We start from the raw sequence: 72,089 nt of genomic DNA on the forward strand, positions 1-72,089 counted from the left end.
CAGATAATAACATAAAATCGACTACCATACTCAACAGATAACAACAACAAGTACCATAACCATTGTCCCCAACCCAAGCATATTTATGAGGACTCACGCCTCCACACCATACTCATTTAGGAAATAGGTTCTTTAAATTTGAGTATATTAACATAAATCAAGATTCATTCATTTTATTATCCTGGTGTCGGAACGTGACACTCCGATCCTCTACTATCCTGGTGTCGGAACGTGACACCCGATCCACTACTACTATCCTGGTGTCGGAACGTGACACCCGATCCACTACTACTATCCTGGTGTCAGAACGTGACACCCGATCCACTACTACTATCCTGGTGTCGGAACGTGACACCCGATCCACTACTACTATCATGGTGTCGGAACGTGACACCCGATCCACTACTACTATCGTGGTGCCGGAACGTGACACCCGATCCACTACTACTATCCTGGTGTCGGAACGTGACACTCAATCCACTACTACTATCCTGGTGTCGGAACGTGACACCCGATCCGCTACTACTATCCTAGTGTCGAAACGTGACACCCGATCCACTAACCTCATTCTTTTAGTTCATCAAGCCTTCTTTTATACCAAGGCATCATCATTAACAGAGAGTGTTTTAGGTTTAAGCTTCACAACCTCATCTTTCCAACCCATTACAATTACATAATCACATCATGCAAGCATACAATTAAGCAGATAGAAGACTTTACAATACTACCCAATACATATCATTCGCTATTAAGAGTTTACTATGAAATAGCATAAACCATAACCTACCTCCACCGAAGGATTGTGATCAAGCAAGCTATCCACCAAAACCTCTGCTTTCCTCTTTGCTTCTCTCTGTTTCTCGCTCGTTATTCCTCTCTTTCTGTCTCTTTTTGACTTTTTCCTTATTCAAACTCTTTTTCTTTTACCCTAATTAACATATAATTAAGTATAAAAGATGGTAGAAGTAACCCACTATTTATTTCAAGGTTATCACCTTTAACCCCCAAGTAATTGAATTATTAACATTAACCCACTAACTTTATAATTATAAGCAGGAATAGTCCAAAACGCCCCTTAAAACTTTTAAAAGAAATCCGACCCAGTCAGGGTTACGCAGACTGTGACGGTCCGTCATGGCTGTGACGGTCCGTACTGCAGGTCAGTCACAAAGTTCAGAGAGTTAATTCTGTGGAAAGGCTCGTGACGGTCCGTCGTGCCAACGACGGTCCGTCTTGCCATTCCGTCGTGAAGTTCAGAGAGTCGACCTCAGTATCCAAATTTTCAGAATCTAAGTGTTTTGGAACGAGACACCCTCGACGGTCCGTCGTGCCCATGACGGTCCGTCGTGGGATCCGTCGACCCAGACAGTTATTACCAGAAACAAACTCTACTTCTCAAAATGACTAACAGGTCGTTACATTAACGATGAAAATGTACGTCGTGTGTGATAAGATATCAAAATTTAAGACTTTCATGATACTACTTATGCATATCAGAACATGTCCAAAATGAAATCCAAACTCAAGTATTTAAAGGACAAACTTAGAGTTAGAGTTCCTTGAGCGAGAATCGAAAGTATCTATTTGAATTTTGAATAAAAGTTGTTCGAATATCTGAAAATCTATTCTTCAGATTAGAGAAACAAAATCTCAAAAAAAATAATTGTCATCTTTTCATGTTTGGCAAGTTCAAAAGGAAATATAGAGAAACATAGCAACACATTTTTGCATAAAATAACAATGCATAGCCCTGCCAATACTGAGATAGGGGTGAACATATTCTCAAAGAAGACAGGGAGAGAGATGGAGTGTAGCGGCTGATAAGAAATAGGTTTTAGGATGTTTTGTTTTTAGACCTAATTCTAAAGGGCTTCTAGGTTTTGGGCCTAACTTTAAACAAATTTTGGGCTGCGTTTTTGAAAAAAGAAGATGGGCCAATTGACCGAATAGTTTAGAACTCTTTTGGCCGAATTTTGTCATTTTGTTCCTTTACATTAATTCGTTTGAGCTTCTAATTTAATACCTTTATATTATATAAAAAGTTTCATATGTATGAAATTTGAAATCAAGCAACAACAATCTTTAAAAAAAAATAATAAGTAATAATAGTAATGTTGAGAATGAAAAATATAATTTTAAAATTAATGAAAATAATGATAAAATGATGGTAATTATAAGAATTATAAAGTTAGAGTAGCAACTATAACAAGGAAAATGTTAGAATATGTGTAATGGAAGCCTTATTCAGATCACAAACATATATAATAGCATAATAACGTAAATTGCACTCCTCAATTTAATTTCATTTTTTACCACTACACATATCAAACTTTTGGAAATATATGATTGAATAGGATAAAGAGTTCCATTTTGTAAATATCGTGGAAGTTTCATAATGAATACAAGTTGTATTTTATGTCCTTGGGTTGGTCAATTACATTAAGAGTTGGTTGGATGTAGCAAAATCATTAAAATGTTTCCCCCCTAGAATGATACATCAAAACAATATGCATGGTTATAAACCTACTAAACTCAAAAGAAAAATGGTCGATGAAAATGAATTCGCTGTGTAGTGTGATAGATGATTCAAATTGAGGTACATACCTACAAAGGAGAGGTATGAAAAATAACAGCACATATATTAGAACATCCCTTCTTATATGAAGGCTCTAATGAGAGACATCTATATATGATTGGATGATACACATGGTGTTACTCAAAAAGAAAGAAAATTGTGGGCTTTTGATAAGTCTAATGTTCCACAATTAGATTTCAAGTTGAATGACATCATGTGTATCATCAGATGATATATTAGCGCACCACTCATGAGTTTCTTCACAATAGAAGGGATGTTCCAGCATGTGTATCCTTATCGTTTCATATATCCCCTTGATGGTACGTATACTCATTTGAAACATCTACCACACAACACAGTGAACTCCTCTTAATCTACTACTTGTTTTTGTAGGTTTGCAGGTTCAATATCATGCATATTATTTTGATCTAGCTTTCTACGGGTGAAAACTCCTTTCATCAAACTCTTATTCTAATCAATGAACACGAGGACAAAAAATATAATTAGTATTCATTAGGGAACTCCATCAACAATTAAAAAAGGCACAACATAAAGTCTGTTATCTTATTTAATCATATATCTCAATAAAATTTATATGTGTTTATAATAAAAGTAGAACCAATATATACATATATTATAAGAGCTTATAACCTAGCATTAGCTAACAGATGCCATAGCTCCTAAATTCTAGCAGATCCCATAGCTCCTAAATTCTCACAGACCCCGTAGCTTCTAAATTCAGATAGATTTCTATAAAAATTTAAGAATTAATTATAAATCTAACCTTTTTTCTTGGCAGTGAACTGGGCAGTACCAACAAAGCTTCGGATCTATCTCATCAAGAACATATTTTGAACCATAATAAATTTAAATGTCTTTGTTATGGACACAATCCAACAAAAACAAAATGAAGACTTATAAAGAAATAAAAGCGTAAAGTAGTAGTTTAATTATGAAGTGATAAGAAATCAAAATTTAAGACTTTTATGATACTGCTTGAGCATATCAGCACATGACCAAAATGAAATCCAAACTCAAGTATTTAAAGTACAAACTTAGGGTTAGAGTTCCTTGAGTGGGAATTGAAAGTATCTATTTGATTTTTGAATAAAAGTTGTTTGAATACCTGAAAATCGATTCTTCAAATTAGAGAAACAAAATCTCAAAAAAAATATTTGTTGTCATCTTGTCTTGATTGGCCAGTTCAAAACGATAGATACGGGATCATAGCAACACATTTTTGCATAAAAATAACAATGCATAGCCCTGCCAATACTGAGATAGGGGTGAACATATTCTCAATGAAAACAGGGAGAGATGGAGTGTAGCGACTGATGAGAAGTAGGGTTTAGGAGGTTTTGTTTTGAGAAATCTAATATAACCTAATTCTAAAGGGCTTTGGACAAATTTTGATCTGCGTTTTGTGAAAAAGAAGATGGGCCAATTGACTGAATAGTTTAGAACTCTCTTGGCAGAATTTTATCATTTTTTTCCTTTAAATTAATTCGTGTGAGGTTCTAATTTAATACATTTTATATTATGTAATAAGTTTCATATGTAAGAAATTTTAAATAAAGCAGCAACGATCTTTTTAAAGAAAACAACAATAAGTAAGAATAGTAATGTTGAGGATGAAAAATATATGATTTTAAAATTAATGAAAATAATGATAAAATGATGATAATTATGAAATTATAAAATTAGAGTAATAATTCTAACAGGGAAAATGTTAGAATATGCGTAATGGAAGCCTTATTCAATATCACAAACATATATAATTGCATAATAATGTAAACTAACTAACTTGTGAAACTCTAAGCTTTTGAAACTTTCACACAACTTGTTTAGGAACATGGACTCCACGATTGGAGCTTTATAATGATTCCTGACTAACTCTCTCAATCAAGTCTTGTGAGCAAAAATATTTTCAAAAAAATATGATTTTTGCTTGAGAATCACCATGTCTTTTTATACTATTCAGCATAGGAAATTTTTTGAAAGATGAAATGTTTCTAGTCTTAATTAATAGTCATTAACAATCATTAAATACTATGAAGTATATTTAGACACCATTAAGAATATCCAACATACATGATCAATAGTCATCAACAATCATTAAATGCTATTAAGTGTATTTAGACATTGTTAAGGGTATCCAACAGTCATGATCAATACTTTCTCTGTCCCTAATTATTTGTCCACTTTTGAGTTGATACACTTACTAAGAAAATAATTATTGACATAGTGAGTTTACCATTACCCCTATTAATTATGAAGTGGATGAATTAAAAACTTAAGATTTTCAAAAAGTTCTACATTTTTCAAAGTACTTAATTAAGGATATAATAGGTAAAAAAATTGTTCTTTCTTGATTTGTCAAAATGGACAAGTAATTAGGAAAAACTAAAAAAGTAAAAGTTAACAAGTAATTAGGGACAAAGAAAGTAACAATTAACAAACATTAAATATCATTAAGCGTATATGCACAGTCATTGTAACAAAATGTATTCAAAAGTCATGCATTAAACATCATCAATAACCATTAATAAGTATTAAACATTACATACATCAAATCCCCTCTAAACTTGGCTGCAAAACTTATTTTAATACTTTAACTACACTGGTGTTTAAATACCCCCTAAACAACTTTCAAATGAATTAAATATCATCTTAATGGCTAATGGGGAAATTAAAAAAAAGCGAAAAAAGTTAAAAATCAAAGAGAAAAAAAAATTATGCTATACTTTTTCTTTTCAGCCAATAAAAATTTGTTTCTTTATCTTCCTTACACCCCACCACCCTCATCCACCAACAACCCAAGCCATTTTTATTCCTCACACCCACCACCCCTTGCCACCTTCACCCACCACCTGCACCACCTCCTTATTTTCTTTTTCGAACTCTCAACTTTCTTTTTCTTTCTTCGAAACCCTTCACATTCACCCTATTCTCCTTCTTCGAACCCTCTTTCTGCACCCTTTTTTCTTTCTTTTTCGAACTCCACTGTCTTAGCCACCATCTACCTCGTCCCTTTCTTCTTCTTCTTCCTCTTCTTCTTCTTCTACCCCCTTCTTTCTTCTTCTTCGAAACATTCATAACCCCATTTATTTTCCATCACTAAATGAGAATAATTTAAAATTATTCTCACTTATTCTTAGATGTGTTGAACTACGAAAAAGAATCAACAATTTTGCTTCAAGAACACTATTTATGAAATAGTTTATTGATTTGAGGGATAATGCCCAAGTACCCCCTCAACCTATGCCCAAAATCTCAGAGACACACTTATACTATACTAAGGTCCTATTACCCCCTTGAACTTATTTTATTAATAATTTTTTACCCCTTTTTAGCTTACGTGGCACTATCTTGTGGGCCCAACGATGGTTGACTTTTTTTTTTTGAACTAGTGCCACGTAGGCTAAAAAGGGGTACAAAATTACATATAAAATAAGTGCAGGGGGGTAATAGGACCTTAGTATAGTATAAGTGTGTCTCTGGGATTTCGGGCATAGATTGAGGGGGTACTTGGGTATTTTCCCTTGATTTGACAAACTTAATGCTCATTTAGTGAAAAAATTATAATTTTTTTATCTCAAATTAAATTTTAATTATAACTATGTATTTACTTTGATAATGTGCCGTAAAGATTAAATGTTTTTAGTGAAATAGTCTTGAAAATTTTAGATTTGTGGAGTTTGATCTTTTTTGAGAATTTTTTAATGTTTATTTTTCTTTTTATAATCTTGGATTTTTTTTTCTTGTTTCCTTTCTAAAATTGTGAATTAAGAAAACAAAAAAAAAGAATAAGAAACTCAAAATTTAAATAATTATCAATGTGGCACTATGTGTCGATGACATGGAGCATGTCAAATACACCTGTCATTGTGACACTAATCTTATAAACTTAGGGTGGATTTAAATTCACTTGAAATAAAATTAAGGGGGTGTTAAACTAAATTTTGTTGCCAAGTTCAGATGAGATTTTATGTATTTTCTCTGAACATAATAAAGGATATTCAAGAGTCATTAAACACCATTAATAATCATTAACAACAATATTTGCTTCTTTCCTCTTTTAAGAAGCGAAGTAACTCAATATTTTCTTCTTTCTTCTTTTAAGGAAAGGAAAACCTCTTTAAACCAATAAATTGAAAGAGGTTTATTCCAAAACTGAAAAAATACTAACAACCTTTTTCTTTTCCGACTCAATTAATTAATCACACATAGTAGGAACCCCAAAGTTATTAGCAGAGGCTTTCAATTATAATATTTAATTCGTAAAAGCATGAATTAATCATATCATAATAAATCACAGATTGTACCACTAAAAATGTGTAATTGCACTCCATTATTAAGTTTCACTTTCTTACCACTACACTTATTTACTCTCCGTATTAGAATTACCGACACCAATCAATTAAATCAAACTTTTGAAAAATCTAATTCATTGATTAAGTTTATCATTTATCTCAATGCATAATAATTCACGTCAGCTTATAAGCAACCATGAAGGGGTGTCTTCTATCTCATATTCGAGATATGATTCTATCAACTAATTATTATTCCATGAATGTAATTTGTTATCATCCAATTCATTAATACATTAAAATAATAAAAACAAACTACACATATCATAATTATTGTATCAAGATTAAATGAACTAAAGATATTATTTATTAAAATTCAGAACCTAAACAAATATCTCAATTTGGTCGGTTCAATACATACAAAATATACATTCTGAGTCTCTTTATGAACACAGGAATCCTTCTTGTTGGTGGTAGGCTCAGTATATGCTTTTGATTCTCCTGATTAACCCTTTTTGCATGTCTATCAGGGCTCTTGGATCTGTTACTTTATCAGTAGCTTGTTTGCAGTATTCATACAATTAAAGACATTCATATAGGGATATCTTCAATGGGATATGATTGTAATAACTCTAATGAAATCTAAGTAGAAATGTTATAGATTGATAGATACAATCAAGATTTCAAATAGGAATATATTCAAGTGTTATTATGCTTTGCTATATATGGGTAGTAATAGTCATGTTATCAGTACAAGTAAAGTTACATGTTTTCTTTTCAACATTCAATATCTTCATAGAAAAATTTCTCGAAAGCATCGACATGAGCATGTTGAAGAACAATTGCAACAGTCAAAGATCCATCCCCTTCATTCTCTGGGAGTATAACACAATCACCATCATACTCATGAATCCCTGGACTCATATGTATCTCTTTACCCCATCCAAAATCCAACCCCAACACTGGCAAACTTATCCAACTTATCACACCAAGATTAGGATTCCCATAAAAAGGCCCCTCCTTGTTTCTAAATGCATGAATATCTTGATATATTGACAAATCCTCTTGTTTTTTCAAGAAATTAATCGTTGAGTTTGCGTAATCACTTGTCACCATGTTAATAGCTTCTCTAACTCTTTTAGCAGCACATTCCAATGGGCTCGAGGCAATGTCACCTGAGGCCCCGGTGGCAATGACATCAACGATAGCATTGCCAAAGTAGGTATTAGGCAAAGGCGGATTCATTTTTTGACGTATGTTAACACAAATGCATAAATTTGTAGGCTGCTCAAATTTATGACCTCTTGCTTTGCATGCACATCTCCATATATGAGCAGTTACAACTTCATAACGCGTGTAACTACGCTCTTTACTGTCCTCTAAACATCTTCCTTGATTTGCTTTTTCTCTCAACATTTCTACTTGATGTTTAGTAAGTTTTAACATAGCGCCTTTCGTTGTTTTTTTCTTCTCGTTTTCAGTACTGGACTTGCCAATTAAAAGTGGTGGTGTGTTAAACTGTAAATGCTCAAAAGTAGGAGATGCATTTGCAGGTTCCCCTGCTCGGAGAAGTTTTCGATCATGACAAGGAGAAAACATTAACGGCTCTCCACGAGCAATCCTAGCCCATTCAGAGAAGAAATAAAGAGCACTTTGTCCATCAACAACAGCATGTGAGATTGCGAAACTGAGAGCAATACCACCACATTGAAACTTAGTGAGCTGCACAAACAACAAAGGGAGCTCATTAATTTCGACAGTGTAATCTACACGAGGAAATAAGCTATTATAATCCGGTGATAACAAGAAATCGGTGAGATTATCTAGCTTAGCATCAGCTTCAGCTTCCGTTAGAACAACCCCCGAGGCATCACAGTCTAGCTCAAGCCGGGACCCATTGATCCAACGTAAACGCCCAGCTAATGGATAGAAGTATACTAGCGCTTTGCTCAGTGAGATCTTGAGGGTATCGACGATTTCATCAGTAACAAAATCATTGAAATATTTATAGTAATAGATGGTTGGTACATGAGTTAGAGCAAATGTTTGATCAAATTCTGATAAGGAGACAGTGCCATTCCATGTTGCCTCAGCTGGCTTAACTACCCATTGATTCTTTAAGATAACTTTCATTTCTGTGATTCTTTAAGATGTTATGTTGTGACAGAGTAGGTAAAACTATTTAAAGACCATATCAAAGAGCCTGAGTTACATGACCTAATTTTAAGGCATAAACACAAAGAAAATGTGTTATATTTGTGACTTGTTTCCTGCGTAAAGGACGTTTGTTAGTTAAAGGTAAATTTCTCATGAACTGAGTTAAGTCCTCACAAATCTATGATAACAACAAGATGTGTATGAACAATGTAATTTTACTTGTTCCAAAATTATTGCAGAACTTGATGTACAAACTTTATGTGTGATCTGCCCCACTCATCGTCATACAAATGCTGCGAAAATAAACATATGATGAGTTGTTTCATTGGAGGATCATGAAAAGAGCCTCCAGATATATTGAAAGTTTAAGCAATAGAATTTTAAGCCGTTTTAATTTTTTAATAAGCAATCACCATTAGGTTGTTATAATGACTAGAAGAGGACATGAATACCATGCCTCAAATCCACAAAGAAAAAGAAAAGATTGAAAAGACAATCTTGCTAGGAAAGAAAGTAGACAATACAAAACTCTTTTCAAATAACAAAGAAGAGTAGGTACCAAGTAGGAATTAAGTTGTAATGTTTTTTTAGGGATAAGAGTACCCACAATTTTTGACATCTGCATAATGAATAATTAATATGTGCATCCATTGCACTAATACATGGTATTTTCAATCATTAATTTCATGAAATCGGAAATGATCTTTATTTATGTTAAGCAATCTCACAATTATTAGGGTACTAAGTGAAATTGTTTTAAGATATTTGATATAACCCATCAGTGGCCCCTTAAAGTTGGCATGAAATTTCACTTAGGCACCTCAAGTGGGCGGTGTTCATTTTAGACACCTCATGGGACTCAAACCCAATATCTTATCATTATAGTGCATCAAAATTCAATTTGATGTCTTATCCTCTTTGTTTGATAGAGCTTGAATGTACGGTCTTACCCTCAAGCATTTTTTACTATGCTTCATCCGGATTTTAACCTGATGTGTTACCATTTTGATGCGATGAGACTCGAATTGATTGTCTTACCCTCAGCCAATGGTATAATAAACCGAAGTATAACATGACTTACCATTAGAGTCTATCAAAGTAATATTTAAATTCATGCTACTAAAACTTTACACCTTCTTCTACGGTGTCCAATTGAATATCCTTTGTCAAAAAAATATATAGTATATACAAGTACTATAAAATGATTCACAAAGTGAGTAAATGACATATTTGGACACCCTTAACACAATAGGTCATCATAGCTAAATGGTTTTAGACTGCTTAGATGGGTTCCAGACGTCTTAAATGAGCGAGTATTTGTGTGTAACACCCTTCGTAAAATTTTTAGCTTTGCCACTGTGTTATTTCATTTAAGAAATTTTGTAGAGCTGGTCATATTCAACCAGTAGTATATGCATTTGGTTCTTGGTCAATGTTAGTAACCTAACACTAATGTACTCTATATAAAAAAAAAAGATTATAGAAAATGCATACCTGATTTTATACTTATGATACCTTAATTACAGTACTTATCATTTTCCCTTCTCGATTCTCATAACGAGATAAACTAGAATGTGAGATAGAGAAAAGTTAAAATTCAATATCAATTGGCTAGGTCTCGTGCTAATAACACATTGTTACACATAATCAATATACTATAAGACAATTTATGCAAGAGATATCGAGAGTAGAATGTAGAGATCATCTTATGTTAAAAGTCTTCAAGTATCTCATGCGTCTCCCTGAATGAATAATCCTATTTATAGGTTGAGAAATACTCCAAAATCATCATATAAAATGTCATACTCCCTCCATTTCATTTTATGTGAAACTTTTTGAATTTCGAGATTCAGACAAATTTATTTTTGATCGTAATTTTTTCATAGATCTTTTAAACATTTTGAGGAAAATTATTATAAATTATATTATTTTTTACGTAATTTACAAATATATAAATTTCATTTGAAAAAACTTGAACATTTCTTGCACAAATTTTTTGTCAAACTTAAACTGACTGACTCACAAAAAAAAAATGTCACTAAATTGGGACAACAGAAATAATAAATAGATACATTTTTATTCAATAAAGGTTCATCAAACCTAGCAAATATATATAAGTAATTCATGTATTAACTGAATAAACAATCCACTCGTTCAATGAATTTATAATAAAACCAAATAAAAATCATCCTCTTTATTAAATCCAAAAGGGAGAAGGGTCAAATATGCCCCTAAACTATTTGAAAAGGTTTAGATATACCCTCCGTTTAAAGATTGGTCCATTTATACCCTCGCCGTCCAACTTTTGGTCTACATATGCCCTTTTGAGCGTTAGTTGGCCAACTCGGAATATCCAGCTCATTTTATTTTTATTCAAAAATGCCAAATGGATTTTCCACGTCATTTTTATTATTATCACTTGACATTTATATTCAAGTGAAAAGGGTCAAATATGCCCCTAAACTATTCAAAAAGTCTAGATATACCCCCGTTTAAAGTTTGGTTAATTTATACCCTCGCGTCCAAACTTTTGGTCTACATATGCCCTTATGGATGTTAGTTGGTCAATTCGAGATATCCAACTCATTTTACTTTTCTTTAAATGTCAAATGAATTTTCCACATCATTTTTATATATTATTACTTGACATTTATATTAAAAGAGAAAGGGGTCTTTTATGCCCCTAACTATCCGACCTAATTTTAAAACACATATATGACCCGTCTTTTAAGTAATCTATACAACCTGACCCTTTTTTTTTAAATACCCTATATGGGTCGGATTAGGGCATAATTGAACCATTTAAATGGCGAACACTATCGTGCTCTGATTGAAACTGCCGAGGAATCAATGGCACGACAACTAAAGGAAAAGGAAGTCGAGGTTTGAAAAGCGTTTAGGCGCAACGCAGAGCTGGAGGCGCAAATCTGGCAGGTAAGGGCTAGAGCAGAGGAATTCACCGCAACAACGTTACAGACACAACTGCAAGCTGCAGCAGGCGATGATGATGTAAATGACAAAATAATTCACACATATATGAGTCGGATTAGGGGCATAATTGAACTATTTAAAAGACGGTCGTATATGTGTTTTAAAATTTGGTCGGATAGTTAGGGCATAAGTGACCCCTTTCTCTTTTAATATAAATGTCAAGTAATAATATATATAAATGATGTGAAATCCCATTTGGCATTTAAAGAAAAGTAAATTGAGTTGGATATTTTGAGTTGACCAACTAACACTCATAAGGGCATATGTAGACCAAAAGTTGGACGTGAGGGTATAAATGGATCAAACTTTAAACGGGGTATATCTAGACCTTTCGAATAGTTTAGGGGCATATTTGACCCTTTTCCCTTGAATATAAATGTCAAGGGATGATACATAAAAAATGACGTGGAATATCCATTTGGCATTTAAATAAAAGTAAAATGAGTTGGATATTCCGAGTTGGTCAACTAACGTCCAAAAGGGCATATGTAGACCAAAAGTTGGACGGCGAGGTTATAAATGGACCAAACTTTAAACGGAGGGTATATGTAAACCTTTTCAAATAGTTTAGGGACATATTTGACCCTTTTCCCAATCTAAAAATATATTTGATATGGTTAAGATCCTTTAATTCCATTTTTTTTATAAAAAAAAAAATTATTGACACCCCTTTCCCTAATTTAATTAAAATTAGACCAAATCTCACTCACTTCAATTAAACCAGTTGAAAAATTACAAGAAGGAAGTTTTGGGCTAATCTCGCACTTCAAGATTTCCTCTCTGCACCAGAAACTACGAACATGTCTTCGAAGATCATGCTGAAACCTAAGGGGAAGAACACCAAGAAAGCTGAGGCGGCGGACGAGGACGACGGAGCAGTTGCGGCGGTGGGAAAGTTCGTGAAGGAGTGGGGGACATGGTCAGCAAAGAAAGCTAAAGTTATCACCCATTATGGTTTCATCCCTCTTGTCATCATCATTGGCATGAATTCTGAACCAAAACCCTCTCTTTCTCAGCTTCTTAGCCCCGTGTAAACCCCCTTTCTCAGATATCAATCGATTTGACTTCTATTGGTAATGGGTTGGTTTGGATTTTTGTTTTGCTGGATCACCCTGATACTCATCAATTTTATATTTGTCGAGCTAATTTTGGCTTTCGCTATGTATGGATCATTATTTGCAGCCCTATGTTAAAGTCCTTTTCTTGGTAATAATTGTTTGGGAATTTAGGGTTTAGGCTTAGATGTAATAAAACTATGTCTTGTTGGCTCTTTAATAGTCTTCTGATGCTAATGGCTTGTGAAACTTTAATAAAAGAGTTGCTTTTTTTTTTAGTGAATCAGCTTGATTTTGGTTATTTTGATGTGTGTGAAGTATGAAACATTTTTTTTTTTCATTTATGCTTGTATTATCATCTGTTTCTCTGTTTCATGTATTCTGGTGAATGTCTTTACTTACAATATTATGAAGTTGGTTAGCCTCTCTTCTATGGAAGGCATGGTTGAGCTATTATGAATCCCCTCTATTTTGCTTTCTTAGTAAATACAGATAATAGCTAACTCAACTAGAAGCTAGTCAATTAACTCGCGATTGAGACATGGTTGATGTTGATTGATTGATTGATGTGGCTGATGAAACTTCATGTTTCAGCCCTTCTCTTGCTTTCTATCTTCTTTCATTGATTGGGTTGAGCTGTTCTACTCCATATTGTAGTGTAGCTGTCAGGAATCTGGTACTTGGCAGAAAACAATTGAGATTTCACTTATAATAGGTTTATTGGTTATAGAAATAAGATGCTTTGTTAATGATATCCTGCTAGGAGCGGGAGATAGGCATCCTCTGTTTTTGCTTCTCCATGTTGTCGATACGTGAGTCGAGTTCTTGTAATGTTCTAGTTTTATATATCATATGAAGTCTTCTCTGAAAGGGTGATTTTTTTTATTTGTATACCTACTGATCAATTTAAGCAGTTTTGTTCTTTGCATATGAGACAAGCTTTAAGGCTTTGGTGGATTCCCAAATTACAAAATGCATGACCGCGTTAGGCTGTTAGCTTGAGTTTATCATTTGGGGATACTTTTTAATTGATTTCTTAGTAACTGAATTTAATAGTGGAGCGTAGTGGCTAGTGGATAAAACCATCTACTGTAGTTGTATGTGCAATAATTGAAGCTTATTCAACTGAACTCTCTGGTAGTTGTTTTGTTATTACTATCACCATGTCTTATAACTCGTTTCCTTTTATAATGGATGATTACCTTCATTCTCTGAAAAGATGGAAGAAATGTTTTTTCCTTCGTTTCAATACCTTTGTGATTCTTTCTCCTCTCTTATACCCTAGATGGGAGATGATTAAAGACTTACTTGTTACTGGAAAGCTTGTGGATATTTCACAGGAGCATGTTGGTGAAAACAAATGATCTAGTTGTTTGCATTTGGATTAATAGCTCCTCAGATAACTTTAGTGTTAATATTGACTTGACGGAGAGCTGATTCATTATTAGTGTTGGCTCATTTTGATTATTGAGATCGAGAAAGCACTTGTCTGTCATTCTCTGTCATGTTGGTTGCTGATTTTAGTTCTGGAGTAGTTGTGCTTTAGTTTCCTACTTGTTTGAAGGTGAATAACATCTCCTTCTTGTGAAAGAAGCTTCAAAGTGCATTTTAGTATTTGCTACAATAAGTCTTCTTTTCTCTGATCATGTAGTGAAACGGTTGAGTTTAATGTGCGAGTAGAGTGATATTTTGTTCCTGTACTACGTGTTTGTGGTGTTTTTTCTTTCACATATTGTTTCTTCTGCTTTGTTTATAGTATTATTTGTTGTTGATACTCTTCTTCTCTCCAATATTTTCTATATTGTTTCTTCACTATTGTATTTCTTTTTCTTACTTATTTGGATATGCTTTACTTGAGTTGAGGGTTTATCAGAATAACCTTTCTAGCTTCACAAGGTTCGGTGTAACGCTGTGTACATACCGTCCTCAAGTACACACTTGTGCGTGCGATTTCATTGAGTACTTGTGTCTATAACTAGCATCTACCATTTATCGCAATTATTAAAAATTGTGATTAGCTTTTATCAATTTTAGGCTATTAAAAATATGGTTGGTTGTTAAGTTTGATAAAATATCAGTACAATCATTTTTAATCCAAAACTACTCGTCACATATGAACTTATCAATACCACATAAACACCTTTGACTTAATTCTTTTAGTACTTTTCATTCCTTTTTTTTCTGTTAAATAAAATGATTAATTTAGAACTGCATGAGAATATTTATAGCAACACAGATTTCTTGTGATCAACCTAATAACATGCATGCATGAGAATATTTTAGTATTTTTTTCTCTTATTATTATATCTTAATTTAATCAATCAAGAATATATATGAGATATATTTAATTTAACCCCTTAACATCCTTAAAATTAACACAAAAAGTATTAATTATAATGCAAATTGAGGAAAGAGTGACAACTTGTCCATTAATGTCATAAATTGTTCCGTATAAATAATATATCAAAAGATATAAAATATTGAGAGGAGCTCATATTTAAATTTAAAATTTAGAACAATTAAGAGGAAATTTGAGTAAGTCAATATTGAAAAAAAAAATCAAACTAAAATTTATAAATATTGTATAAACAACGTATGTGAATGTATATACATCTTTAATATACTCTTCAACTTGTGATTTAGAGCTGATATAATCCTCGTAACAAAAGTAGCTCATTTTAAAAAGTATGTGAACAACTTTTGTAACGATATTGGTATAAGCCAACTACTTTAATTTTATAATGAGGAATATATAAGCTCTAAATTGGAAAGTTGAGAAATATTTTATATCATATATGCATAGATATATATTATTTATACGCTATTGATACATTACATAACTATTTATACCATATCAATCTATTACATATAGGGAAATGCCTCTATTTTGTTAAAAAGAAATTTTGTCACCTGGCCCGTTTAAGAAAATCTCCAAAATTCATTATCTAGATTTTTACTTCATTTTCCATCTTTTCAACGATTATCATCATTCTGTTCCAATTCTCTTAGGAGTCGTTTGGCGTATAGTATAAAATTTAATAATGCAATCTTAAACTTATTTATCCCGCCATTTATACTTTAGTGATGGTATAAGTTATCCCATATATACTGATTGAAGCTCGACCTTTAACTCCAGTTGTCATATATAAACGATGAAATAACTTATCCTAGGATAACTTATCCCGAAATAAATAATCATGGTACAACTTCTTCCCAACTAAACAACACCTTAATCTTAATGTCTATGCCATGTTTCTATCATCAGAATGAAAAAAGAAACAGAACAAGAATACAAAGTACATGCAATTTTTTATCTTCCCAGCTTGCAACAGAAGAAAATAATTCCATTGTAGAAGAAATAATATATGGGTTGCTACATATTCTCATTGTTCCACCACTTCTCCCAAACAATCTCTCAGCCACCCCAAATGATTACAAGGTTTCTTAACTCAACATAGAAGCCAAATAGCTAACAGTCCCCAAAAGAGGAATAGCATACACTAAAGAGCATGTTGGTTTTAGATGAACTAAAGAATGTCAATTGGAAATGCCATCTAATGAGTAATAGCTTGCCGGCGTTTCTCTTTCTTCACCTGCTTGTATTGCTTATGTCCAGTTTGATGAGGATCATCTTGTTGCCTCTTGCTTTGCTGATAGAGAATACGTCCACCTTCGTTTGACCAGAATTATACATACAATGAGGAAAAGAAGAATGTGGAACCCTCAGATATCAATGTTGTGACGAGCATTAATAGAGACAACATGAATGTCTTTGATTTTATCAAAAAACAAACCTAGAGTAGCCATGTCCACATAATAGTTTCATTAATGTGCCTTTGAGTTACCAGTTTCCTTTAATAGGCTCATGACAGTTCCCATTCAAAGCTCTGAAAGATATTGCTTTTGAACTTGAACTATACCCAAAACTGCCGCTGCCTGCAATATAGGAAAGGCTTAAGATCTCTAAAGCCAAATGCAGGGTGGTCTAACACCAAAGTCACTCGTATTTGTACATGAACTACTTACTTAAGGTGACGGAAGAATGCTTAGGTAACACATACAACAAAAGATGATAGGGAGAAATCAGCCGCTCCGGTAATAACAGCACCCTTGCTTCTGATCTCCAGGAGATAATTCAATGCTTCCGCTGTGATGATCTCACCAGGAATTAGAACTGGAATACCAGGTGGATAAGGACATACAAGCTCTCCACATATTTCACCGAGGCTATCTCTTATGCTGACTTTACGTTTTGTAGCAAAGAAGGCCTCTCTAGGACTCATTCTTATTCTAATATCATCAAGGCATACAAAATGATTTACATTTTTGCCTTCTTCTTTCACAGGTTGAGGAAAGTGAGAAGTTTGTGATAGATGGTTTAGACCAGCTACAAGCCGAAGGACATGATCTCTTTGAGTCCCTAAGTTAAATGCCAAAGTAAAAGATTTGGTCCCAACAAGTTCACAAACAACACCAAAATCATTGCACAAGATATCGTCTGCTTCAAAACCTGAAAGACCTAACTGCCATACACCAATGGTGAGTCGCAATGGGTCGATCTGGAAAAAACTTGAGAAACTTGGGAACTCAATGATTGAGATTCCAGGAATTTTACTAATCAAGCTTCTTGCTTCCAGAGCCAAGTCCATTGCTTTGTCAAAAACAGCCTCTCTATTTTCACTTAATTGGGCCCTGGCAGCATCCAGAGATGCTAAAAGCAGATAACTAGGGCTACTACTTTGAAGCATTTGAAGGCTTTTGCTGATTCTTTCTCTATTAACAAGATTTCCTTGCATGTGCAACATAGATGACTGCGTAAGCGAACACAAAACTTTGTGAGTAGACTGTACAGCAAGATCAGCTCCCTGGCTGAGGGATGAGCTAGGCAACTCTGGATGAAATCCTAAATGGGCCCCATGAGCCTCATCGACAATTACGGGGATATTATACGAATGACAAATATGACAAATCTCATCCAGGTTGCTGCATATACCATGATAGGTAGGGGAGACGACCAAAAGGGCTGCTGCTTTTCGGCCTTCCATTTCTAGCTCTTTGATTGCATCATTCACCTACATAACAAGAACTTCATTCTTTTACGGATACAAGTGTAATAGTCTTTCAAACACTTTTATAAATTTATCACTAGTTTGCATGATTTTACACTTAAAATATCGTTCCACTAATGCATTCAAGATCATTTAATTCTTGCATAAAGACGACGTTGATAAAGATGCATGTCAGGATGTTTTACTTGCCTGTGATGGAGTGATGCCACCAGCAACATCCCATTTGAAATCATATTCAGGGACGATATACTTAGGAAGTGCACCAGACAATACCATGGCAGATATGGCTGAGATATGAGAATTCCGTGGGAGAATAAGAGTATCTCCAGGTGAACAAGTCGCCATAATGGCCGCGTGAACTCCACATGTACTACCGCCAACAAGGAACCATGTTTCCAATGCTCCAAAAAGTCTTGCTGCTTCTTTTTGTGCTTCGAGAATGGGACCTTCTGGTGAAAACAGATTGTCAAGCTCCGGAAGCTCAGGCATATCATGAAGAAACGGTTTTGCACCAATGAGCTGAGTTAGTGATGATGGCGCTGCTTGTCCTCTATTATGGCCAGGAAAATGAAAACTTGCAGCATTTTCTTCAGCTGAAGCTTTTAAAGCACTAACAAGTGGAGGAAGTTCACTAGAACTCGCAACAGCACTTGGAACACAAGAAATTTCTGTTAACGGAATTCCCTTATATCCTACAGAGCTAGTATAGTTCTTGTTTTTCCCAAGCAATAAACTATTCCTTACCTGCAATACATGTTCAACTAATACCCACGTTAAACGTTGAAAAGGAAGACCTTATTGTGATGAATGATATATAATCAAATGAGTTGTTCACATAATCATCGCAACATTTCTTTTTACCAAATCTTAATACAAGAATTTCCAAGTATTTAGTGTTTCAGTAATCAGATACAAAGACACAAAATCTGAAGATACCTACAGTAAACCAATACGAATCTCTCCAAATGAAATGTATGCCTGAAGTATCAAAATTCTAATTGACCCATCAATTGAAATGCAAAATTGAAAATCTCAAACCTACATTTCACCCAAAAAGAAAATAAATGCTAACATCAAGAAACATCATAAGCCCTAAGCCATATTATGTTATTTCTTAGCCCTAATCTCAACCTACATTTTATCAAATTCTTCCATTTCTAAGCTATGATTATCATATTGGAGAAATTCGAAAAAATATATAAAGAAAAATTGAACTTGGAAAAACCCACTTGGGAAATGCAAGGTGTTAGTCTTGTACAAGGTCTGAAACTCCAGTTGTTGCAAAAATTCCCAAGAAAGCTCTGCAATCAAAGGTAATAAAAAAGAGTCAAATATGCAAATGAAACTGAAGCAAGTAACATAACAGAAGGAATCAAATTCGGATTCAGTACCACATCCAGACAAGTTGAAGCCATTGTTGGCTTCTTGAGAAATGGGCTACAGATAATTATTCTAATAAAACACTATTTATTTACCTCAATTACGATTTATATGAGTTAGTCTAACGTAATACAAATTTAGATAGTTTTGAAAGTCATTTTATTAGATGTTAAATAAATATTTTAAAGTTAAATTGTTACTACAAATTTAATCACATAAAAATTAATGATTTGTTTTGAGAAAATTTACAAGTACCTCTAGACTATGATCGAAATCTCAGAGACACACCTTAACTATTGTAAAGTCCTATTTATCTCATGAACTTATTTTTTAAAATAATTTTGTGCATATATTTGGCTAACGTGACATCCAAATATCTCCCATGCGCCTTAATTGCATTGAGTAACGAAGTGTGCCACATAAGATAAAAGGTGTATAAAATTACAAAAAAAAAATAAAATTCAGGGGTAATAGAACTTTAGGTTAGTTAAGGTGTGTATCTGAGATTTTGATCATAGTTTAGGGGTACTTGTTCATGTTCCCATTTATTTTAGATCACAAGTTTTAAAATTCTTTATTTATTGAGGGTCAAAAACAGACCTAATTCTTTTTTTTTAGATTATAATTTATTAATTTTTTGTCAAAGTAGAATGTTTTGTTCATGTGAATTGTGATGTCAAAATTTTTTTAAACAAAAGAGAGAGAGAGAGAGGGTGTATTTTTCAAACTAATCATATATTTATATAAGAGGAAATTCTAGGTCTGCCTACATGGCACCACCGCATTTAAAATTATTTATTTTCAAAACTAGCCCTCTCTTTAATGAAAAATTATGATTTTTATGAAAAGTTAAATTTTTTATGAAAAATTATGACTTTAATGAAAAGTTGTTACTTTATGAAATGTTATGATCTTTATGAAAGGTTGTGACAATTTTGAAGGATTGCAACTTTTCCAAATAGTTATGACCTTTCTAATAAGGGAACAATAAACATTTGTTTACACTAGGGCTGACAAGGGGACAGGGACGAGGACTGGGGGACGGGATGAGGATCGGCGATGAGGGGATTTTGGCTGGGACCGGTATTGGGGGACAGAAATAGGTCCCATCCCGTCCCACTATATATACGGAATGGATGAGATTTGGGGGGACGAGATTGGGAATTTTTTTTGTTTTTTAAGTACTTATTTATTTGTATTGAAATTATATGTTTTTATCTAATAAATTTTAAATTTAACTTTTAACTTTCAAATTTTAAATTTCAAATTAAATTATCAAATTTCAAGTTTTAATTTTCAAATTTCAAGCTTTCATGTTTCAACTTTAAAGTTTTAAATTTCAAATTTGAGAAGTTTAATTTGTATTCAAATATTTTAAAGTAATATAAACTTGAAATTTCAAATGTCAAGTTACAAGTTTTAAATTAAGTATTTTAAAGTTAGTTTAGTACTTTAGTATATATTTAATTGTATATATTAAAATTAAAATGCAATACAATAATTGTATAAAAAAACTTGAATAAAACCTTCAAATTTATCAATAGAACTTAGAAGTTACAATTAACAAATATTAGTAGGATAACTAATCTATGCAACCACCTTCTAAGAAGGGTGCTGTTTCAATAAGTTCTCATATGTAAATCTAATATCTGTTACAGATATTAGATGAGTAACTAATTTTAAACAGCCACCTTCTAGGAAGGATTCTGTTTCAATTAGTTCTCGTAAGTAATCTAATAATATCTGTTTTCTCCTTTAAAATTCAATTCTAATTGTCGCATCATACCGATGGTGATATCCTCCGTTGTTGGCAAACTTGTTAAAAACTCTTGTGACTCTAATTCATTATCACTGCATTCTATTTGTGTTTTGATCCAAATTGCTTGTTTGGTAGCAAATTATTATTCCTCCTATCGGCATTGACTAGTCTTTAAATAAAACTGTTGTTTTCAGACTGTGTTCCGCCAATGAATGTTTATGATCACCAATTTGAAAATCACCACACTGAAAGCAACCTCCGGTGGAACTAATGAAGCTTGAATAGCTAGAACATCACGAACCATTTTGCTCAAAATTAGAAATGCAACGCTTCGCCTACTCCGCCAGCCTAATAAATCTTCATTGCAATCTTTGATTTGCAATGCTTCTAAAGATTGATTAAGATATTCTTCAAAATTATCACGGTTAGTAGAATTAAGACCAAGAACACCTCGCATATAAGTTGAAATTCGAACTTCAAAATCAATCTCAGGATTAGAAGTTTGACCAACTTCTCCTTGAATATTTTCCATAGTTCTATATTTTTCATACCATATTTTTGCTTTTACTTTTATGCTAGACTTACACGTTTCACAATTGAAATTTTTCGGTAAAATTTCTAAAGTTTCATAAAAAAAAGTGTCAACAAGGCCCTGCACACCTCGTCATTTATAATCAGGATGAAGTAAAGTAGCAGTTAAATAAATCTGAGGAATAGGAAAAAAAATATATTTTAATACCTTCAATTGCAATCCTAAATTTATCTATTTTTTCATATTTAGAAAATTGAATTGTAAGAGACAAATATTACTTAAAACTAATGAAATAGTAGGATAATAAATATCAGAAAACATGGTTGTAGCATCATAAAAAAGTCTTAAAAATTATAAATAGTTATTTAGTTTCTTCCCAATCTTTATCACAAATTCTATCTAATGTTCAGCATTATGAGCATAAAACACCATTTGTATGGGTCTTCTATATTTGTAAGCAACTGAAAGTATTTTGTAAAAAGAATTCTACCTTGTTTTAATATGTCTTGAAATTTTTCTAGGTGACAATTCACATAGTAAACAACGCTCATTAAATTTCCTAATTCTAGCGCATTGTTAGTATGAAAAATCCAGGCAACGACATATTCAATTTTTATGCAACCACAATCAAATAATGAAATACCATCTTGTACAACCAAATTTAATATATGTGCAACACATCTAACATGAAAAATATTATTGTCAATTGGACATAATCTAACTTTTAACATTTTAGCAGCGTTTGTATTATTAGATGCATTATCTAATGCGACAGACATTACTTTATCTATAACCACGTAATTATCTAAAACACTTAAAATATTTGAAGCTAAATATCCACCAGTTTTTTTTCTACACATTTTTTATAACTTAAGATTCTTTTTTGCAAATTTCAATTATGATCAATCTAATGTGCTGTAATAGTTAAATAATCATTTCCATTAACACTATGACCCATGTCCGAAGTTATAGAAACTCTACTATCTAATATGCAAAATATACAGCGAAGAAATTGATAATGTTTACGTTGATATTCATAAATATAAGATTTAACAGTATTTCTTGAAAAACTTCTATAAGAAGGATTATAAGTTTGTTGAATATATTCAATAAAATCGGAATTTGAAGGAAAGCTGTAAGGCAAAATCACAAACAGAAATCATTTTTGCTAAATTTTCGCGATTTTATTCCTTATTATATTTATGTTGTGTTAGTGGACCACCGGGGTTAAAAGGATCTAATGTTCCTTGAACCATGTTAGAAACCCTACCGATGCATTACCACTAATATCAAATTCATTAATTGGAATTTCTTTTTTTCTATTGGCTAATGCTTTAACTTCTTTATATTGAATCGGCACACAAGATAACAAATGTCTTTTTAATTACCCTGTCCCACCTTGACCCCCACTTTGTTTATGTTTAAAAGGTTGCTTACACTTATTACAAATAGTAACACTATTTTCCTTATCGAAAGTCATAAATTGCCACACAATAGAAGTTTTAGGACATTGATACTTTACCTTCTCCCTTGTGGGAGGTATAAGGGGTGGACGTCCACAATTTTGCTACGTTGAATTTATCATTTCATTTGGAACTTTTGTCACCGAACTAGTAGGTGTATCTTCTAAATTCTCTTCTCCCAAATCATCTTCTACTTCTTCACCTAAATTTTCATCAAGATTATGATTAATATTACCATAATGTTGTTCTAAACTTTTGTGATCAAGTTGAAAATTTGAATTAGTATCATAAGCAGTATCATCAACATAAGTAGAATCATTTATATTAAATCTAACTCTAGACATTAATTTAGATGAAGTGCCATGGTATTTACAATTCTTTTTTTCTTACTATTTTTTAACCAAAATTAAATATTTTAAAAATGTCACTTTGTTCATTATCTTGTTCTTTATCTTTTCCTTCGGTGTATTTTGCTAGAACTCATACTTTATTATATATAAAGTGTAATATAAAAACAATAATAACACAAAAAATAAAGACAAAAAATAAATATAAATATTATGAAAGGAATGTACCAAACGCATGCGTTAATAGCAGACATTTAACGATTCTTGAAGCTTGTAGTTTGTTGTAACTTGTACTTTGAAACTCAAACCAACACTTGATAGCAAATATGAAATTATATATATATATATATATATATAAAAGTTGATATAATATGAAAATTTAGAATTAAAAATTACAATATATGTAATATAATAAAATGAGAATTAAAATGAATAGAAATTAAAACTTAAGATTGTGGCTTGAGAGTTGACAGGATATAGAAAAATAGATGAGAGAAATGAGAATAGATGATTTTGTAAGAAATTTTAAGGGATAGAGGGGTATTTATAATATTAAAAATGGATTAAAGTGTAGTTATTATAACTTGAGGGTTTAAATTAAAGTATTAAAAGTAGTGATGGTAGGGGGTGTTTGGAAAGTCAAAAAGGGGGAAAAATCCGTTGCCCCCCCCCCAACTAGATGTTTTCCCAACGGCTGGAAACGACTAGTATATATATATATATATATATATATATATATATATATATATATATGGGATACCGTGAACCGGCCGAGACTGGGTTGGGTCGATCGGGATGCATAGGTGAACCGGCCCCTGACCGGTCCACTAATCCCCCAACCCTAAAACCCCGAAATTAAAATGGGTACAGGTCCGGCGGGCCGGATCTCAAGCCAAACGCGGGCCAGGGCGGACCGACCCGATCCCCCTGCTACCCCTAGTTCACACTATCATTTTTTGCCGAGAAATAGAGATATTTTTGCTCATTTTACGACAACAAAAATTCTGAACTTCTTTTTCTTCTTCCTCCTTTTCTTCTTCTACTACTATTTATATACTTTGTTCATGTCGAGTGGCTCACTGACACCATGGTTAATGTTATAGACCAGTATGTATTTTTACAATCATTGATAAAAAAAAATTCTAAACTACTTCTTCTTCTTCTTCTACTACTATTACTAAACAATTATATATTTGTGTACTTTACTCATGTTGAGTGACTCACTGACAATATGATTTAGGTTACAGATATTGGTCTGCATGTTTACAATTATTGGTTAATGTTTTTGTTATTAAGGATAAATGATAAGATGTGATAATTTTTATTTTTCTTTACATTATTAATGTTTGATAATATATGATCTTTTATTTAAGATAATATAGTTTTTAATTTTAATGGAGGATAGGTTTTTTAAGTATTATTTTATAAATTCTGTGATATTAAATTCCTCCGCGAGGAACCCTAGGCTCGCCTACGTAGTGTCACCACAAACCAGGATTCCCTTTTCATTTATTTATATCCAATTTTAGCCCCTTTTTCATTAAGAGTTGTGATTTAAATGAAAAGTTGTGACTTTATGAAAAGTTGTGACTTTAATGAAGAGTTGCGACTTTTATGAAGAGTTGTGACTTTTGCGAAATGTTGTGACCTTTCCAAAAGGTTGCATCTTTTCCAAATAGTTTTAACCTTTCTGATAAGGCACAATTAAAATTTGTTCATACTACCGTTTGTCGTGTGTAAAAGATGGATTTCGTCTCATTTTAAAATAACGAAAATTCTGAACTACTTCTTTCGCACAATTAAATATTTGTGTCTTTTCTCTTGTTGAGTGGCTCACTAACACTATTGCTTGTGTTACAGATTCTGGTATGTATTTTTAAGGTCATTAATTTATACTTATGTTAAGGATAACAAATAAGATATTATATTTTCATTTTAATTTATGTTTTTATTGTAGTTTTTAGTTTAATGATGGATATGTTTAAGTATTATTTTACGGATTTCATGATATTAAATTTTCACGCGAAGCGTGGGTAATATACTAGTTAGGTATGAAACTCACACTCTCAATAGTTTAGGTATGATTTATAAAAAAAAGAGAGGATAATTTAAGTATGTTTTAACACTCATCTCTTATTTAATTCTTAATATTCATGTCAAGTCAAACTACGTTACATAAATTTAAATAAAAAAAATTAACATTTAGTAAAATAGTAGCTTGTACGTGCAGATCTACTAAGGCTCACGAGTGTGATGTGACACAACTTTATTAATTTTTTTTGGCTAAATATGTATATATAATAAAAGCAGTAGAAAAGAATTGAAAATATATACTACAAAGTGACAATCTTGATACTAAAAGTATAATTTTTTATTACGTTGTTTATGTTTCTTATCTACATAGTGGTTCGCACCGCAACAGGTCAACAACCAAGGAAAGTAGGTCCATTACCATTCGGCTCCGGACCAGGCTGAGAAAAGGGCTTAGAGAGAAACTTAGGATATTACTTAAGTCAAGCTCAAAATAGGTCGTCTATTGCTATATCTCCTTCTTGCCCCCTCCCTCCCCCGACATAGATAGCTAGATAGATACAAGTGTACTTAAGGAAAATAGCAAACCTTGTCATCTGGATGAAAGAAATATCATCCTAATGAAAGCCTGGTTTTTCCTTTATCAATGTTTGAGATGCCTGATTCTGCCAATTTCCCTAGTTGACAATATGACTTTAATTTATTTAGTTGAGTGAAATTAGACCAATAGTCTTTCTGAATGTGATAGTTGATAATTGTGATTCTTTGCTCGTTCAATTCGTGCCATCACACTCTGGCTTTAGAATCTGCCGAACAGATCTAAGCGAAAAATAGAAAAAAGTGTCTGGATTTCAATTGAATACCCTTTTTCTTTGTTCCAGGTACAATCACTATAGAATGACGTTTTCTTTCCTGTACTTTTTTGTTTGACTTTCCCTATTTGATCTAGTAAGGAAAAAGGCAGACCGCTTACCACAAACAGAAGATCAATATCGCATAGAAGACCTGATATCGTTCTATTAGAGATACTTATTCAGGTTGTAATACTTCCTTATAGTGAATGAAATAGCCTTTTAACTAAATAGATATGGGCATAGAGAGAATCCTGAACTATAGGAAAAAAGGAGAGCCATTTACCTACGGAAGGAAAGGAACAAGCAAAAGTTGAACTCTACCTATCTATTTAGAAAGTGAAAGTTCTTGCAGGTGTGACAGTATGAGTAGACGGTGCTCTTCTCTTTACGGGTTCATATTTTGCTAAGAGAGCACTAAAAGAAAAGAACCAAGAAACACAACAGCATAGGAACCACGAGACCCCTGATATACCGCGGTTTCACAGTATTATTAATACTTTTTCCTTAAGTTTAGTGTGTCCAAAAGCCTTTTTGTGCTAATTTTTATATAAGTTTCTCCTTATTTGCAGGAAAATTGTCCAAAGATGAATGCGGAGGTTTTTGAGTGAAGAAATGCAGAAGAGACCACCTACGGAGCTTGTGACGGTCCGTCATGCTTGTGACGATCCGTAGGTGGCAGCGTAGTGCAATTGCTGAAGGAAGATGGAGAAGTCTGACCAAGTGTGGTGTTACGGAAAACGTGACGGACCGTCGTAGCCATGACGGTCCGTCCTGCAGGTTCGTCATGAAGATCAGAGAAGTAGCCCCAGTACCCATATTCCAAGAGTTCAAGTGTTTTGGAACGGAGCCCCTCGAACCGTTGTGCTCGTAACGATCCGTCATACCTACCGTCGAGGGTAATGAAGAGAGAAGCAGAAGAAATTTCATCAAGTATGGGATGACGGAGTCCATGACGGTCCATCGTGACCACGATGATCCGTCGCGATATCCGTCGATCCAGCCGCGTTTTTGACAGATTTGCAGCAAATAGAGTCCGTGTTTAATAAGGTTTTTATTTTCTATAAATAGTTCGAAAAACCTCATTTTTGAGGTTAGACTCTGGATTATTTGGTTAAACTCTGGATCATTTTTAGACCTTTGAATATTGGGAGACTCTTGATTATTTTGTAGACTCTTTGAGAGATTATTGATTATCTTGAGACTTTTATCATTGATTGCTGGTGACTTTTGCTGATTAATCAAGTGAACTTTCGGATTTTACTCTTTCTCATCGAAGTAAGTGCATGAATTCTTGTATCACATATTTGAATATTGTAATTATGACTATGAGTAACTAAACTCCATATCTAGGGTTGTGGGAACCATAGGTCAATAATGAGGTAAAACCTAACTAAAATAACAATTCTAGAATAATGTCTTGCATGTATTGATAATTCTTTCGTTTAGAAGTCTTTTTAACGGATGACCAACGTTAGAACTTGCCTTAATGCTACTTGCCGGACCAAGGAGGTAGATAATAGGAAAAGAATTATCAACATAGATTTAGTGTATACTATCTAATAGGCTAGTATTGATTGGTACGAGGTAATAACTTAGTCAAATATCGAATACGATGCTTAATATGAGGTAAAGATAAGGGTTAGGATAGCAACACACGTAGCCGGACCAAGGTGCGGAGTGAAATTTTCTAGATGTCAGACCAAAGATTTAGAAATACATAACTTATCACTTTGCATGCAAGATACTAGGAAAGAATTGTTATAGTTAGACTTATCAAGTTATGAACCTGTGGGGAACACGTGATCCCTAGTTACTTTGATTAATTGATTAAACTCCAACATTCGAAGCTGTTAGTTGTATCCTTTTATTTCGCTAGTTATTTTCATTTATTTAGGAATAGAAACCCCTCTTTTTATCATTTTTGCTTTCCAAGGAAGTAATTGACTGAACAATGGTAGTAATAAATTGAAGTTAAGTCTAAACTATTTTCTTCGTAGGAACGATTTCAACCTCACTAGTTGGGTTATTTACTTGACACGACCACTTTACTTCTTATTTGAGAAGTATGTTTGAGCGTATCAACCCCCTAAATTTAGGCAAACTCTTATCTTTTGATTAAATGAGAAGATGAAAAGGTATTTTATTCCAATCGATCTATTGCCACCTATACATAGATCAGCATATATCCATCCAAACACAACTTAGATTTTTTTCTTTAAATGAAAGATACTTTGTCCCTGGGACATGAATCGTCTAAACAAAGGAAATGGACATTTATCAAGCAATAAGAAATAAGAGAAATCTTTTTCCACATATTCCATCTATTTAAAACATAAAGAATCACGAGAACATGAAGAGGAGAATTTGATCTATGCTAGATATATCATTGGCTCAAATATTTTATATTTTTCAATTATTCACACAAATTTGATGTCATAGAAAATAGGGATAAGACAAAAGACCTCCTAGACTATGAATGGAATCTCAAAGAAACATTAAGCTAAGACCCTATTACCTCCGACCCAATTTTTGTGTCATTTTGTACATTTTTTAAGCTTACGTGGCTCCAAACATCTCCCATATGTCTCAACTACGTGGAGTAATGGAGTGTGCCATGTAAGACAAAAATTATAAAATTACAAAAAAAAGAATTTTTTTTTTGGGGGGGGGAGGGGGGGGGGGATAGGACCTTAGTTTAGTTAGAGTGTATTTTTGAGATCTCGATTATAGTCTAGGGGGTACTTGTGTTTTATCCCTAAAAATAGGGAATAACATAGTTGGTTGAGTCTGCATACCTATTTTTTCACACCGTTCGATCTTCAAATATAATTTATTTTTCAATTTTTCACTCATGATACTTATAGACAATATTTTTATGTCCAGACACAACTTCAACCTTCAAATACTTTTTTTAAACTTCAAAAACTATTTTTTTTCCCTTTCAAATATCAACTATTTCATGTCCAAACTTCTATTTCACATCATTTCAGAAAATATTATAATAAACATATAAGGAATATATTTAATTGATTTACTAAATATTGACCTATAAAATCGTAGTTAAATTGAAGAAAATCTAACCGAAAATTACAGCCTTGATATTTTTCACTTTGCCACTATAAATTCATCACCTACTCTTTTATTTCTCTTTGTCCCTTAGTTTTTCCAATTTCAATACATTTTCTTCTGAGGTATTCATAAATTTCTTTTCTCTCTTGCCTCTAACTTTTTTTTTGTTTTCTAATATAAATTTTGTCGAACTTTCTTTTTTGGGTGGTTCATCAGAAACCTTCTATGTATTTTTCTTAATTTCTTTGAATGATTAATGTACATTGGTTGATTTTGTAGGTTTTATAATTTTTGAGTTATTATTTTGGAAAAAAGATAAATATATTTCCAAACTATCGTAAATGATATGCATATATCCCCCGTCATACTTTTAGGACATTGGTGCCTCTGCCATCTAAAAACTAGTATATAACATTTATACTAATGCACATACACATGTCATAATCTAATCCACCGACTTGATATTTATTAAATTTCGTATCAATGGATAAAATTGTGTCACGTGTATCCATTTATCCTTCCGTTAGAGTGAACGACATATATGCTCAAGTTTTTGGACAACAACGACACCAATATCCCAAAAGTATGATAGAGGATATTTGCATACCATTTCGATAGTTCAAGAGGTATTTTGTCCTTTTTCCCTATTTTTTTTCTAAATTATTATTTGATGTTGCATTGTTTTATCAATCTTGAATTTGTAATACTTTTTTCTTACATTTGATAATTTAGAACTTTTATCCAATTCTATGATACTTCCTCTTGTTACTGTTGTATCAAATTTTATTTCTTAGTAGATTTTACTTGGGGAAAAAACCACAAAAATAGTTGTGATTTTTCGATAATACTTTTGTTTTTGATTTGCTAAGAAAGAGAAATATTACAAAAATATGTTCATTAAAATTTTATTATATTTATATATATATATATACAACACATATATGTCATCTAGTCTAAATAAAAGATATATCCCAGGGAAAGGTTTCACACTTTCTCCCTAACTTTCTTTTCTTATACAAAATTTATTACCATTTACCTTGAATCTAGTATATAAAACCAAAAAAGGGATGGGGTCAACTATAAAAGGCAAGGTCACAATAACTACAATATAAACAACTTAGATCTAGAAAAAAGGGAATGGAGAAGACGAGTTTGAGGTTTTGAGAGAGTTCGGAGTTTTCCGATCAATCTTTGATTAGATATCCAATGTCACTTTTTTATTTGATTTACAAAGACAATTGAGTTTTAAGTTCATCTTATTTTCTCCAATATATCCTTTATTAAAAATATATAAAATTGTTTCTTTGTGTTTCAATGTGAAATCTTAGTTTTACAACTGAGTTGTTAACTAAAAAAATCAGTTAATCTTTTCATATGACCTATGAAAAAGAACTCTATTTTTTTAATTGAAATTTTATCGTACCTTTTATTAATAACTCATATGAAAAAATAAATATAAAATAAAAATTCATTTGGGCCTAAAGCCCAAATCAAAGCAACATTACATGGATATAGGAGACCAGCCCATCCAATCCGCTCCCTCTCATTTAAATATCTCCCTTAAGATTAGGGTTTTTATTTTCGCCCCACAATCTTCATTTTCCCAAACGACCTCTACACCTACACAATGTTCACACAGTGGTTGAACAATACAGTCCACCTACTCATTTTACATATCATCTATGTCTTTAGGTTGATCATCCTGTGTCCTTGACCATCAGGTAACAATACAAAATACTCTTTTCTCTATGTTTTTCTATTTTCGCTATTTCGTGCAACTGACCTTTTTGCCCTTATATGTGCTCTCTGGTAGAATTACTCGTGTTCTTGATGTTTTGTAAATGGAAACGATCTACGGGATGAAAAATAAATTTGTTAATTTTTTCATTTATAAAATTTTTGGCATTCTTAATTATTATTATTATTATTTATAAAAATGTAGAAGTGTTTGTTGTGTTGATATGGTTATTACCAATGGGTGTTAAAGTTGGATTTAAAAATTATTTTTGAAGCTTGAGATGAAAAAGCTTTGCTCCCGAGTTCACTTTCATACATTGAGATTCATCATATTTAGTGATTATTTATGGAGATAAATTTTTTGAAATAAAGTTAGTTAAATTTTTGAGTTTAAGTCTGATGTGTTGTCTGATTTAATTCATGTTTAGGTTGCTTCTCTGTTTGCAATGATATGAGAATATCCATGATTTGTTTAAATTGATTTATCATTGGATAAATAAGTCTTGAATAAAACTTAATTTATTCCACAAATTAGAGATCTCCTTGACTGTAAAGCATATATACTAGTGTATTCCATATGGGTTCAGGGGTGTAATTCAAAGCATGGATAGTATTTTTTGGGGCCTAGACCTATGTTTTAGGCCCTATTAATAAATTTGAAAAAAGTTATATATGATACGGTTCTTGTATTTTTGATGATGTAAAATTGTGTAAATGCTTGAAAAATGTAAAAGATTTGAATCAATTATGTCTAGCGTAGAATAGATTTCCTTTTGTTTGATGTTTTTATTAATTTTTGTTTAAATAGATTAGAAATGTGTAAAACATTGTTTCTCATGTCTAATATATTGTTTGAAGAATGTTCATTTATTTTATTAAATATTCAAATAATTTTTTAGTTTCTTAGATAGGTATATGCTAGGTTTAGGTACAAATAGATGGATTGGATTAAGACCTGTCTTTTGTTCTCCTCTCATCAGAAGAAAAGGAGGTTTCCTAAATATTCTACCTTATAGATTGGGGATCCAAAAAACGTTATAAAAAAATACAATAATAAAGAGTTAAAAGAAAGGAACAACTGAATCAAGATAAAATTATTGAAGTTCTTAATTTGATCAAGAAGTGCTCTAATAGATTTGTCGTACAAAAAAAATCAAGATGCACATCAATTAAACATGAGATCCCTAAAATTATTCCTTTTTAGTTTATTTTATTGCTTTCATAGGTTATTTGGATAAGGATCTAGATAATATAGATCGATTAATCATTTATTTAAAAAAGTCATACCATAACGGTAATACAATTGATCAATTCAGTATAACATAAATAAAACTTTTCGGAACTTTCTAGTTATCAATAATGAGTTTTTCATCAATTATTCTTTAGTTATTTTGATACTTTGTTGTTGAGACGTACATCAAAATTTAATTATATTACTATCATTCTTATTTGTTTGATAAAGATTATCAAATACTATTTTAATTACTTGTTTAATATATATTTTGTGATATTTCAATACTTATATTAGTTGAAGTGGGTTAATGTACTTTTATATGAAAATAACACTCCTAGTTAATTTTAATCTAGAGAATCTCTTTTTCTTGCTTCTTTTGCAGATTAATTAGAGTTTATTTACAAAATAGAACCATTTTGTGTTATATTGTTAAATTGGCTGCCAAACTATGCAATCTGCTTGATAGCTTGATGTTCATATCTCCAAGATTGTTGCTGACAGAAGCAAGCATACCAACAGAAGATGTTGCTGTCACGGTAGTTCCTTCGACACTAGTTGATAACTTGTTAGCTGGTAGAGTCTTTACTAGGTTTGCAATAAGTAACGGTGTTAAATAGGCTCTTTCTTGATTTAGTGCTGCAATATTTGATGGAGAGTACATAATATGCAGGGTTTGCTGCAATGTTACTTGGTTGTACATAATTTGTGGGGTATGCATCAGTTAGAGAACTATATTTTCTTAAAGGCGAATTCCTATCTTTATGGGTAACATGATTATAAGTCATTTGTGAGACCTTTTTCATGGAATCATATGCAACTTGATAGTATGTTGTTTGTGGTGCATCGACTTATTGAGGTTGATTGGACTCTGGTGGAAATGAAGAAAATCCACATATGGTATGGTTTTAAAGTTCACACATCATATTATTAGTGGCATATCCTCTCCACTAGAGTCCGATACACATCATAATATTAAATAACAGATAGTATTAAATAAATAGTATAAAATAATATTAGTATTTACTGTGTACTAATCCTAGTTTATTAAATACTATCTGTTATTAATTATGTCAATGCACCATACATAATATCCTATCAAGCTTCATATGATGCAATGTCATCCATGGAAAGGTTTCATATATGAACTATAATCATGTTACTAGAGAAAATATGGTCTGAGTGATGCATACGCCATAAATACTGTTCATCCAAGTAATACTGCAGCATACCTCGTGAATTGTGAGCACCAAAGCGATACTGCAGCACTAGCCCAATAAAGGTCTATTTTACGCCTCAACTTATTGCAATCCTAATAAAGATGCTATCAAATAAAATCTCAACCATCATTTCTCAACGTACATAAATGTTAGCTCAGTTCCCGGTTCATCAGCATATTCAAGGGAAGCTAAAACAAAGTTAGGCTCAGCAAACACGATTACTTTTTGATATGCCATTTTCGATTTAATATACTTTATTCCCAAAAGAAAACATTTCTCAAAGGGTTTCTTGAATGTGGCATAGTACAACTATACCTCAATAGAAAGCTCGTTCAGTTGACAACTCATTTCTCAAAGCATTTAAATAGTAAACCCGACCGAAGAGTTTTGGAAATAATTGCATAAATGAATTAGGGGATTTCTACGAAACTGCTCAACACCAGTTCTAGCTTGAATTTTGAGTTCGAGGTTTTGACAAACTTGTTGTTAGTTTTCCTCAATTGTAAGCTAGTTTAGTCGACAAATCATTTCTCAAAACACTTAAATAGTGAACCCTTGAATCTATGGTACCTAGTAGCTTGGTATCATAGGCTGACTAAGCTTGGAAAGTAAACACATAATGTAAAGCAAGTAATAAATATTATATCAAGGAATCTGAGGAAAGGAACAATAGCGATAAAACATAAAACGAAAAGATAAAAGTAAACCAATTAATTACAAACCAAATTGGACTCCTATAAATCCATATGCTAAGGTACATTCGTGCATAAGTGAAATGAAAATAACCCAAACGGACCTTCATAAGATTGATGAGTACACATGAGAGCTCAAGTTATTCCTATTTAAGACTAGATATATTCCGTACTGGAGAGACCGAATCCCAGACCCAAACCGTAACTAAGGCATCCCAAAGAGCCCAATAGGACTATATTGACAGGACTCAGACCCAACTAATAGCAAAGCGTCACGACTAAAACTATGGCTAACATATTGGTTATCCCTCAACTAGACTAAGTGACATGTTTGGGATTGAACCGGGGCTGAAAGAACAATCAATACTCGAACCTTATTGAAACACTATGGAAATCCCATAACTTTCTGTTTACTGACATAAAGAGAAACAATTGATCGAAACCCTACCCAGAGTCACAAATGACCCCTACCCACGGTGAGTGGCACCCATACTAACCATCTAGCAGGATAAGCAACTTCCAACTATCCTGTAAATTGGAAACCAACTTATCATCTAAGAGAACAATAAAAAACAATAAAACTATAAAAAAATATATTGTCATACGACAACTATGTGGAAATAACCCCTATAAACTGAAAGTGGTTGTACAAAACTCTAAATAGTCAAAACAGGGGATGCAAAAGTAGAATCAATAATCTACAAATGCCTGATTTTGAAAAGATGGACAAAGGTATAGAGAACAGTCTATAGCAGCCCGGAAGAATTAGCACACCCTTTGATTCAAATGTCATTTTTCTCAAAATTGAGGTCTCGAAGCACCCGTCTGAATATGCCCTATACTTAACAAAGAAAGAGCAAGTGTTATTTTAGTACACAAAAATCATGTACTGGTAGGATCATCGACTAGTCCCATGATATAAATATATACACGAAACCAAAATAAATAATATAAGTCAACATATATACTAACAAGTCAGAAACGACATAGACTCACAACCACATATCTTGACTTAACAAACAAATGAAATGTGTCCCACAGATCACAACAAAACATACCAGTTCTCTTGTGGAACCTATACACGAACTATTACTGTACCATCGTGGTTAACAAGCCAACCGTTATGAAATTCCATACCAGGTGTCATACTCGAGCTAACCACTAGTGAACTTATTGTTCTGGCGTGGTACCCAAGGCAATCAACAATCACAAACAACATGTACAATCAGAATCACAATGAACAACCACACTTGAAGCCACAATTGAATTAAACTTGTTTATTATAAGAGATTATCAACATGATGTTATTTCATATTCACCTGTTATGTTTCCTCAACTCACAGGTGGTGCATCTTAATGTCTACCTTTTTCCACTGATCAAACCATGTTTTGAGTTGATAACCAGCTAGCTCAACTCTCTCAATGTTAGCAACATGCATAACCTCGAACACCTTTTTCAGTTCCTCAGTGAAGTTCTCTCGATCCTCAGTAGTTCTCGAACTATTAAAGCTTGGGGGATTCATCCTTATAGCCTCACGGAACTCAGGTTGCAATTCAGGTGCATTGGGTAACTCTTGTTCCTGATGTTCAACATTCCTTCTAGCTGGATGATCTCTTGATGCTATTCGTCGAGGAAGATTATATGAAAACACACGCAAGCACGAGTCAGAGAAAAACTTTTAGAGCTAAATTCTAATACACGAATGTAATATGAAAGTAGTGAAGAATTTACTAAATGTCGCAGGCTTCTAATTATAGATGTGGCGCACTACACATTATAAACACGACTCTAAAGACATGAATACTCTTCGCCAGGATCAAGATGGTTCTCCTGATGTAGTCACTGGTACGTACGAGTCTTTGATCTTGATGTTTATGTATTGTTATATCTAGGGGTTACTCTTTCTTTTATAACTTGGTACATAGTAATCCAATTTAGCGTTTGTCCAGAACTCTCTTAGAAACTTTCTCAGTCTCTACTGCAGTCGATGACCCAGTTATTGTTAGACAGGTATACATAATTTGCCCTGTCATATTCTCTTAGAAAGTCACCTCAGCAGACCCTGTAGAGTTAGAAATGGTAGACTTTGATGTCATTGTAGCCATGGATTAGTTACATTCCTATTATGCCTCAGTCGATTGTAGAATTAGGATTGTTCCCTTTCAGTTTCCAAATGAACCAATCTTAGAATGGAAGGGTAGTAGTTTAGCTCCTATGGGACAATTCATTTCTTACCTTAAGGCTAGAAAGATAATCTCTAAGGGTTATGTCTATCATTTAGTTCGGTTAAGGATTCTAGATCTAAAACCCCAACTCTTAAGTCAGTTCCATTACTCAATCAATTTCCAGAAGTATTTCCAGAAGATCTTCCTGGAGTCTCTCTCAAAAAGGAATTGACTTTGGAATCGATCTCCTTTCATATACCAAGTCTATTTATATTCCTCCTTAGGGAATGTCTCCAGATGAGCTTAAAGAATTGAAAGAGAAGTTAAAATACCTTCTAGATAAGGACTTCATCAGACCTATTATTTCTCCATGGGATGCACTATTATTGTTCGTAAAGAAGAAAAATGGTTCTCTCAGAATGTGCATTGACTATAGACAGTTGAACAAGGTCACAATCAAGAATAAGTATCCCATTCCCCAGATTGATTACTTGTTTGACCAACTTCAGAGTGCTAGTCACTTCTCAAAGATAGACCTTACATGGGGTTATTGTTAGCTCAGAGCTGAGAAAGTGACATTTTGAAACAGCTTTCGGAACTCGCTATGGTCATTATGAATTTGTAGTTATGCCATTTTTATTAGCCAATGCTCCTGTAGCTTCATGTATTTGATGAACAAAGTGTTCAAACAATACTTGGATATGTTCATTATTTTCTTTATTGATGATATCCTCATTTAGTCTAGGAATGAGGAAGAACATGCGAGTCATTTGAGAATTGTTCTGCAGACTCTCAAAGATTGCCAGTTATTCGTAATGTTTAGAAAATGTGAGTTCTGGTTGTAATCTTTTGCTTCTTTGGTCATATTGTATCTAGCGAGGGGATCTAATTGGATTCATAGAAGATAGAAGTAGTGAAATAATGGCCCAGACCTACCTCTACTACAGATATTAAATTTTCTTAGGTCTAATGGGTTATTACAGAAGGTTCCTGAAAGGATTTTCATCCATAGACTCACCATTGATTAGGTTGACTTAGAAGATGGTCAAATTTCAATGGTCATATGATTGTGAGAAAAACTTTGCAGATTTGAAAACTAGATTAATTACAAGTCCTATATTGATTCTTCCAGAGGGTGCAGATGTTTATGTGATCTATTGTGATCCATCTAGAGTTGGCGTAGGTTGCGTGTTGATGCAGTGAGATAAGTTTATAGCCTACACTTCTAGACAATTTAAGGTTCATAAGAAGAACTATCCAACTCATTTCCTCGAGCTTGCAACAGTGGTGTTTGCACTCAAGGTCTGGAGACACTATTTGTATGGTGTTCATGTATATGTCTTCACTAACCATAAGAGCCTTCAGTATGTGTTTACCTAGAAAGAGTTGAATCTTCGCCAGAGGAGATGGATTGAGTTCCATAAAGATTATGATATGAGTGTGCATTAGCATCTTGTTAAGGCGAATGTAGTAGCAGATGCTCGTAGTATATTATGTATGGGTACTGTAGCCCCTATTGAGAAAGAAAGGAAGGAACTAGTGAAGGATATTCACAAGCTTGCTTGCTTGGGAGTTCGCCTGATGAGTATATCAGACATTGGTGTAACAATTCAGAATGGGGCATAATATTCTTTGGTAGTGGAGGTTAAGGAAAAGCAAGACAACGATCCAATCTTGCTTGAACTTAAGGGTGCAGTCCATAATCAAATAGTGGAGGTTTTGTCCCAAGAGAGAGATGATGTACTTTGCTACCAGGGTAGATTGTGTGTTCATGATGTGGGCGAGTGAAGACAACATATTCTTGTAGAAGTCCATAAATCCATATATTCTATTTATCCAGGTGCCACTATGATATACCGTGATCTGGGGAAGTGTGTTGGTAGAATGACATGACGAGGGATATAGCAGATTTTGTGAGTAACTAACCCAATTGTCAGCAAGTCAAGGTAGAATATCAGAAACCATGGGGTTTGACTCAATAGATCGACATTCCTACTTGGAAGTGGGAAGTGATCAATATGGATTTCATCACATGGTTACCGCGTACAAACATCATGACTCCATTTGGGTGATAATTGATAGGATGACTAAGTCTTCTCGCTTTTTGGTGGTCAAGACTACAACTTCGATAGAGGACTAAGCCAAGCTTTACATTAATGAAATTGTGATGTTGCATGGGGTTCCATTGTCTATCATCTCATATAGAGGACCTCAGTTTACCCATTATTTGTAAAAGTCATTTCAGAAGGGTCTTGGTACTCAGGTTAACCTTAGCACATCATTTCATCTGCAGATGGATGGAAAGTCAGAGCGTACCATTCAAACCCTAGAGGATATGTTGAGAGCTTGTGTGATCGATTTCAGGGTAGTTGGGATGATCACCTTCCTATTATTGATTTCGCCTACAACAATAGCTACCATTCTAACATTTAGATGGACCCTTAGAAGTCTCTGTATGGGCGTAGATGTAGATATCCGGTTGGTTGGTTTGAAATAGGTGAAGCAACTTTAATAGGACCAGATTCAATTCTTTTATGTTATGGAGAAAGTGCAACTCATTAGAGATAGACTTAAGATAGCCTAAAGGGAGTGTTCTACTCTTTCTCCTTAAACTTTCTTTATCTTACCCTTAATCTAGTCTATAAAACCAAAAAATGGTGGGGGCAACTATAGAAGGGAAGGTCACAATAGCTAAAATATAGAAAAGTCTAAATCTAGAAAAAAATAGATTGGAAAAGGCAAGTTTGAGGCTTTGAGAGGGTTTAAAGGTTTCCCATCAATCTTCGATTAGAAATCCAATTTCGCTTTTTTGTTTGATTTGCAGAGGCATTTGAGTTTTAACTTCGACATGATTCTCATTTTGCCAATAGCACCTTTATTCGAAATATGTAAAAAAATCTTTGTGTGAATGTGAATCCTAGTTTTACGACTGAGCTGTTAACTAAAAAATCAGTCTATCGCTTCATATGACCTATGAAAAAGAAATCTACTTTTAATTAAAAAAATTTAGGGCCTTTTATTAATTACTCTAATGGAAAAAAATTATAAAATTCAACTACATTACATGGATATAGGAGACCAGCGCTGGTCCACTCCCTCTCCTTTAAATATCTCCCTTCAGATTAGAGTTTTTATTAACGCCCCACACTCTTTATTTTCTCAAACCCTACACACCTGCACAACGCCTGCATTGTGGTTTAACAAGAAACTCCGCCTCCTCTTTTGTATATCATCAACTTCCTTGGTTATCCGGTACAATACAAAGTACTTTTTTTCTCTTTGTTTTCTCTTTTTGTTGTTTTGTGCAACGAAGTATTTTTGCCCTTAGTTGTGCTCTCCTGTACAATGGTTAGTGCTCTTGATGTTTTGCAAGTGGAAACTATCTATGAGATGAAAAATAATTTGTTAATGGATTCATTTATGAAACGTTTTAACATTCTTAATTGTTATTATTTTTTATAAATTAAGAGGTGTTTGTTGTGTTGATATGTTTATTACGAATGGGTGTTAAAGATAAATTGAAAATTATTTCTAAGGCTTGAGATGGAAAATTTTTGCTCTTGAGTTCACTTTCATACGTTGAACTTTATTATGTTTAGTGATTATTTATGGCGATAAAAATTTGAAATAAATCTAGTTAAATTATTGAGTTTAAGTTTGATGTGTTCTTTGTTTTTATCCATATTTAGTTTGGCTTCTTTGTTTGCAAAATGATCCGAAAAATAAAATGTGTTATATCTTGATTTGTTTAAACTGACTTATCATTGGAGAAATAAGTGTTGAACAAAACCTAATTTAAATCACAATTAGAGAACTTTTTGGTCGTAAATCATGTGTTCCTATTGAAATTTCCTCAAATACATACTAGTTTATTCCATTTGGGTTGAGGGTGTATTTTCGAAGCATGGATAATATTTTTGGGACCTATACCAATGCTTTAAGCCCTATTAATAAATGTGAGAAGAGTTAGATATGACACGATTCCCCTATCTTTGATGACGTAATTGTGTGAATGCTCGAAAAATGTAAAAGATACGAGTCAATCCTATGTCTAGCGCATAACATATTCCCTTTTGATTGATGTTATTATTATTATTTTTCTTTAAACATATGGAAAATGTGAAAAATATTGTATCTCATGTCTAATTGTTTGACGAATGTTCATTTGTTTTATGTAGCATGACTCATGCCCTAGGGATAACAATATCCCACATTGAAACAAAATTAAGTTAAAAATTCTTAGTTTTTTTCGATGGTTATATGCTAGATGTAGGTAGAAATAGATGGATTAGATTAAGAGCTCTCTTTTCTTCTTCTCTTTTCAAAAGAAAAGGAGATCTCCTAATTACTACACTATAGAACAGGAACCCAAAGAACGTTATAAAAAACACAAACACAAAAAAATCAAAATAAAAGAATAATTGAGTCAAGATAGATTATCATATAAAAAAAAAGGAAATTCAAGATGCACATCTACTTAAAGATGGGATATCCCAAAAATTACTCCTTTTAATTTTATTTTTATTGCTTTCATAGGTTATTTAAATGGATAAGGATCTAGAGAACATAGATCCATTCAATCATTTGATAAAAAATATCATCGCATAAGGGTAATACTGTTGATCAATTCAGTATAACATAAATGAAACTTTTTGAAATACTTCTAATTATCTTCAATCTGTTATTCATCCATTATTCTTTAGTTATTTTGATATTTTTTGTTGAGACGTACGTCAAAATTTAATAATATTACTAGCATTCTTATTTGTTTCATAAAAATTATCAAATGCTAATTCATTTACTTCTTTAATATATATTTGTGATATTTTATACTTGTATTAGTTGAACTAGGTTTTTGTACTACTTTTAATGAAAATAACTAATTACTAGTTTGTAATCTACAAACTATCTCAACTATTTACTTTTATCTTCATATATTAAATTACGAAGCTACTTTAATAAAAAAAATTTATAATTTTGTTAAGACAAGAATGAGAGATCACTAAAGGACAAATTTAAGATATTGGTAGTTTTATTTTATCTCCTTAATTTCTATAATTGAAATAGAAAATATTAAGATGTTGTTCAAAGCTAACATATTTTAAAACTCCATAAAAAGTATTGTAATTCACAATAATTAACAATTTAAAACACCTAGAAAGTATTTGAAAAAATTATCATGAGAAAAAAAATTCCTTGATTGTCCAAATTAATAGTAACAAAGAAAACAAGGTATGTAATCTTACCGTCATGTGTTAAAGGACGAGGAACCTTTAATATATATATTTTTTACTTCTGTTAAAATAAAAATAGGAAAACATTAGAAAAAACATGATAAAGCAATATTTCTTTTGTCTCCTTAATTTTCATTATCAGTGTGTTGTTCCAATCTAGCATCAACATGATTTCTTCATAGATAGTGATATTTAATATTACCCTGTGGATGAAAGTAAAAAAAAACGTTTGATATGTAAGCTTTACAAATGGTCCCTCACTCTTTTTATTTTTTATTTTTTTGCTTCTTAAACAGATTAATTAGAGATTATTGACAAAATGGAACCATCTTGTGTAAATTGCTTCCAAACTATACCATCTGCTCGGTATCTTAATGTTCATATTTCCCAGACTGTTGCAGACCAGAAGCAGGCATATTAGAAGAAGCTCCTTCTATCACGGTAGTTCCTTCAGCGGTACTTGATAATTTGTTCGCTCTTAGAATTTTTGATAGGATTGCAGCAAGTTCATGAACCAGGTTCTTGTTAAATTTGCAGAGATAGATATCTTGCTTAAGGGAAGAAAAACTACGACCTACACTAGTAGGAGTTTTCACCAAAACTTCACCAACTCAAAAAAGAAACCTTAGTTACAACTCTATAATCAAAGGGACTAGCTCTAGTACCTCTACTCAACAACTTACTCTAACTATTCAATGATTAACTATTATCAAAAACTATAATCTCGAAGAAGTCAAACCCACTTCTTGTTACAATTCTCTCAAATTCTCTTTCATACTTGGAACAATTATCAGTAAAACGATATTCTAAGATGAAACAATCAAACTATTCTTTAGAAAGTAAACCCAACTCTAGTTCTTCTTTCTTTTGCCTTCTTGATCTCTTTAGTCGTTCTTCCCTTGCTGGAAAATCTCTCGATTGTAGATTGCAAAAACCAATTTTTCCTTCTTGAAATTATCCTATTATAGAGGTGGATTAAACCCTAGTTGACTACTACAAGGAAAGTGATACTTTAGTATTCCTTTTCCGTATAGGATTCCTTTCCCTTTTTTTCCTTATTTGTCGGTGTTTATGTTTAACATGTTTTCCTTCTTTTAATCTATATGTGTAGTTCCTTCCCGCAAATTTATCACAGTGTCGGTACATGCTCGTGAACTTGGTTCATTTTTTCATGCTTGTGAACCTGGTTCATTTTGTCATCATCAAAAGTATATTCAAAATATTGTCAAGGCATCAATTTCCCCCTTTTCGATGATGATAAATACACTCCTTCACTGCAAATGTTTTCTGCAATAAAGCAGTACAACCAACAAACAAAAACAACTTCTCCCTTTTGACACATAAAAAATAAGCATGAAGATAAGATACACAACTTGAACAAATGAAAGAACAAAATTTAAAGATATTAGTCATCCAAACAAGAAACAGAGAGAGCACCAGGGCAAAGGCATAGAGGCACAATAAAAAATGGAAGCACGTCCATTAATTCCAGCATGGACACCCACATATTATCACAGCGACATACAAAATACAATAATTATAACCATTGTCTTAAAAGAAGCAAAAAGAGAACCAAAAGGAACAAGGATTGGATTTAAGTGTGAGAAAGAGGAGGAGGTGGGGTTGGAGGGTTGTGAGAGGATGCTAGGAGTTGTAACACACGATCATCATGAGCATTATTTTCTTGCTCCTGGAGCAGGTGGTCCTTCAACCTGGTCACTTCTCCCTACGACTCAACTAGAGCAGTCTAAAAAGTCTCCTTTTCATCTTGAAGCGTTGCGTTTTGGTACTTAGCAGCATGTAGATCATTGTTAGGACCGAATATAAGCAGGTTTAAATGCGGAAGCTAGCAAAGCAAACCTCAAAAGACCACGAGTAAGAAGACAACGAGAAATATACCAAAAGACACAAAGATTTAACGTGGTTCGGTCAATCGACCTACGTCCACAAAGGAGATGAGCAATTCACTATAAATATGAGAGTACAAAATACAGAGAGAAACAACCTCAACCAATTCACTCATAATACATGGGAGGTTCATACAAGTGATAACGTATCAAGCTTGTGACCCATAAATTCTCCCCCTAACCAAAACTCTCAAAGCCCTTAAGACTACATTGTGAATGCTGATTAAGTTAGAAGGAACATGCCTCTATTAATAGAGTCCTAAACCTTTTCCTAAAAGAAAAGGATTTTTCAATCCAAAACCTTTTCATACAAGGAAAACCTATTTATGGTAAGAAATTTAGGGCAAATAAAACCCAACAATCATTGCAGAGGATAAAAATTGGTCCAGAAGCCCCAGGCACACGTCCAGGAGCCTGATTATCAACAAGTATACTTGAACATTCAGTGAGGGTGGACCTAGTGATCATAGCCTTTTTGTTAAGTGGGTGAACTTCTCCAAGAGGCACCCCAAAAGCTTTGAACACCAAGGTAAGTAAGTTCTCAAAGGCCAACTGATAAGGATCAGGTTTAGGATCAACTAACCTTGCGATGTGCTGAATCATCAAAGAGGGCCAAGCAATGGGCTCTTCTTGCTCCAGTGCATTTGCTATCCTCATATCCCCCAATGAAGCTTCATGACGCCTCTTCCCTCTTGGCATAATCCCTTTGTGCACTATCTTATACAATAGTTCGTGAAAGGGTTCCATTTCACCTTTAATCACCTTCCTAGGCCGTGTAGGGACTCGCCCTTGATTGAATTTGGATGTCAGCATAAAATTTTAATATTTCTTCCATAACTACTCAACCATCTTAATAGTCGAATCATAGAAGATGTCCCCAATCGAACATGCTCAAACACCACTTCCATCCCATTTCACATAAGAGGTTGAAATAGTGTCCTCTAACGCATTAAGATTTACATAGAACTCAACAACGTCATTTTCATACACCAACAGTGAAGTATCAAGAAACATATCTACCCATCCCTGAAACTAGAGTAGCCTACGTAACTTTTGAACTACGATGAATTACCTAACATAAGGATCAAATGTCCCACCCTTAAGAATCGCTTTAGACCCAAAATACCTCTCCTTTCCCATTTTCAAGAACTTGTCCATATTTTTACTACTTCATTGGGAAAGGGATATAATTCAGATGGTATAGATGCAGGAGCCTCATCAAGGATGGAGGAGAGACATGAAGAAGTGCAATGCAAAAGAATGGGCTTCTTTCTGGAGTCCTTGAGTTGTGAAATATGAATAGCTTGAACTAAGAGGAAGTGAAGTAATACTTGCACAATTTCCCGGTATTCATTGAATACTTCACACGTAACACTGCTTATTATTTTTCTAACACGTCTCATATTTGTAATCAATATGGCTTGATTCGGTGGCCTCATTGAGTTAGGCCTGACTAGAGATGTGTGTGAAAGGAACCTTACAGATGGTACAATTTATGGCAACATGTTTATGAGGTATACTGAAGATATTTTGATGGAGTTGACTTAGTAGGATATCGTTAAGGTGAAGATGTGGTGAGGCGGTGGGATTAGAGCTAGAGGGTTTGGGGAAAGAGGGTTTAGTGACTAGTGGGGTGGGAGGAATGGAGGCTTCTGTGGTGAGTGGTGGAGATAAAGAGTATAGGGGAGCTCAGGTTAAAAAAAAGAGATTAAGATTATGGATTTACGATGCATATGGAGAAAGCGAAGGGGTGAAGGTTCCCTAGGGGAAAAATTGGACAAGAGAGATATGATTGAGTAGAGCCGAAGATGGCTGACAACATAAAAGGGATTGGTCAGTGGGGGTGGGGGTGGGGTTCACTCTCCCATGAGGAAATGCCTAAGATGATACTAGAAGTGAAGAGTTTTCCTATGAGAAAGTAGAGTCCTCATTTTCGCAAGTTTCACACTCAACTATTTCTCGTTCTCATTCACATACCTAAATTATCACTCCCCTTATGTTAAAATATACCTGTGGATAAACTTTACTTTCGCACATAAAAAAGACAGACAATATCAATCAAACAAGTATTGAATTAGGTCAATTTTTATTATCCTACATGAGATCATATAATAAATTAATGATAGAGATTGTTATTATAATTAAATTGGATAGATATCCTACTGAACCTTACATTCATACTAAAAACAACTACGGAAAAACAAAGATTAAGAGATTCTAGTTATGGGCCTAGCAAAAGAAAAATTGGGATAGGATTCTATAGGATCTCCCCCCCTAAATGCAACCTAGCTATAAATCTGATGTCTAATTCAAACAAATAACAGATAATATTAAAATAGAAAAAAGGAAAGTGTATTACCTTTGTTGAGCGTCGACTTGAGAGCTCGAGTTGACAAACTTGTTCAGGTTCCACCTTTTTCTCAATGAATCAAAAAGAAAAGGAAGGAAAAAGAATTTAAACTATGAGCGGATATTTTTACAACTTAAATTTTTCCATTTTGGGGGTGTGAAAACCATTGAAAACAATGAATGGGTCGGGTTAAAATCGTATGAAACAGGATAAATTAAGATTTAATGGTCAAATTTAACACATATAAATTATCACATTTCTGTAAGTTTCATATACTTCATCTATCCATTGTTTAATTTATCTACCTAACGTATCATTCCCTTTGTATTAAAACACACCTTGATGTTGACTTGGCCAAATATTTATTCCCGACCCGCAATAGGCGCATGTAGGCCAACTCATTATCAAGGTGTGCTTTAACATAAAGGGAGTGATAGATTTGGTAGTTAATTTAAAATGGATAGATGAAGTATGAAACTCGCTGAAATATGATAATTTATGTTTGTTTTGACCATTGGCTCTTAATTTGTCCTATTTCATACGTTTTAACCCGGCCAATTCATTGTTTTCATATGATTTTCAAACCACAAAAAGGAGAAAAGTTGGGTTGTAAAAAATTCGTTCATAGTTCAAATGTTGCTTCCTTCCCCGCATTTTCAATTCAAGGAGAAAAGATGGAACTCGGACAAGTTCGTCAACTCGAGTTTTCAAGTCGGCGCTCAACAAAGGTAATGCACTTTCCTTTTCTATTTTATTTTAAGATTATGTGTTATTTTTTAAATTCAACATTAGATTTTGTAGCTAAATTGCATTTATGAATTACATGATCTTTCTTTTTGCATTGTTGTCTTTATTGTGAGTTTAAGGTTCAGTAGGATATCCATATAATTTAATTATCATAAAAGTCTCTTTCATGTATATATTTTACTATCTCATGTAGGCAATAATAAAAATTGACCTAATTCATACTTGTTTGATTGATATTAAATGTCTTTGTCTTTTTTATATGTGTGAAACTAAAGGTTATTCACTCAGCGTTGAGGTGTGTTATAACACAAAGGGAATGGTAGTTTAGGTAGGTAAAACAGAACAAAAAATAGTTGAGGTATGGAACTCGCAAAAAAGTGATGGCTTCGTTGTTGCTTTAACAAGTTACTCTAAAAAAGCCAAGGACCATATGAGATTTCTCATTAGAAACATAAGGCGTGCGTAGCCCAGCTAAGTATCGAGGTGTGTTTTGACACAAAGAGAGTGATACTTTAGATAGGTAAATGGACCAATGGGTAGTTAAGGACTGAAACTCGCGAAAATGTGATAATTTAGGTGTGTTTTGACAATTAACTCGTACAATATTATCAAAGGTTGAAGGACTTGTGTCTTAGGTCACAAGTTAAAAACTATGAGAAGTGAACTAAGTCCAGTATTTAAGTGGAGAACGGTAGAGGGGTGGGCCATCATTCACGAGTTTCAAAGGTTTTTGTTGGTCAAGAGGTCGGATCTAGATATATTTCTCGTTCATTGAAAAAGAACATCAAAAGAATCTTGGAACCACTAGATGTAGATCTTTTGGTGTGATAATGAAAGTCAAACTATGTTAGAGTTTAGTTCATTCCTTCAATTAGCATTGAATCCTTCAATTGTGCCTTTTCTGATTCGGTTGCAACAGTCAGAGTTAAGAGCGGAATGGCATGTATCTAAGGCACAAGACACATACTGTCAGGACCGGAGACTACCCTCTGTCATTCTTAGTCTAAAGGGTGATCATTACACACCCATACTAGCAAGTATTTCTAGGACTTAGGGATGGCTACTAAAGGTAACGGGTGAACCTTCATTCCAAAATTTGTTCGATGCTAAGTAAAATTCCCAATGTAAAATGTTGATAAACCACAAACTTTGATAATCTAATAATACTAAATGATGTTGATAATAATTAAGAGTAGCTCATGAATACTGATAATTTGATAATAAATGTGAGACACTTATCTAAAAGCATCTTAAATCGGGAAAACTGATAATTTGAGGTATGCAACTAAAATAGTATTGTTCTGTCACATGAAATTAACAATGTTCCAAGGGTTCTTGAAAATATATTTAGAAATAATGAATGATAGTCTGAAAACACATAATTAAACTACTCATGAAGAGGAATGGAAAATATCATGGAATTCATGTTTTTCATAAAACTCTAAGCCTTGTAGAAATCATGAACTGAGAAACTTGGTTTTCTTTGGGACTCAATGGGTGAAAAAATATCCATTGATGAAATCCCACATACCTTGAAAGAATACACTACCTGAAATTTAATTTTGAGACTTGAAGATGAAGAACCATGGTTCTTGGTTGGGAGGAGCCTTGAATGCAAAGAATTTGATTTCTTAGTATTAGGACGTGAATGGGGATGTTTAGGTCAATTAATTTCCCTTAATCCTACTTAGAATAGGTAAAAAACGACATAGTATATGGATTAAAAGAGTTGGAAAAAAACAAAATGACCCTCAGAGAAAACTGAAATTGGCAGGTCTTACGAGGGAATCAATGGTAGGTGTTTCAATTCACGGACCAAGGACCCCTATCTATAGAAATCTTTCTGAAATATTTGGTCTCTAAAGTTGATCTAGATAGTCTTTACAGTCTATGGTTCAATGTTCGTAAAAATAGGGAAAATCAAGTTTCAAGACTTCAACTCAGCCTATCTATGGCCCGTAAAAGGTTTTATGACTCGTAAAACTGAGGCTAAATGTCAAGTTTCAGTACTTTGATTTACGGACCAATCTACTACTCGCAAATGTGATTACGTCCCTTAGACTAGACTCGTAAGACTCAAACATGAAATTCCAATCTATGAAATTTAATATACGGATCAAATCTACTGTCTTGAGTTCCTTTTACGGCCCTTAGATGGTGTTCGTAAAACTTAGAATTTTCTGCAGACTTCCATTTTTTACTTTTCATGGTATTGTCTAAATTTAAAAACCTCTGAGGTGTTGTTACACCTACACAGTTGCTCGAGCACAATTTAGAGCTGAAAAATTTATTATGACTAAAGATCCTGACTTGGCTTTGTATGCAGTGGTATGGCTACATAGACTAAAAGTGGTCAGTTAATCACTCTTCATAAAAAAATTACATGGATTATGTAGAAAACTATACGGTGTATATAGGTCAAAACATCACGTGGATTACTCTTAACGAAATTATTGGCTTTGCCGCTGTTTGTACATTAATCTTACTTACAAAAACAGATTGTAATGAAGTACTATTTCTATTCTCATTGAGATCTTCAACTGCTGATAATAGGAGTTCTCGAATTGTAGCAACCACTAGAGAACATAAATTCTACCTTGCTTCTGCTAAGTTTGACAATGTATAGCATAGCCATCCCTCGATTGCAATTAGTCTTTTAAATCCCTTGATAGTTGTTTAGAAAGGGCTTCAGAATGCATAGAGTTCTTCTGTTGACTTGATGTATGTTACTTAAGAGGCAATAAGATTTATACAAATAGCAACTCGAGTTATTACACTTGGAGTTTCTTGGTATTCCACTTTTGTTACTATTATATGTTTCTTGCACTTCGATTATTGTATTATTTTGTTGTAGTTACTAATTCTTTTTTAGTATGTTCAATCATGTCTTCTTAAGTATTTTGTTTTGGCTTTGTCATTCCTATTGTTTTCTTTTTCCACTGATTTATAATGCTTTTACTTGAGCCGAAGGTCTATCAGAAATATCCTCTCTACCTCCCCGCTTGCAATGTATGTTGTTGTTCATGTCGAATAGTAGACAATTGTGCTAGTACCTTAACATTTGTGTTTTTGATGTCATTTGAGGAACAACAAGAATCCTTTTTCTTGCTAATTTATGCGATTCATCTTAGTTCTTATAAGCTTTACAGCTATTTCAATGAAGTTGCTTTTACGATAACTCAAGTATGACAAACGTCTATTAACTAATTACTGTGGATTACTTGAATGTGATCTTACTTCCTTTGAATTTGGAAGTTTTTATGTCATACCGAAACCTAGGATTGTCTTGTATGCCATTTCTCTTGTACTCATTGAACAGAGTCAGAAATTGTTTTTAACATGAGAAAGTTGGTACGGCAAGTTCATTTGCGCTTAGCTCACACATCCAGTGTTGTATTCAACTATTATCTAATTCATCCCTTTTCTTTTCAGGTATGATTGCACAAACAGCAGTAGAAACAGTTTGAATGCTCAGATTGGCGTATTTTGCATTATTTAAGCCTCCAACTCCAAAAAAATTGGTTCACCAGATTGTCCCCCGGTGACTTCGCCGAGGGTTCAATTAGTGATGGGAGATATTTAGCCTAAAAAAAGGGGTGGTGTTGTCAAGGAGAAGGCAAAGCACATCATCATTATTTTTCATGGCTTCGATAGTTCTAAAAACTTGATGTTACCATTATCTGAAGTATGAAAACTTTTATAATTTCATATTTAGCATCAATATCAAGTTTTCTTGCTCCTGCAATAAGTTTGAAACTCTGAAAAGTCTTGCTGAGATCAATTGTCTGGCTTTCAACCATATTACAAAGTGCAAGCAAACTTGGACATAACATACATGATAGATACTAAAATGAATACGCTAAATATGGAGTTTTAAAAGTTTTCATACTTGGGATATCGGCAACCTCAAGTCTTTGCACTATCAAGTCCCTGAATAGAATGAACTTGTGATTTTCCTTCTTCTTGGCAACGCAACCCTCTTTGTAGGCTACATATCTCCCATCAGTGAGTTGGACCCTTGTGGAAGTCACCGGAGGACAATCTGGTGAGCCACAAACATTTGGAGGGGGGAGGTTTAAGTAATGTCAAATAAGCCCATCCGAGCATTCCAAGATCATGATATTGAATCCAAGGGATCTTCTCTTCTAGATAACAATTGAGTTCGCGTGCAATAAGTCTGTCATAGAGTCCTTGCCAAAGTTGGACCGAACCTTTGTTATCTAGAAAAAGGAATTACCAATCCATTGGAGCAAAATCACAATTTTCAAGCTAACTATCAAGTCATGATGCAAAGATTCAAACTCGCCTTAATTTCATGCCTTCTCCTGGACAAAGACATAGTTCCAGAATTATGACAAACATAATGGTTAGCAAATACTATCTATGTTAGTGCAACATTAGATGTTTTGGGGGGTGGAAAAGTTACATTATATATACAAAGTAAATATGTACATCTTTTTATGTATATAGTAGAGATATTGACAGATTTGTTAATTCACAATGATAGTTATTCTGAAACCATATTAAGGGAACTTTTCACTAGTTAACGGTGAGCTTCGGAGCAACACTAACGTTGTCTCTGTGTGACCTATAGGCCACGTGGAAGAAACCATGTACTTGAACCAGAGTAAGATGCCCATATCACGTCCGTTATAAGGTGCATCCCTTTCACCAACGTTGCTAACGTGGATGCTTTGTGCACCTTGCTTCCCCTTTTGCATGTATGGTAACTTGAAAGAAACTTAATGCAACAACATTTGTGATAAATATCAATATATATTACTCTCTCATTCTCAACTTAGAGATACAGTTGGAGTTTGGAGAATCGTTCAAAAAATTTTATGGCTTTTAAGTATTTTATTTTGTTAATTATTATGAATTATAGTACTTTTCACATAATTTTCAAATGGTACATATCTCTCTCTCTCTTTAAGTTTCTTGCAAGTTACCATCTTATCCTCAAATACATGCAATTTACGTGGCACGGATAGAATTTAAAGAATCAACCAAATTTTATTAGTTTTTTCAAATAATTCAAGTTTTTAATTATTGAGATTTATAGGGGTTTTACGTCATTTTCAAAATATTATTTATTACTTTTTTGTCTCAATTTATGTGGTATTAGACTCAAGCAATTTTTTTATGTGTCTTCTAAAATTTAAATATTATAATTTGCTAATTATAGTGATTTGTAGATATTTTATATTTAATTGGCAAATATCCACAAAGAATTAAAAAAATAAGATAAACAAATTAAAAATGAAAAAATATATAAATTACACAAATGACCTTGGCTAAAAGCAGGCTTGTCGACCAAGAAGTGTCTACTCCTAGAATTCTCTATATAGTAGTAATGAGGTGACAATTTACTATTTATATACTCCTTTGTTCAAGGTTCTCTTTGTTCTTTTTTAGAATGCATTAGCGGAATGAAATCAAATTTTCATGCTCAATTTTGAATTAGAAAGGTTTTAAGGGTCATGCGTCAAATTAGGAGTAACATCTTAGTCCTTGGTACCACATTAGCTCAACCTTTATACCATGGAAAGGTATACTGATTGTTTTTATGGGGATTATACATCAAACTTTATCTTTAGCTCACATGGTTATATGTCTGTCATTAGTACCTCCACAATCTAGTCTTAGATCAGTGCATTGACCTTATATTTATTTATTCCAATTTAGTACCCATCAATTGCATGTTGATTTACTTGGTCATTGCATGAGTTCATAGTTTTTAGTTTCATGTTTAGTTCAACATCTCAAACTTATCATGCTTAGTTTATTTTATCATGGTTTATATCTCATACTTAGTACATTCAAAGTACTGACCGCATATTTGTTATGCTATATTATTTTATAATACAGGTTCGATACTTAACATCCATCCCACGGTTAGTACGACTTTTAATTAGCTCAGTAGAACTTTTGTTAAGTCCTTAATTTTCGAGTACAACCATTATATTTATTTCAATTATTTAGTCTTTCAGTTTTTAGACAATTATAGTTAGCTGGGGGGTTTTCCTAGTAACTCATCTAAGCAGAGACTTTCAATAATATTGTTAGATATTAGTATAGACCATCATTCAAGAAAATAATGTACAATATTACAATCGCAAGCATCCTCACTAAATCAAGTCATGTATGTTACCTTCTATTAGCCTCATGGATTACCATTAGCCTTTTACAATGCATTTAGATATCCCCTAAGGTCTTATATCAACTGGAACCTTTCCTATATTGTACCATTTCTGTAACACCTCGGATACGGAAAAGATAAAATTTAGTCCTTAAGAAAATATGGTGCCAAAACTGATGGACGCCACTAACGATCCGTCATCTGACACACGAACCGTGGGCAGACTCATGGTTAGCCAGTCTAGTTTTCCTAAAATGTCAAGTCTGAGTACTTTTTCAATGGTTCACTAGGACGGTCCGTTATCCAATCCGAAAGTCATAGCCCGAAGATAGGTATCATAGGTGATTCTCAGACATAATAGATTTTTAAAGTAAATATCGACTAAACCACGGAGACCAGGCACGGTCCCTCATTTGATCAACGGGCTCTACATGGGTCCCGACATCTGATTGCCCAGAGATCAAGTCTCTCAAACCATCGATGGTAGACCAGGACGGCTGACCGTAGTTCGCCACCGTCGATCATGTCAACAATTATTTTAAGAAGGGATATTGGGTATTTTCCTAATTATTCTAGCCTAATACTATGTGGCTTTTCCTTCACCTACAAACTTATATAAATGTTTAAACCCCTAAAATATCCCCAATTTCAATCATTCTTTCAAATTCCTAAATGAAGAACAAGTCTTCCTCTCAAATATTTCGTTCTCTAGAAGTTGAAGAAGAAAACTAGGGTTAGCAACTCAAGTCTCCAATTCAACCATTGAAGTCAAGATTTTGGTATCGAGGTATGATAGTTTTCATCCATGGAGTCGTTTCCTCCATAGAGTTCCTAAATTCTCCAATTTACAAAGCTAGAATTCCCCAATTAAGTTAGAGTTTTATTCTATGTCTCGAGTTCTTTTCAATGTTGATTTACTTAATCATTTATAAACTTTTATACATGCATTAATACAATCTCATGATTTTAATATGAACCACCGATAAACCCATGTGTAATGATCGAGCTTTTTCGTTAGAGAAAAGTCAATGGATAACAATTTTGGGTCAAAAAACTTTTTTGTAGTAACTTGAAATTTCTCGACCTAGCTCAGATTTGGACAAAATTAGAATCATTAAGGTGTAGGAAAATCTTGTAGAAATTTGGTGATCTAATTATCAATTTTATTACATTAGTAGATAGATAAGTCGTTAAGGAAGTTGTACAACTTTATGAAATTGAATTTAGGCAAGTTAAACTCTCAGAATTGATCTTAGCGTGAATGAGTACTTTCTGAGTATCGTTGGTTGAAGGTATATTATGAAATGGGGGTATTATATTAATGAAAATAACTCATTATTTTGTGTAAGCCGCTTTGGCGGTGATGTTGGTCACCAGGGTAGGGCTGCTGCAGCAGGGTGATGGCCGCTGTGGCGGAGTAGACACGATTTAAAGTTGTAAATAAACTCCCAAAACATTATATTCTCCAATTTTCAAACTTGAGATCTAAAGAACGAATCCATGACTTTACTTGATAGATTTCCACCACTCTTGAGACTAAAGGTAAGAGTTTAACTCTCTAAATCCATTTTTTGATTCGTAGAACGTAATCTAATGTGTAATTATCAACGGAGGAGGGTTTTGACCAATAATTTACGGTGGAAACAACCCTAATTGGGATCACGGGTTGATCTATTATGATTGTTTGTAGATCAAGAGAAACTGAAATTAATGCAGAAAGGAAGGATCAAGTTTCTTAAGATATCGAGTGTGTTTCGAGGTAGGTGATGATTATGATTCTACGATTGTGTGTATTATGTTTATTTTTTCTTCAATATGATGCATGTATGTATGTGAATGTTGCATTATTGATCACACTTGTAGTAAACGACATAGATGAATGATGAATGTCATGAATCATGACTTGATTATATGATCTTGAGAATATACTTGTGATTGTGATTGTGGCTTGTTGAATGGATCGGGTGTTGCGTTCCTACACACTAACTTGAATTGGTTACCACGTTCCAGCATAATTATGGGATCGGTTGTAATGTTCCTACATAAACATTGCATCAGGTACCATGTTCCGGTATGCTAACAATTTGGGTTTGGGTTCCATGAGAGTACCAACTTCTTGATATAACCGTGATATTTGAGAATGTGAAATTCTACGTTGTTCATAAATGATGATGATATTGTATATGTTCGTGTATGCATGTTATTAGTATGTTGTATTGACTTACTTATTTTGAACTAAATGGGATAGCCGCATGATCCTACAAGTATAATATGGTTGTGTACTCATAATGCACTTGTTCTTTTTTTGTTTGAGTACAAGACATCTTCACGCGGCTATTGACAGACCTCAGCAAGAAGATCAGTGATCACTTTAAATTCAAGAGTGAGCCAGTTCTTTCGGATTTCTATGAATTATTTTTTCGTTTACATCCACATCCCGGACTTATACTTTTTAGTTAGTTATTAATTTATTAGTTAGGGTTGTAACTCTTTTTGTTTAGACTTGTTGAACTTTAAATGTTTTGGTACATTGACTTTCAGGTTCTAGGCGTGTTACTTCCGCATTCTTAGTTGTTAGATCTTTTGGAACTTTATAGGAACTTTAGGTTTAGCTATTATTCCTGTTTCCGTATCCTTAATTGCTTTAGTTTTTGGTTTAGTTTCTTAGGTTGAGTTGTAGTATTAGTTCTCCCACCGGAGGGTACTAAGGTGTCAATAACGATGGTTTGGATTGTGACACCATGTCTAACCCATGTTTTCTAGATATTGATGATTAAAAGGGAGTTTTGAACTGTGAAAGGTGAATTATGAAATTATACATGTTCTTATGAAATTGATGAATATGGTGTAGATTTCTTGGAAATAATAGCATATATGTTGTTATTGTAGTTAATTATTATGAAAGGGTTGCTCACATAACTATTTTATGCTTGGATGTGAAATTTTTTCTAAGATAAAGAATTCTAAGGTTGAAAGATTTTATCACCTACAATAAATTAAAGTAAGGAGCTATTCTAAGAATGAGACAAGCGACGATTACACATGACCTCTACAGAAAGACAAGATATGATTACCCATGTCACATGATGTAATAAGGACAAGAGGCGATTACCCATGTTCTTTTAAAAGATAAAATGAATATGACTAAGAACTATTCCATGGAAGTTAATCTTAGTATCAAGTGGAAAAATGGCGATTGCCCATGTCCCATAACTATGTGTCGAACATAGGATTGTCTAGCTAAGCATTAGTTAGTGTATCCACATAAGCTGTAATTCATTGTCCTTCCCTTGGCAAGTGGGACAATCCTTTTCGGTGTAGGAGACACCGGATTCCATGTTAATAGCTCACATGGTCCTATATGTCGGTTAAGGCTACTTCCCACAAGCAAGCTATGATGGATTAATGTTACTTCAAGAAGTATCTCTTATGTATTTTAAGATGATGATTATGGACATTGACCATGTTTTATGATTCATGTATTTAACCTCTTATTCACGTTTTAGCTTCATCATTTTGCATACCTTGAACAATTTCTCTCTCTTTAAGTATGTTTTCAAATGTTTTATGCATGACAATCACACTTGTACTAACACATACTTTTTCCTACATTTTCCCCAAATGTAGGGTCCGACCTTACAAATTCACACCTTCATAGCTAAGGATCTCTTGTAGAGGCTTGCAGATTGGTGAGTCATTGACATGAATTCAAAACCAAAACCCTCTCTTTCTCAGCTTCTTATCCCTGTATAGACCCCCTTTCTTTGATATCAGTTGACTTGACTTCTATTGGTAATGAGTTGTTTTGAATTTTTGTTTAGCTGGACCACCTTGATACTAATCGATTTTATATTTGTCGAGCTAACTTTGGCTTTTGCTATGTATGGATCATCATTTGCAGCCCTGTGTTAAAGCCCTTTTCTTAGTAATAATTTTTTGGGAATTCAGGGGTTAGGTTTAGATGTAATAAAACTATGTCTTGTTCACTTTAATACTCTTCTGATGTTAATGGATTGTGAAAGCTGGATAAAGGAATCACCTTGATTTGGGTTATTTTTTTGTGTGTAAAGTATGAGTCAATTTTTTGTGTTGCATTTATATCTGTTTCTACTATTTCATGAATTGTGGTGAATGTTTTTACTTACAATATTGTGAGGTTGATTTGCACTTTGCATATCTCCTCTATCAAACAGTTGAGATGTCACTTAATAGGTGTATTGACTAGAAATAAGATGTTGTTAATGATACCCTGCGTAAGAAGGGGAAATAGGCATCCTCTGTTGTCCATAGACCATACATGAGTCGAGTTCTTGTAATGTACTAGTTTTACATGCCATGTGAACCTTCTCTGAAAGTGTGATTTATTTTATATAATATATGTATACCTATCGATCAATTCATTTTTTTTTCTTTGCATATGAGGCAAGCTTTAAGGCTTAGGTGGATTAACTAATTACGAAATGCATGATCTCGTTAGCTTGAATTTACCATTTGGAGATGCATTTGATTGATTTCTTAGTAGCTGAATTTAATAGTGGAGAATAGTGACTAAGTGGATAAAACCATCTACTATAGTTGTGTGTACAATAATTGAAGCTTCTTTGACTCAATTCTCTGGTAGTTGCTTTATTACTATTACCATGTCTCAATCTAAGTTGCTCGGACTCGGGTGCGGGTATCCGAGACGGATGTGAATTCGAGAGTCGGATTCGGTGAAATCCAAATTTTAAGATTCGTGGGTGCGAATCCGAGTATGGATACGGGTGCGGGGATACGGCTAAAAATTTTAATATTATAAATATAGTTATGAAGATATTCTAAATTTGAGAGATATATTGTGATAAACTTACATGTATTTTGTAGAATTCTATCTTTCGTTCTTCAAGATGAGATTACTCTTCTATTCTTCCTACTATATTATTATTTTTTCTATAAATATATACAATATATATATTATAATAAGGTGAGCAAATAAATTTAGAGGAGTTGTACCTCACATTTTAAACTCAAAATCAAACCAATTAAAAAGCACCACAAATGAGTAGCTAATTGGATGATTTATAGTGGTTGAGACTTGAGAGTATACTATTTTTATATGTGGCTCTTCCACACTCCAAATAATTACAAGTCAATATTAAAAAAAATTAATGTTTAAAAGTACTTTTTCCAACTTCCAAGAAAAAAAGTTGGCTCCCGAGAAAAAAAGGTGGCCCTGGCAGACCAATTACTTTTGAAACTTTTAATAAAAATATTTCTTTCTTTTCAACTCTTCTTCTTCTCTTTCAAACTGTTTTTTCTCAACCCTTCTTCTCTTTCACCGGAGACTTGCCGGCTTTGTCGCCATAAAAATAATTTTCTCTTCTCTCTTCTTTGTACTTTTTCAAGCTTTGTACTCTTTACGTCGTCGGAAATTGATTTTTTCTTCCCCAATCATTTCTCGGCTGTGGTCAAAGTGTCCGGATTAGATTGATCGAATCCGACACGCACCCTGCACCCGCACCAGAGTCGTGTCGAGACGGGTTCGCCTGCAAAAATGAAGAGTCCGCGCAACTTAGGTCTTAATAAGTTATAACTCATTTTCCTTTTATCATGCTTGTTTGCCATCCTTCTCTGAAAAGATGGCAGAAATTCCTATGTTTCTGTGAAGTTCAACTTAACTTCTTTTTCATTCATTTCAATACCTTTGTGGTGCTTTCCCTCTCATATACCCTAGATAGGAGATGCTAGAGATGATTCATTTCATTCTTTATTGTTACCGTAAAGCTTGTGGATATTTCACTGGAGCATGTTGGTGAACACGTATGGTCTAGTTATTTCCTTAAGGATTAATAGCTCCTCAGGCCACTTTAGTTTTAATGTTGACTTGCCAGAGAGCTAATACACAATTGATTAGATGCCGCTGGATGGCGAGTCTGGTGTCATTTACTGTGTCACACTGTCTGTGTGATAGTTGCCTGTCATCATGTTCCCTTGCCAAGAAGCTGGTTGCTGATTTTAGTTCTGTAGTTGTTGTGCTTTATTTTCCTACTTGTTTGAAGGACAAAAAGTCTTCTTTTCTCTGATATTTTGTTCCTGTACTTGGTCTTTAGTAGTTTCTTCTCCTTTCTTTTTTCACTATCGTATTTCCTTTTCTTACTGATTTGGATATGCTTTTACTTGGGTCAAGGGTATATCGGAAACAACTTTTCTACCTTCACAAGGTTGGGGTACTGCTGCGTACACACTGCCCTCCTCAAATCCATTAAATATAATTTCACGGAGTATGTTGTTATTGTAGTCGCACTTGATGTCTGTAGGTATCTGTTCTGCAATATTATACTGCTACAATTGTGTTCTTATTTTGTTATGTCCAGAACTCTTTTGGTCACTATCTCTATGTGTCACAGAAATTATAGTCCAAAGGGATGACATGGTGCACAAAGCATTCCGTTAGCAGGATTCGGAAAATGGTAGTGGAAATTCTTTGGCCCTGGTATTCATCCTTGTAAAATAAAACGTACTACAGTTTATATTTGGATGAATTTGAAAGGATATCTTTGATTTTTCGGAGCTGAAAGTTAAATTCTAGGGTAAATACGTATTTGGAGAAATATTGATATCATTGGAAAATATCTTTTTATCATCCTTGTTCCATTATATAAGCCTTTTTACGGATTTAAGTTTTTCAGTGATATAATTAGTGATGAGTTGTTTCATTATATGTTTTTGTTCTCATAGTTTTTGTTCTATTTTAGGACTCCGCAAGAGGTTCCCCTTTAGTAATGATGGATCAGGTCGTTACTATAAATATGAACTTACCCATCGTTCATCACCGAATGACTACTCGGGTGAAAAGAATATAGACATGAAACCAAAATTAAAATTTTATTTCACCCATTACAATAGACCCCGTTGTAGAGACCATAACCCCACTATATGTACATTGTTGTAGCGGCTTCCCTACCGCTATAGAGACATTGCGTAAATCAGAAATATAAGGGGTGGGGCTGGGGGTTATGGATTTTCGAACCCATTATTACTTATTTATGTTATTTTAAAATAAAATATCGATTAGCTTGAGAAACACGAACATGTCTATGTGTTAGGAACTAGTATATTATTAAAAGTAAAACTTCAAAGTGTAACTTGGATTACCATTTTATCTCTATACTAAATCAAAATATAATTTAAAAAATCTAATTAATTAAAATAGTAAATATTAATTAGAAAATACTAAAAAAAATTATTTTTTTTTGTTAAAAAAGTGAAAATATCTTATAATAAATTGTATCTTTTCTACTATGTACCCATGACATCACATTTATAATGAAATCATTTATTTATTTTTTTAAAGAAAGAAATCATCATGAGAGCCTCTAATTGAAGGTCCTCCACCATTAAGAAGTTACCTCCTATTAAATGATAAATCATATTCCAATTAGGACTTCCTAATTTCTAATCACTTTATGTAAGCCACATTTTCTTTTCTTTTTTTGTCTAAATTGCTCCTTTGAGTTTCCACTATTAATCATCATATATTACTAAAAGCATGAACAAAAAAATTAAAAGTTGAATTACGGTTTTACTCCTTATATAAATTAAATTGTTATAAAATATTTAAATATTTGATGGTATAAATTTAATTAAATGTTAATGACTTTTAGACTTCCGAAGATTAATTCCTAATTAAATATCTAATCTATTAATATTTATCATCTATAATCTATGTGTATATAATAATTATATTTTTTTTTAAAAAAATCTTTACCTAAATTTCTTTACTTTTTTTTCTTCTTATTACTATTTCCTTAACCCCTCTCATAAATAATATGCTTGATGTGGATAAAGTAAAATCCTTTATGATAAATAACGAAATTTAATAATTTAAAGAATGCAAATCTACAAAATGCAGACGCACATTGATAATGTCCTCTTGATTATCATTAAGGAACGACTCTAGCTTGACAAATTTAAATTCATTAATGCTTAATTACATGATAAGAACTTAAGTTGTTCTTTCGACATGGTTTGCTAACTTTATTTTTTTTTCCATATTCTTCATTTATTTATTATTATTTCTAATTACTTATTTAACTTTTCTACTCGTAATATTCATAACTTTCAATTTTTTCATATTCATAACCTCAAAATATTTAAACTAAAACTTTAAGACATCTTTTGATATTCCTTCTATTCTATTTATATAAATTCAACTTCTTTATCTCATGAAGCCCCTACCAAGATTATTAGGCAATTATATTTATTCTATAGTAAAAGTAGATGATGAAGACTCTTGAATTTTGATAGGATATGAAAGGAGTCGATAACAACTCAGAGAGTTATGTACTAATTTTGTACTTATTTTTTCACCTAGATATACATCAATCTTATAAGAATAGTGTCTATATTGTAATTTTTTCTTAAATATTCTGTTTCTTTTTGTCTTTTTCCTCTCTGTTAGACTTCTTAATTTAGTTTTCTATGAATGTTTTATTGCCGTAAGTCTTTATTCTTATTTTGTAATTGTTACATTTTATTATTCATTCCAATTTACATATATATATTTTCATGCGATTTTAGTCATTCTAAGGTATCTATAAAAATTCACATGAAACACACGTGTGAAGCACGTACTCAGAAACTAGTATATTACTATAAGCATGAACAAAAAAATGTTGAACGTTGATTTACGATTTTACCCTTCTATAAATTAAATGTTATAAAATATTTAAATATTTAATTGTATATGTTTAATTAAAATGTTAATGACTTTTAGACTTACTAAAATTAATTCTTAATTAAGTATCGAATTTATTAATATTTAGTATATATAATCTATATGCATATAAGAATTATTAAAAAAAAAAGTTATCTACCTAAATTGTTATACTTTTCCTCTTCTCATAAATTTTTCCTTAACCCCTCTCATAAATAATATAATTTATGTGGATAAAGTATTATCCTTTATGATAAATAATGAAATTTAATAATTTAAAGGATGCGAATCCGCAAAATGGAGACACACACATTGATAATGTCCTCTTGGTTACTATTAAAGAGTGCTCTAGCTTCACAAATTTATATTTATTGATGCTTAATCACGTGATAAGAACTTTAATTGTTCTTTCTACATGGTTTGCTTCAGTTTAATTTTCTTTTTCCTATTCTTCATTTATTTATTATTATTTTCTAATTACTTATTCAACTTTTATACTTTTAATATCCATAACTCTCATTTTTTCATATTCATAACCTCCAAATATTTAAACTAAAACTTTAAGATATCTTTTGATATTCTTTCTATTCTATCTATATAAATTCAACTTCTCATGAAACTCTACCAAGATTATTAGACTATTATTTCTATTCTATAGTTAAAGTAGATGAAGAAGACTCTAGAATTTTGATAGGATATGGAAAGAGTCGAAAAGAACTCAGAGAGTTATATACTAATTTGTACTTATTTTTTCATCTATATATACATCAGTCTTATGAGGATAATGTCCACATTGTATTTTTTCTCAACTCTGTTTCTTTTTGTCTTTTTTTTTCTCTATTAGACTTCTTAATTTTGTTTTCTATGAATTTTTTATTGTCGTAAGTCTTTATATATATATATATATATATATATATATATATATATATACGAAATTTTAGTCATTCAACTTCTCTATAAAAATTCACAGAAAACACACGTGCGAAGTACATGCTCGAAAACTTGTTAATATATATAAATGTTAAAATCTTTTCACATACATAATATCTATGTTTTATTCCTTTCTTCCAAGAGGAAGACGAATACATTTCAGGTATTTATCATCACCCACCTCCTCCTAGAGCCGTCAATATGGGCTAAGCTCATTGGGCCGGTCTTGCCTAATCCAGGATTTAATAGGGTTGAACTAAGATTTTTGGAATTCATTTAAAAAAAGAGTTTTTCTTAGCCGGGCCTGAATAAGTCTGTTGATTTGTGGGTAGGGGTGTGCATCGGTTGGTTCGGTACAATTTAATTTTATGTATTATCGGTTCCATTTATTGGTTTTCAGTTTTTAAATATGTTAACCCAATAAAAAACCAATAAGATATTCTCTATCCATTTTTGGTTTATCAGTTTTTCATCATTATCAGTTCGATTTTCGGTTTACCCAATAAGAAAATATTTGTAAAATATTATATGTCTTCTCACTTTTCTAAATGCTTTGATATAGTGAAACAAGAAAGATAATGAGAAATCTCATCAATAAGAGAAAATAGTGTGAAGGCTATAATTACATGTTACCACCAAAATATGGTATGGAATTTTTTATGTTAATCAAATTACGGACCTTATCAAACTTGCAAATGTTACAACCTACAATTACAAACTAAAACTAAAATAAAATAGTCCAACAAGACTAAACAAAAACTAAAAGTAAAATCAAATAGCTACAATCGTGAACCCCTTACTTTAATCTTTAGGTTTTGATTAATAGTAGAAACTAATAAAGCGACCTAGTGTGAAGTTAGTAAAGTATTACTAATTTGATACAAGTATAGTGTCTATGTTATATTATTAATATTTAATAATTAGAAAAGGTAAAATAATAAATTATTACCGTCTTATTGGATTATTGGTTAAATCTATCGATACCGAACCAATAATCCAATTTTTTTTATAAACCCATTGAAAATCCAATAACAATAACCCAATAACATTTTTCGATTCGGTTTATTTGTCGGTTAATATTTAAGTTAAGAGTATACACAAATGGATACTGAGACTCAATGAGAGTTGACTGACTTCCTTTTTCTTTGGTTTTATGCAATTGACCTTTAAAATCTTTTTGGTCAGAAAACTTGGTTAGAATGATTTTTTAATGTTATTTCACCTTTTAAAATATTTTTTCCTTGTGACTAAAAAGTGGAAAAAAAGATTAGCTTATTTAAAAATAAAAAATATTATAATTATTAAAATTTTCTGGCTAAATTTTTTGATCATTTAGCACTTCCGTTTATTCTTAGTGATTTTGTCAATGGGATGACATTTCAACAAAAGTTTGTGGAAATCACAACCATTTGACTTTATTAGTGTGTGTTTTTAAAAAATCATTTTGTTTATATTGAAAAAAAATATTATTTCTTCATTCCCAATTTATGTGTCTTACTGTTCAAAATAAAAAGATATATTTTTATATAAAGTAACAATTTGACTGTAGAATATCTATTTTACTCTTAATGAAATGATTTACAGTCACACAAATTTCTAACATTCATTTTGAACCACAAGCTTTTAAAGTCTTTTTTCTTTCTTTTAACTCCGTGTTGAGTCAAACTAGCTCACATAAAATGGAATAGAGGAGTAATTTTGTAATGTTATCTATTATTTTATGAATTTCATATATAAACTATCAGATGTTCTTATAAGGAGCGGAGACATAGGGGGTTCAATTGAACCTAGTTGGTCATCTATGTTCACGTAAGTTGAATGTCATATTCATCTTCCATGAAGTTTTAATATGAGTTGATGGGTTCTAATTTGTAATTTATGTATTAATTAAACTTACCAAACAAAAACAGTTTAGTGGTTTATATATATATATATATATATATATATATATATATATATATATATATATATATATATATATATATATATATATATATATATATATATATATATATATATATATATATATACTGTAGTCACTGCATCAAAAATAATCATTAGTGGGATTAATTCTTAATTACCGCTAAATATATATTTTTAGCGGCAATTAACACTCTTTGTATATGTCCGTAAAGCCTTTAGAGACATTGGTTCTAACAACACTTAACTAATGCCGATAAATTTAGTATTATTTATTAATGTCAATTTTTAATGTCGCTAAAAGTTATTTTTGTTATAGTGATCCCTTAGCTTGTCCCTTAAGTTACATATATTACATATAGAAAATTTTCTTGACTATAATATGTTCACTACTGTTTTTCTTGATGATGCCGTGAAGACTTGGGCAAACCAACTATATAAGTGAATAATAATACATTTGAAAAACACAATCAAAGGTTTCCAAGTAATTAACAGCTAGCATGAAGAAGAACATTTTCTTACTGATTTTTCTCTTTATAATTAAATTTTGTATATCACTTGCTTCCTCAAATAAGACAGACCAACAAGCTCTATTAGCTTTTCAAAATCTTGTTACAAGTCCCAGTCATTTATTGGTCAATAATTGGACCATAAATACTTGTTTTTGCTCTTGGTTTGGTGTCACTTGCAATTCAAAAAGGCAAAGGGTTGTGGCCTTGGCTCTTCCTAGTTTGCAACTTCAAGGCACAATTTCCCCGTCTTTGGTCAATTTGTCCTTTCTCAGAGAGCTAAATCTTGGGAACAACTTCTTCTGCGGTGAAATTCCTTATGGAATTGGCCACTTGCCTCGCTTGAGAGTCGTTGATATTCAAAATAATCAGCTCCAAGGAAGTATTCCAACAAGCCTATTTCAGCACCAGACAGTTCGAAAGATTTCATTGGCTTTCAATAAACTCAACGGTGAAATGTGGAAAGGTTCATGGTATGTACCCAAACATAGAGACTTAAATCTACGGAATAATAGTCTCACGGGTATAATCCCTCCTTATGTTGGAAATACCACAAAATTGATGAACTTAGATTTGTCTGGGAATAGAATCAATGGTAGCATTCCAATGGAGATTGGTAATATTACCCAACTTACAGAGTTGTTCTTGGACGACAACGAATTAACAGGTCTCATTCCTGCAACACTGTTTAATATCTCATCGCTACTTAAGGCAGCGCTAGGAATCAATAGCCTCATTGGTCCTCTCTTGCTGGATGAAGGAATTGTTGTCTCAAATCTGAAGTCTTTAAGTGTTAGGACCGTAAATAAGCAGGTGTAAACGCGGAAGCTAGCAAAGCAAACCTCGAAAGACCACAAGTAAGAAAACAACGAGAAATATACCAAAAGACACAAAGATTTAACGTGGTTCGGTCAATCGACCTACGTCCACAAAGGAGATGAGCAATCCACTATAAACATGAGAGTACAAAATACAGAGGGAAACAACCTCAACCAATTCACTCGGAATACATGAGAGGTTCACAAATTCTCCCTCTAACCAAAACTCTCAAAGCCCTTAAAACTACATTGTGAATGCTAATTAAGTTAGAAGGAACATGCCTCTATTTATAGAGTCCTAAACCTTTTCCTACCAAAAAAAGAATAGTCAATTCAAAACCTTTTCCTAAAAGGAAAACCTATTTATGGTAAGAAATCAGGGCAAATAAAACCCAACAAATCTCCCCCTTGGCCTGAATTTCTGACAAAATAAATTTGTCCACCTTCTTTACTTTATCTTCAACAACTTGCTTCTCCTCTCCATAATCTCCTTTACAAAATTTATGTCTCAACACAGAGAACCTCTCTGAAACAATTTCTCCAACAAAATCTTCATTACTGTCAAAAAGGTTGCGGCTAGAACTACACCCGTCAAGATGAACACCTCTTTCTAACTTGGTTCAATCTTCGATTATCGAACCACTGAACCTAACTCCGTCATTGAATCTGGCTCTGATACCACTTGTTATGACCGAAAATAAGCAGGTGTAAACGCGGAAGCTAGCAAAGCAAACCTCGAAAGACAACAAGTAAGAAAACAACGAGAAATATACCAAAAGACACAAAGATTTAACGTGGTTCGGTCAATCGACCTACGTCCACAAAGAAGATGAGCAATCCACTATAAACATGAGAGTACAAAATACAGAGGGAAACAACCTCAACCAATTCACTCGGAATACATGAGAGGTTCACAAATTCTCCCTCTAACCAAAACTCTCAAAGCCCTTAAAACTACATTGTGAATGCTAATTAAGTTAGAAGGAACGTGCCTCTATTTATAGAGTCCTAAACCTTTTCCTACCAAAAAAAGAATAGTCAATTCAAAACCTTTTCCTAAAAGGAAAACCTATTTATGGTAAGAAATCAGGGCAAATAAAACCCAACATTAAGCATATCTAACAACCCAAATTCTGGTTGCATTTCTTCAGACATATGCCAACTCACAGAGCTCAAAGTTTTGTCCATATCTTTCAACAACATAACAGGAAACATACCAAGAAATATTGATTGGTCAATATTTCCACTCTCCAATATCTTTATTGTGGAAACAATCGCATAGTAGGACAAATTCCTCCGGAATTAGGGAAGCTATCAAATTTGAGGGAATTGAGCTTCGACTCTAATGATAATCTTATTGGTCAAATTCCAGAGGCTATATTCAACATATCTTCTTTGGAAATCATTGATTTCAGTTTCAATAATCTCTCTGGTAGAATTACAACCACTACAGGTCTTCATCTTCCAAATCTTAAAGGACTTGACTTGGGAGTCAATGAGCTAGAGGGGGAAATTCCATTGTTCATAACAAATGCTTCAAAGCTTGAGATATTGTCGCTAGTAGAAAACTTTCTCACAGGAACTATTCCTACTAATTTGGGAAATCTTCTTAAGTTGCTATCATTGTTCCTACATTCTAATCAACTTACCAATGAACCAAGAGAACATGAGTTGTGATTCTTCAATTCTTTGGCGGACTGTAGAATGTTGAAATATTTACAAGTGGGTTTCAATTCATTGAATGGCGTTCTTCCCAATTCAATTGGGAATCTGTCATCTACTATTGAAAACTTTGAAATAGGAGATTCGCACATCAATGGTCTCATCCCCACAAGTATAGGCAACATGAGTGGACTTACAACCTTTGAAGAAAACAACTTTAGTGGGAGTATTCCTTCGGAGATTGGTTCAATTAAACAACTCCAAGGGCTATCTCTATTTAATAATAAATTCGAGGGACATATTCCAGAGGCGGTATGCCATTTATCTAAGTTGGTTCAATTATTTCTTGATGGTAATGAGCTCTCTGGATTAATTCCAGAATACTTAGGAAATCTTAGCATGCTACAACATTTTTATTTAGGTTCTAATAAATTATCATCAACATTTCCGTTGAGACTTTGCAATATGAGTGGTCTTCTCTATCTAGACGTGTCAGAGAATTCAATCGAGGGACAAGTTCCATCAGATATTGGAGGACTGAAAGCCATTGTAGAACTTCATCTTTCCAATAACCACTTTTCAGGCATGATACCAAGCCAATTAGGGGATCTCCAAAACTTGAAGTCTCTTGACTTGTCGAACAATTCATTTTCAGGCTCAATTCCATTATCCTTTGCCAACTTTATAAGCTTGGAATTCTTGAATTTGTCTTTAAATGCATTGTCAGGTACTATTCCTATATCTTTGGAAAAACTTTCATCCCTTAGGAGCATTAATGTTTCATTTAATGGTTTAGAAGGTGTAATACCCAGTGGTGGTGTGTTTTCAAATTCCACTCTTCAATCATTTCTCGGAAACAAAGGTCTATGTGGAATGCACATATTGGAGATTCCTGCTTGTGCTATCACTACCGGGAAAACAATCAAAGCTTAAGGAGGTTGTGCTAAAAATTGTTACTCCGATGATTATTTCATCCTTTCTAATATTCTTGTTGGTTTCAATTTGGATAATGAAACGAAAGAAAAAAGGAAAGTCCAAGGATGTGGAAAAGGTACCGGAGATTGAAGAGATTATCACCATGGATTCATCACCATTGATGATCTTCAACTTGAGCTTGAGAGCTTGAACTTGAGAGCAGATTATGAGGAGAAAAATGTATATTGTATTGATTGTGAAATTAGTTAAAAATGAATACAATGTGAACCTATATATAGACCTTGATTAACAACCCAACTAACTTCTAACTAACTATTGGAAACTAACAACTTGAAACTTGTAACTAACTATCAACTAACTACTTGATTTCTTACTAATAGAACTAACAGAAAGCTAATGTTATTGATGCTATATTCTCATCACCCCCCTCAAGTTGGAGGTGATGCAAACACAGACAACTTGTGCAATAAAGAATTGTGTTTAACTCCAGTTAAAGCTTTGGTGAGGATGTCTGCCAACTGTGAATCTGTGGATATGTGATGAAGTGTGATTAACCCTTGATGAAGCTTAGTCCTTACAAAATGGCAATCAATCTCAATATATTTTGTTCTTTCATGAAAAACTGGATTCTTGGCAATGTGAACTGCTGCTTGGCTATCACAATAAACATGTATTGGTAGAGAACACTGCACATCCAACTCATTCAGCAACCTCTGTAACCATACCAGCTCTCCCACAACCTGTCTTATTGCCCTGTATTCAGCTTCAGCAGATGACAATGATACTGTTGCCTGCTTCTTGGATTTCCAGCTGATAGGACTATCTCCCATAAGAACTAGGTAACCACTAACAGATCTCCTTGATTCAAGGCAAGCAGCCCAATCAGAATCACAGTATGCACTCACAGTAAGATCAACCTTGTTTGAAATAAAAATGCTCATAGTTGGATCTTGTTTCAAGTATCTTAGCACATGATAGGCTGCTTTCAAATGTGGTTCCCTAGGTGATTGCATGAACTGACTTAATTGTTGTACACTATAGGATATGTCCATTCTAGTGTTAGTTAGGAAGTTGAGTTTGCCAATCAACTTCCTATATTGAGAAGGATCATTTAACAACTCACCATCAGTGGCCTTCAATTTTTCAGTTGAATCAAGTGGTGATGAAGTAGTTTTGCAACTCAACATATCAAAATCTTTCAGAAGATCAGAGGTGAACTTCCTCTGAGAAACAATAACACCATCATGTCTATACAATATTTCTAGGCCTTAGAAGTAGTGTAATTTTCCAAAATCCTTTATTTTGAATTGGTCATGCAGGAAGCTCTTTAAAGAGTTGATTTCATTAACATTGTTTCTAGTCATAATTATATCATCCACGTATATAGCAACAAATACCAAGGAACTCCCTTTCTTCTTGTAGAACAGGGAATAGTCACTGTCTGAATGCTGATACCCCCTTGAACACAGACTGTCTGCTAGCTTCTCATACCATTGCCTACTTGCCTGCATTAGCCCATACAAAGATTTCTTTAATCTGCACACCATGTTATTACATCTTGTCGTAAGACCTTGTGGAGGTACCATGTAGACTTCCTCATGTAAATCACCATGCAGAAATGCATTATTCACATCTAGTTGATACAAGTTCCAACCTTTCTTAACAGCCAATGAGATCAGTGTTCTAACAGTAGTCATCTTCACCACAGGTGAAAATGTGTCATTGTAATCTACTCCAGCTTGTTGTGTATAGCCTTTTACTACCAGCCTTGCCTTGAACCTTTCTATACTTCCATCAGCCTTGTGCTTTATTTTGTATACCCATTTACAACCAATGGCCTTTTTTTCATTAGGTAACATGACCATTTCCCAAGTATCATTAGCATGTAAGGCTTCAAATTCATGTGTCATGGCTTGCTGCCAAGCAGGGTGCAATATTGCCTCTTCAAATGTATTAGGTTCACATTCATGTGAAATAGCTGTGACTAGCTGCTGGCTATCAGAACAGAGACAATTGAAGCATACATGGTTATTGTGAGAGACAAAAGTATTGAGGGAATGTAATTTAGGTAGGGTATAGGTATAATCCTTCAGATAACTAGGAGTGTTTATTGTTCTGGAAGTTCTTCTAGGTTCTTGTGGTTCTTTTGTTGTAGAATCAGCAGATGTTGTTTCATGCATGTTAGTAATATTGGTTACTTGATTTTTAGTGACTTCATGTGGTGTAAGATTGTCCAGCATCTCATCAGTAGCAAATGTGTTTGTTTTTCCAGGCATACAAGACATGTCAACAGAATGAGTAAGCATTTTTAAAACAGAACTGAAACTAGAGTCATCATCAGGAACATGAACAAAAGGAAACATTCTTTCATGAAAAACAACATCTCTGGATATATGAACTTTCTTTGTTGCTAGATTTAAGACTTTGTATCCTTTTGTATTGAATGGATAACCAACAAAAACATGAGGAATGGTTCTTGGTTCAAATTTATCCTTGTGAGTTTTCAAAACAGTTGGAAAACAAAGGCAACCAAAACTCTTTAAATGAGAATAGGTAGGGTGTTTAAGGTATAATATCTCATATGGAGATTTATTTTGGAGAAGTTTAGTTGGCAATCTATTTATTATATATGTGGTAGTCAATACACACTCTCCCCAGTATCTCAAGGGCAACTTTGATTGAAACAACAGTGTTCTTGCTGTTTCAAGTAAGTACTTATGTTTCCTTTCTACCACCCCATTTTGTTGAGGTGTATATGGACAGGTCTTTTGGTGTATAATGCCTTTGGTCTGAAAGAAATGCACAGCTTCAGATGAGGTAAACTCTAAACCAGTGTCTGATCTTATGGCCTTCAACTTGGTTTGAAACTGGTTTTCTATGAGACACACAAAGGCTTTGATGGTTTGAAGGGCATTACTTTTGCACCTTAGTAATTGTGTCCAAGTAGACCTACTGTAGTCATCAACCATAGTAAGAAAATAATGGTAACCATCATGAGTAGGAATGTGATATGGTCCCCATAAGTCAACATGTAGTAATTCAAAATTTTTGGTAGTTATGGATGTACTTTCTTGAAATGGCATCCTAGTTTGCGGCATATATTGCATGTAAAAGGTTGTTTAGGAGAAAAGTTTACAGGTATGGATGTTATATTCCTTATCTTTACAAAGGGTACATTTCCTAATCTAGCATGCCATAGAAGTTCATCATCATTGTATGTGTGACTAGAGACATCAGCAAATGAAAGACATTTATCATTAGAATGAGAAGAAGACATAGTCTTACAATCTGCTTTATTTGTAGTAGAAATTTGAGATTGTCTTACAGAAGGTACATTGTGAAACTTTGAGACAAGATGACAATTAGAATGAGATGACTTTTCTTCAGCAGACTTGCAGCAATTGTGACATTTTTGACACAAGAAATATAGACCATTCTTGGCCTTACCAAGCTCCAGAGGGCTCTTCAGAGAAGGGCCCTGCAATAAGCAAGAAAATTTATCAAAACTTATGACTCCATTAAGTTGTAGTGCTAAACAATGAACAGAAATGAGATTAAACTTAAAGCTAGGTACAAACAACACTTTGCTTAGAGTTAACACTGG

At 33.1% G+C, this 72,089-nt stretch overlaps 5 protein-coding genes and 1 long non-coding RNA gene across 8 annotated transcripts; 4 read left to right on the forward strand and 2 right to left on the reverse strand.

Moving 5' to 3' along the window:
* Window positions 1-7,566: 7,566 nt before the first annotated feature.
* On the reverse strand, window positions 7,567-9,519 carry LOC101248691 (spermidine hydroxycinnamoyl transferase). The gene has a single exon (XM_004243011.4). The coding sequence runs from the start codon at window positions 9,016-9,018 to the stop codon at window positions 7,663-7,665; it is 1,356 nt and encodes a 451-aa protein (XP_004243059.1). The 5' UTR covers window positions 9,019-9,519; the 3' UTR covers window positions 7,567-7,662.
* Window positions 9,520-12,731: 3,212 nt separating this feature from the next.
* LOC101253699 (mitochondrial import receptor subunit TOM7-1) lies at window positions 12,732-13,371 on the forward strand. The gene has a single exon (XM_004242834.5). It carries the CDS (start codon window positions 12,834-12,836, stop codon window positions 13,065-13,067), a length of 234 nt encoding a protein of 77 aa, XP_004242882.1. The 5' UTR covers window positions 12,732-12,833; the 3' UTR covers window positions 13,068-13,371.
* A 2,826-nt stretch (window positions 13,372-16,197) lies between these two features.
* On the reverse strand, window positions 16,198-19,674 carry LOC101254006 (uncharacterized). 2 transcript variants are annotated; one of them, XR_742252.4, is made up of 6 exons: window positions 19,549-19,674; window positions 19,387-19,458; window positions 18,347-18,901; window positions 17,115-18,160; window positions 16,883-17,024; window positions 16,198-16,758 (listed from the first exon to the last, which is right to left on the reverse strand). XR_742252.4 is itself a non-coding variant. In XM_004242835.5 (5 exons), exons 1-4 carry the CDS (start codon window positions 19,570-19,572, stop codon window positions 17,135-17,137), a joined length of 1,677 nt encoding a protein of 558 aa, XP_004242883.1. In that variant the 5' UTR covers window positions 19,573-19,674; the 3' UTR covers window positions 16,198-17,024; window positions 17,115-17,134. The 2 variants fall into 2 exon arrangements, 1 of the variants encoding a protein (XP_004242883.1); XM_004242835.5 differs by having other exon boundaries at window positions 16,198-17,024.
* An 11,504-nt stretch (window positions 19,675-31,178) lies between these two features.
* On the forward strand, window positions 31,179-51,651 carry LOC112941808 (uncharacterized). Of its 2 annotated transcripts, XR_003247404.2 has the most exons (5): window positions 31,179-31,313; window positions 32,946-33,099; window positions 35,816-36,318; window positions 42,169-42,313; window positions 50,309-51,651. It is a non-coding gene; the product is annotated as an uncharacterized lncRNA (long non-coding RNA). The 2 variants fall into 2 exon arrangements; XR_003247405.2 differs by lacking the exon at window positions 35,816-36,318.
* A 13,409-nt stretch (window positions 51,652-65,060) lies between these two features.
* On the forward strand, window positions 65,061-67,564 carry LOC101248988 (probable LRR receptor-like serine/threonine-protein kinase At3g47570). Its single transcript, XM_026031952.1, has 2 exons — window positions 65,061-65,859; window positions 67,173-67,564. Exons 1-2 carry the CDS (start codon window positions 65,061-65,063, stop codon window positions 67,562-67,564), a joined length of 1,191 nt encoding a protein of 396 aa, XP_025887737.1.
* A 27-nt stretch (window positions 67,565-67,591) lies between these two features.
* Window positions 67,592-68,482, forward strand: LOC101249280 (receptor kinase-like protein Xa21). The gene has a single exon (XM_004243013.1). The coding sequence runs from the start codon at window positions 67,592-67,594 to the stop codon at window positions 68,480-68,482; it is 891 nt and encodes a 296-aa protein (XP_004243061.1).
* The last annotated feature ends 3,607 nt before the right edge of the window (window positions 68,483-72,089 follow it).

Source organism: Solanum lycopersicum, chromosome 7, assembly GCF_036512215.1.
Source record: "Solanum lycopersicum chromosome 7, SLM_r2.1".
NCBI lineage: Eukaryota > Viridiplantae > Streptophyta > Magnoliopsida > Solanales > Solanaceae > Solanum > Solanum lycopersicum.

What these genes read in the sequence shown, in the direction of transcription:
- LOC101254006 (XM_004242835.5), bottom strand. Translation starts at nt 19,572, where the DNA reads ATGGCTTCAACTTGTCTGGATGTG. An exon ending in TAACACCTTGCATTTCCCAA is followed by an intron (nt 18,902 to 19,386) that starts GTGGGTTTTTCC and finishes CATGTATTGCAG; the next exon opens with GTAAGGAATAGTTTATTGCT. An exon ending in GTGGCATCACTCCATCACAG is followed by an intron (nt 18,161 to 18,346) that starts GCAAGTAAAACA and finishes CTTGTTATGTAG; the next exon opens with GTGAATGATGCAATCAAAGA.
- LOC101248691 (XM_004243011.4), bottom strand. Translation starts at nt 9,018, where the DNA reads ATGAAAGTTATCTTAAAGAATCAATGGGTAGTTAAGCCAGCTGAGGCA.
- LOC101253699 (XM_004242834.5), top strand. Translation starts at nt 12,834, where the DNA reads ATGTCTTCGAAGATCATGCTGAAACCTAAGGGGAAGAACACCAAGAAA.
- LOC101248988 (XM_026031952.1), top strand. Translation starts at nt 65,061, where the DNA reads ATGAAGAAGAACATTTTCTTACTGATTTTTCTCTTTATAATTAAATTT. An exon ending in CTCAAATCTGAAGTCTTTAA is followed by an intron (nt 65,860 to 67,172) that starts GTGTTAGGACCG and finishes ATCGCATAGTAG; the next exon opens with GACAAATTCCTCCGGAATTA.
- LOC101249280 (XM_004243013.1), top strand. Translation starts at nt 67,592, where the DNA reads ATGTTGAAATATTTACAAGTGGGTTTCAATTCATTGAATGGCGTTCTT.